Raw genomic sequence first — 72,089 nt, 5'->3', positions numbered from 1 at the left:
CTTCAAACTCATCATTTCAATTTGTGAAATACAACCAGCTAAAATATGTCAAATACCTGAAAACCTCATGAAATCCTTACTTTCATCTGTACAGTTTGGGCTTACTTCGTATCCTTTTGTCTTATCAATGAGACGAATTTCAATTGATATTATTAAAAGAAATTTCCTACTTTTTTGTTTCATTTTTCCTTAAATAAATAACTGTTAAAAAACTTTCTAGAACATTAACAATTATATAATTAAATTATTGTCCCAGTTTTCAATGAATTGGATTTTTCCCTTTTTATTGTATTTAATATTTAATTCAAAACATACTTGACCCTAGTTTCTCAGAATATATTTTAGCAAAATTAAATGTAACTAAAGAAATATTTATTATTTTTGCTTAAAATTCTTGTTTAATTATCAAGAAATTTATTTTCAGGGTATTATTCGCCTAGTTTAAGAATTTTTTACACCATCAAAACCTCCGTATCAGATTATTAACTATTTTTATTTGAATGCTTTTCTTCGAAAGAATGTATATATATATATGGATGGTTGGCCACAATATTTTATAAGTACAGTACAGAACCCGTTATCCGGAAATCAGAAAACCGGAACGAAATTCGATAAATTTTCCCGCCATTTTTTAAACAAAATTTTTTTTTCCTTATAAGATTTTAGGATTTTTCTTTCTTTTTTGAAAGATGTTCACCTTACCATCATTTTGGAAATAATCATTAGTGTATTACTTCATCGTTTTTTCTTCTTTTCAAGATTATTTCCTAAAAAAAAATTTTTTTTAGTTGGGTTTAACAATAAAAAAACGGCTTTTTGTAGCGATTCAGAAAACTGGAAAAATCAGTTATCCGGAATAGTGATGGTCCCGATCGTTCCGGATAATCGGTTCCCTACTGTATATCTATTAATATGATATGAAAATAGGTATGATATTAAAAAAAAATATATGAATTACTTAATAATTTTTTATATGTTCAAGTTGTTATTAACATATAAAATATTGGTATTTTTGATTATAAAGTGTAAGTTTATGTTTAGGTGAAATTTTTGATGAAGTTATTTTGTAACTGATATTATGTGTATAATAACATTAGGTATATTTGGTATCAATTTAAACTGTGCCATTACTATGCAGTTTTGGGTATAGATACTTTAGAAATAGGTTTTTTGCAGCCCCTCTAAAGTCATATATTCCAGAGAGAATTGTTTGACTATAGAAAATTTTCCTGCCTTAAATTGACCAAGAACAATAGCATTATACAAAATGATACTAAACTCATTTAATCTTTATTATGACGAATGGATTACTAAAAACGTATTTCCTTTAATCTAATAATGTAAAGCCGCTGAGGAGGGGGAAAAATAGTAGTTAAAAAAAAAAATTAATCAATTTTTTGATATTTATCTTTCAGTTTTTGAATTATTTTGCTGTATTGTTCAGTCCTGATTTATTGGTTGTTTACTTTTTTTGCACTGTATGAAGAACATGTATTCAGCTACAATTTCAATAATTTTAAATTAAGTTTTGTAATTTTACTATATGATTGTTTTTATTTAACCACATTTAAGCTATACCACCGAAATTTCACTTTTGTGTTTGGATTTTTTGTCTGTCCTTGGAAGGCATGTTTATCAAAATCCAAATCCAAGAACACCTATGCATGAGGCTTTGGAACCATTTTTGAAAGTAAGTTGGTCAATATAAATGCTTGAAAACACTTACTTTTATTATATAAGGGTTGCCCTAATAGAAAATGAATGCATGTGATTGTGTAATACAGTAGTACTAGCTGCATACCTTTTCAGGTTAACAACCCAATGTTGTACTGTTTTCATTGACTTATGACTTAAGTAATTTAGACATTTATTGTCGAAGGATACTATTTATAATGAATACTATCTTGAACAAATGATTTGAAAGTTTTCAGTAATAATGTTCATAAATATGAAATTGCCAATACCCAGGATAAACAAATGTTTTAAACTCAAATCAACCCATGCTGCTATTCAAATGATTAAAAGCAATTGAAAATTTATGACCTGTGTGCATCTTTACGGTTCTTTAAGTAAAAGAAATTGTGCAATTGCCTTCCATGGACTATTTAGCTTCAGTTTATTTTGGATTTGGATTGGTAAAAAGATTTTTTTTTTATTATTTCTATAATAAATAAAAATACAGCCAATAGGCTTCAAAAAATGTCTCTCTGAAGTTTTAACCATCAAAATGTTAAACCCCTGAGCAAAATTGGACAAAAATTTCCTTTCAAAACATTATTTTTCCGTTGAATAATGTGGGAAAAATTGGACATGTAGTAAAATTGTAGTTAATTAAAAATAGTAGTTTTTTACTTCTGAACTTTAGTTTAGAAAAATAGGAATAATGATCACTGAGCTTACAGATATTTAGACATATATTCCAAAAATCAAATTCTAAGGAAGGGAACCATAAATTTCGTAACAATATTTTATTTCACTAAACGGTTAAAAAAAATTATTTGCCTACTATTCTTCTAGTTTTAAAAACTTATGCTGTTCTAGGAAGAGAGGATAAAGTATTGTTTACTGTTTTCCAGCAATGAATTGTGTCATCACTATGGCAAACCCCTGATTGTGGCAATCTTTTTTGTTTATACTTAACCATTTACTTATAGTGTTTCATACATTTCAAGTAATTTAAGAAGAAAAAAACACGAGAGAAACGAATTGGAGAAATAGTTTTAAACTCTAAATAATTAGGCATAAGTTTTTATAATTATATGAAAGCATGTAAGTTTTTAATTCAAATTTCGGTATAACAGGTTAAGACTATATTTTATTATGTTTAATTCAATTTCTTTTACCAACTTTGTGTTATCTATTGTGAATTCTAATACCTTGTAATTTCTTTCTTTTGCTCATCAGGTTGTCTTCGATATGTTATTCTTGCAGCCCTTAGATGCGGATCTCACTCAATCTGCAAGTGTAACATTATACACTCTCATCTGCTGTTTTCAAGTTCGTATTAATCATATAATTTTTAAAAAAAACTTTGTAATTATACATAGTTGCTAACTTATACAATCATTGAAAATGATTTTACTAAATAGTAGTAAAATAATAAATAAAGTAAGAAGAAATTTCTAAGAATTAAGCTACTTTTACACTTTTAAAAGCTAATTAATAGATCTGATGTACCTAAGCTTGAATTCATCATAGCAGGTTTTTTTTAAAAAAAAAATTGAATTTATTTAAGGTTTAAAAATCAAGAATAAATTAAAATGCAAGTTACTTTTTACTACTAAGAAAAAATTTCTTCAACAGCTGTTCAAGTTGGCAGCTATCCTTGTAACAATTTTTTTTTTTTTTTTGCTGGAATTATATGTTATAAAATAATTTATGTAATATTTGTTATTAGTTATATTTCTAACTAAATTAAGAAAAGAAGAAAAAAAACATGTTCAGACATTTTTAATTGCATATAATAAAAATTTAATGACAATATTATATTTGACGAAATATTAAAATATAATATTGTTAATTTTAATTAATAGAACTAAGTTTTTTTATTTTAAAAATTAGTACTGAAAGTGTTTTGTGTTTGTATTGCTGATATACGATATTTAAATATTGTTTCATATTTTTTAAAGAATTTTCTACTTATGGTTTGCCAAAACCTATATTCGTGCAATAATAATCTCTTTACTTGTAGGTATTTTTCTTTTTCCAATGCATTGTAATTAATTTTTTGGATTTTCACTAACATGCTATGCTTTTATAACACATGATTAACAAATGCGTTTCTTACTAGGAAAAGTACAAACAGTTAGTACAAGAGCTTATCAACAGTCAGTCAGATGCTAGTACTGTGCAAAGACTACTCACATCATTTAACGATTTATCAACCAACATGACATTGAACTTGGATCGCCACAGCCGAATAAAATTTAAGGATGACTTTGAAAAGTTCATTACCGAAGTTAGGGGTTACCTCTGTGTAAAATAATATACCTGTTGTGCCATTGTTCATTACCGTTGTCTGTTGGCTATAAGTTACCTGGCTGGAACTATCGCATTTCCTACTTCATTGTTTCATTTTTCTAAATGTGTGATAAATGCTCACTATCGCTTGTTTGAAATCTCCTGTTCAACTGTGTTGAGTTGCAGATTCCAGTGTTGTAATAAATATTATTTTTAGTTCATAAATGTTTTGATTTTCTTATTGGTTCATGAATTTTTTTTTTTTATACTTAATTGTTCAATTCTTTTATGAATGCCACTTTTCATTTCAATATATTTGTACAATTTTTCAAAATGTATTATTTCCTGATGCTTAAAACTTAATTGATAAATAGCTATACGGTGGAATAACTTAACAGATTTTTGTTATGTATAGTCCTTATGGCTAATAAAAGTTCATATATTTATGTATTTGAAATTTGTTATTACTAGTTTGTTTTCCACTTGTGTATATTTCAATTTAATTTAATAGATTTGTTGAAGTTAAGATATGATACATTTATTTATTAAAATATTCAAATTATACTTAGCCTCTTTTCAAAACACTTTATTCATTTTGAATACCATTCACAGTTACAGTCTGATTAATAAAGAACCTAATTTTTGGCCAATAATATGTTAAGAGAAAATAGTCTTTCGTGGTGTTCATTAATTTTATTAAATTTAAGTGTTGATCTTTGAAAGTTTTTTAAATTTGATTGTAGCTTATTCTAATTATTTATGTATATGAAGGGAACATCTTACTTTTGGGTCAAGAGAAAAAGGTAGAGGGAATTTTTTTTTCATTATTTAAGCATTGAAAAGAAACAAAATGTGCAACCTTTCTGTCTACAATATGCCAAAATCCTAATAAATTCTATAGCTTTTTATTATTATTTTCAAATGAAAGCTTATACAATTTTTACAGTAAGTAATAAAAATAATAACACAAAAAAAATTAAAAATAAAGATAATTACAGGAATCTAATGTTATTTGTTAATTTTAAAGAAATTTTTCTTTTAAGCAACCTACTTCAAATATTATACATTAATAAATAAACATAATTATTTATCAGACTGTTACTTTTATTATAAACTATTTTCTTTGGGTATATTATTATTACAAATACAAATTTTGTATGTCTATAATTTATTGCATTTTTTCTTTCTTCTTAACTTCAAATTTGTGTTAAGTTCTTTTGTTAAACTTTATGAAATTGTTTTTTCTTTCCTCTTACTATTTGATTGTCAGGATGTGATATATTTGTATTATAACATTTTAAAATATTACATACTGATATAAAATACTATATTACTTTATTTGGAGTATATTAAACAATTTTTGTATAAATATTAAATACTTATTGAACAGTTATTAAACATCAAAAAATATCTTCCATGGTAAATTACAAGGTATGGTATTGTATAATAATTGTTAATTCGTTAAGCATGTTTTATTCTAAAGTGTAAATATTTTAGTTTCATGTTTAATTAAATAAATATGGCTGTGTCTCAGTTTTTCTTCAAAAAATAAATACTTCTATACAATCGAAAAACTTCTTACTCTAATTACATTTAAATTTCTAAACAGTAAAATATTTATTAATCTAGCAGTTATCTGCAAATATTAAGAAGAGAAATACAACTGATTCTACATTAAATTGCATATTTTTAGTGCTGTTGAAAGCAGTTTTAACTTATGCAATATTTTGTGCATAGCATATTTCATTGAGACTTTGTTTTATTTGTATGTTGAATTTTATGTTTGGCATTTTGTTAAAATACTTTTTTATTTTTACTAAATTGTTTAATTATCACAGGCCCTATATTATTTCACTTGCTGTTAATTATAGAGCTTGTGACCCAGTAAATTTTTAAAAAAAAATTTAGGTCAGCAACAATTTGGAAAACATAATTTATGTGAATGTGTTAGCATGCCTTTTAATTTGAATAAATGTGAAAAAATCAACACATATATTATTAGAACATTTATTTAATATAATAAATAAAATTTATTCATTTAATAGTCTAAAACTTTGATAAAATTATGTTAACATTCTTTTTCCAAAATTAGTAAATGTTCACTAACATTCATTTTGTAAATTTTTAGTTCATAGTTAAACATTAGGTTGATGTATTGGTATGAAGTGGATGCATGTTTAATGCAATTTAAAGTCTAACACAATTGTCAAAAATAAATTTGTGCTAATTATTGTGGATTAATGAAAGAAGGTGTTAATTATATTGAACTTTTTCACTTAATTATTTTTTATAGTATATTTTTTAATTATGATTTATTAAATGTCCATATTTATTAAAAAAAATTTATTGAACTATTCTTTTTTTTTTATGTAAAAAAAAAAAAAGGAATATGGCGATATATTTTTCTTATGTTTATATTTTCACCAGGTATTGATGTGTGAAACCAAGTAGTTTCTCTGTTTCTTTTTTCCTTATTTTTGAGGAAAGAATTATGTATTTGCTTAAAGTGATGTCTTTGGAATTTATGTATCATGTTTTGTACAGCATTTTATATGAGATTTTTAAACATTCTCCAAATATCACTGTATAATAAATCATCAGTTTATTAAAAATGGTTTATGTGTTTAAAAATTCAAGACCGAAAAAGTATTTTTTTATTTATTGAAAAAGAATTGTACAGTTTTTGAATATTTTTTCAAAGAGAAACAGTTCTATTTCTGCTAAATTTATAAGCGTCAAAAATATATTTCTTATAGAAATAAAAACGAACTATTTACAGAAATGAAAACAGAAGTCGATGAATAGCATATATGAACGATAAAAGCATTTCTTAATCTGTGCTATGTTTCTTGATTTATATTAGTTATTTGGAATTGGAGCTGGTTAGGTATAAAAAATTCTTTACGTTTATGTTTAATGCCTAGAAATTAAATGTACTTCTCTAAAAATATTAATCAATGTTTTTATAATCATGCATTTTGTTCATTTGATTAATTAACAATAATAAACTTGCGAGAATTTAGTAATTCGTCCGGCTGTCCATAAATTACACTTAAGTGATTACGATATCTTTTTTTATTCTACAGTGACGTTCCTTGAGACTAGTAAGCATTGACATTTGAACCGTAGAAAGGCGCCAAATGTGTGTTACATAATTAAAAAAGAAATTCAGAGTAAAATACTTCTCTTTTAAATAAACTTCTCATCTCATTCATTGCATTATTCCAGAACTCTCTAATGTTGATCAATTTATAGTCAGAGCCTGTTTCAGGAGGTCTAAGTAGATTTGATTTCATCGAGTAGATTGATTTCATGAGTAGATTTGATTTCATCGACCTAAAATATGCTAATTATTAAGTTACGAAATCGGACATAGAAACATTTTTGCTTTAAACATACGTCTATATACCATGCCTTTTTTTAAAAGCACTAGGAAGTTGCTCTTGCTTACCTCCTGTAATTGATTATCATTCATCATTGTTAATTTCTTCTTAAACGTCAATAGTTTAAACAAGCAAAAGCAGAACATTTTGATTTCCAAATATGCAATCATTAAGTAAGAACATTTTGTTAATCGTAAGAAAATAGAGGATTGCTTAGATTCAAAAGAGTATCATCTGTACTTTTTTTTAAAAAAAAAATTAATCTCAAAAGTACAGATTGTGAGATTCAATAAGAGAAGAAATTTCTCTTGTTGAGGAGACTTATATCAATTTAAATAAGCAATTTTTATCGCTATTTATTAATTTTTTTTAAAATTTACTTTGTATTTTATCTGGCAACATGTAATCTTTCATTTGATTAAATATTTCAGCACGAGCTTATAAAACAAAGATCTCATGAGAGATAAATTTTATGCAACAGCGGATAAATAGTCAATGTTTAAACAAATAAATTTGGAAGAAAGCAACAATATTTTTAATAACTGTTGAACTTTTAAGGAATTTGGAAAAAAACTCTGGTTTAAATTTTAATTCCAAATGTGTCTATCAACACAGTAGGTTAACCAATATCCCCCCTATAAGTTTAACAGTTAATAATTCTCGAACTAACAATTGAATCTTAATTTTTTTTTATTCCATCAAACTACCTGCACATTTTTCTATACACCTTTGCAATTTCAAGTTCCTAAGTCGTAGATTTTAAGCAACAAAGCAAAATGTAACGTTAAACAAAAAAAGAAAAGAGAGAGAAAACTGATTTTTTAAAAAAAGCATCTAAAATTGCAATAAATTTCGAGCGGATTTAATTTCGAAAGAAACTAAAGTTCATTTACAAATAGAGCCTGTTCAGAATACCAAATTTCGATTCTGTAGTTGCATTCATGCAGCGCGTATGGTATTTTTTTCCTACAAGGTGATTAGTTAATAATTCTCAAAACATATATCTAATGTTAAATTTTTTTTTATTCCATTCTACTCCCTATTCCTTTTCCTACATAATTACGAATTTCTAAGTTTTGCACAACCAAACAAAAAAAGGAAGAGAAAAAAGCGCTTAAAATTGCAATAACTTTAGGAACAAATTGAAATTTCGAAAAAAGAAAAACTTGCGTTAAGTTTATGAATAAATGTGACCCTCTCAGCATGCCTAATTTCTGTTGCATTCTTGCAGCCCGTATGGTATTTTTTCCCACCAATTATAACAGTTAATTCTTAAACAAATTATGAATTGTTAAATTTTTTTTTTATTCCATCGTAATTCTTGTACACTTTTGTAATTAAGTCTATTTTTTAGTATTTTATAGCAGCCAAACAAACAAAATGCAACGTTAAGATGAACAACCAAAACAAAGTCGGCGGATATCGTTCGGATTTTTTAAGATAGATGATACTAGGTCAAAGAAATAGAAGAAAAAAATTATTTTATAAATTTAAAAAAAAAATCTACATTTTTATAAAAAAAATGGATTTATTTTGATCATAAAATTTAAAATATTTACCAATATTCAAGTACTAATGTGAATTTAACGTGCTATATAGAAACCAAATGCTAAGTTATAATTTAATAGGTCTATTAGAAATGAAAAATCTTGTGCGTAAGATTAGAAAAATAGATAGATTTAGAGACCAAACTACGAATAAATAATTTAATACATACAATGTATTTCTAGTTGGCAAACGATTACAGTTTAGAAAATAGGTGTGTTTCCCTTTTTCAGTGAATGGGTTTCAATATTTTTGATATAACTTCGAGAGGTTTTTGAGTATTATCTTATACTTGGTGTCAAAATAAAATACGTCATAAAAGATTTTTTTTTTAAAACGAAAAATTTTTTCATTTAATGTTTTTCATAAATAAGAGAACCAAAAATAGCATTTTTTATTTTATTTAGAAAGAAGGTTCAAATTATTAATTGAGCTTTATGGATTCCTTCAAGCGTATTAATTTAAAAAATTTGTGAGAAAAAAAATATCAGACTTTAGTAACAATTACAGGAGAATAATATGTTTAGAAGTTGGCGCATAAAGAGATCCACTAGCTCGGTGTGTCAGTCAAATTTTTGTTTAAAATTCTAAATAAGGGTAATCTTACGCACAGACATTTGATGACCAATCAAGATTTTAAATTCGCAGAGAGTATTTTTTTTTCTTACTCGTCTGATGAAAATCAGATAAATGATCAAATCTCGGGGCCAACACCGGATGACTTATCACCAGAAACTCATTTAAGTTAGCAGATAACTTAATAAACAAAAAAAAATTTTTTTTTCAATATTCCATCCTAATTTTAAATCTGATTAAAAAATGAAACAATGTGATTAAAATTTTTATAAACTAAACTTCTTTCTACACGTTTATCAGAGATACTTCTTTCTAAAGAGATACGTTATTATACGTTCACCTAATGTGGACACCCAAAATCAAATTCTAATTCTGAACTAAACAACGCATTAATTAAATCTATAATTATTCAGAATATGAATGGTTGATGGTATGTTAACAATAACAAGCTTCATAAAACTGGAAGAAATTTAGAAAACTTCCGATGTATCCCTCTGAACAGGGTTAATATTCCAGAAAGTTTTATTATTGTGATTTGTGTGTGTTGTTTATTAATTGTGATTTGTGTAACTTTACGAGTAATTTTACTATTCATAAAAGCTTTTTGTATATAAATTCTTGAGCTTAAAAAAAATTAATATCACACCATAAAAAAAGTGTAAGTTTAGCTATGTTTTGAGTGTTATCCCTTATTTGTAAGTCCCGCAGTGGACTGATCGACACGGTTCCCAGCAGATCACCGAAGTCAAGCATCACTGGCTGTGGTCAGTGTGCGGGCGGGTGACTCAGTTGGATCAGTCTGCGTAGGGACCGAGGGTGTGCGGTATTGGTCCTCGTTAAACTGTGCTACCGTAAAGTGCTCGACTTCGCGTGCAGGTCGTTGGGCTACCGAAGCGGGGGTGCCATCCCTTCTGCAGAGGAATGAAATTGTGATATCATGTCTTCGGATCATCCTCNAAAAGAAAAATTGCCTTGTACAATGGGGGGTGTTTGAACACCCTGAACACCCCCCTTACCTACGTCCCTGGAAAGATGCAAAGTTATCATATCTTTGCTTGCGATCTCCGAGATCTGTGGACACAGTGACGTCATGAGGAGGGAAATCGTAGCTTCAGCTCTAAGAGCGGAGTGAACTAGCCCTTGTATTCTCTTTAGCCCTGCCTGGAACTAATATTTTTCTGTAAGATACTTTTAATTATAACAATTACTAATGTAAAGTAACAAAAACGTTGTGTTTACGGAAGAAAGTATAAATAAAAAAATTTAATAGTAAATGTAATAGCATATATATATATTTTAATTCTAATATTATTGGCGATACTTCCGCCTTATTTTGTAGGCGGAAAAATGCATTAATCATTTCCTCAAAGAAATTTTATAAATCATTGCATAAATTAAAATTCGTAAATAAATTATACGATAATAAATTTAAATTCGCACAGAAATTAAAAATCGTAAAATTCGTGACAGTAACTCCCGAAATAAAGATCGATGACGAAATCAGGCGAATAGGACTTTTTAAAAAAGAGATACTCACATAAGTGCTTCGTTTCGAGATTCGGTTGTTATAATAAATAATATCGTATAAAAAATATTGGATTTCAAAAACTATATGGAAATCAATAGCAATTACTGCCAAAAAATCGTTAGAAAAAAATTTGAATCATTGTGTCAAAATTAAATACTCAAATGCACGATTCAAATTTCCAATATTGTCTAAAATATATTTTTATTTTATATATATCAGTTGTTGAACAGCCGACCCAATTTTGGGTTCACGACAACTAATGTTCAACTCTGTATATAGCCTAATTTTAAACCAATCCAGAAGACAAGGAAATTCCTGGATCAGTACCCCCCCCCCCCAAGAGGTATGATTTGTTATGGGAACATGGATGGCTTTGTGACTCGACAGATTTAACGTGCATCAGTGACTACTACACGGGATCTAAAATACATTGGAATATTTAAAATCCGCGATAAAATCAATAACTACCGAAAATTCAATCGAAACTCACCAAAGATATTTATGATACTATCGACTTAAAATGAGCGCGTCAAAAAGTGAACCACTAAGAAATCAGAAGCACTAGCAAAAACTGCCGAAAAAAGCGTCACATTTAAAAAAAATAATTATCAAACTCGCGATTTAAATTTCCTGCATACTAAAATTGCATAAAAAATATCGGGATTTTTTTTAAAAAAAATGAAAATTTGTAGCAATTACTGTCGAACAAACGATTGAAACACAGCATGGATTAACGATGATATCTTTGCAAACCGAGTGTAACAAAGAGTAATTTCTTTAATGAACGATTTAAATTTCGAGTGTTGTAATATCGTTTTCTTTTTTTTTCTTCTTCTTAAATCATAAAAACATCAATAGTAATAACTGAGCAATGAAAGGAATTGGAATTTTAAGAAACCAAATGAAAATTCATAGAAATTATTGCCCCAAAAAAAGATTAAAACACTACATAAATTTGCGCTGAGTCGACGAGAGTCTGCTTTCTGTAACGTTCTGCCACAAGGCTCTGCATTTTCTTCCAAATTCATTTGTTGTTTATTTCGTTGAAAGTTAGACTGAAAAACGCGTTATATTGTAAGCACTACAAGTATAATTATATTGAAGGGCGAGTTTTTCCATACTTAGGATTAAAAATCAGTTGGAGGAAGTAACCCGGAATTCTTATGGCAAATTTTAACCCCTAGCGCTATCTGCGCTTAGCTCTACACAGTCAACCAGCCATACACACCATTTAAAAGTCTAAGAATTTAATTTGTAAACTGGTCAGAAAATGACTTTAAAACCAAAATAGGATAAGATATAGTTGCAATTTTATAGCAAAGAGGAGAAAGAGAACAGTATAGTTAACAAATTCTCTGCAAGCATTAGAAAAAGAGGGACATTTGGAATTATTAAGTTTAGCAAAAGCTGAATCAACTATAGAAAGGTTAAATCTAAATCCATGGTTAGCAGCAAGTGAGAAATATATAGTCAGAACAAATGTTAAGAGATCCGAAAATGAAAGAGTAATTGTAATGCAGAAATCGTCCGGCAATTAGAATTAACATGTATGTCTAGAGACAGCAAAACGTTTATGATTAACAAAGGTGAGAAAATGATTGGGGTGATGAGTAATAACAAAAAATTCTAAAAAATAGTAAAATTCAGTTTCGTGTTAAAATTATATTGAATATTGGGGTTAACCAAGTGACAACAGAAATTAACTCTTTTCAAATCATGCATCACTCTCTAGTAAGATTAACTTATAGTTAATATATCGAAAGGTTCCCATTCAATTTCAGAAAAAAAATTCCCTGACTTTCACAGGTATATTTATTTCAATGAAAATTCAGTCTATATTTTATTTATACCGTGCAATTTTTCATCAGAAAACTTTGATTTTTTTTATTTGTAATAATATATATCATTGAATAAAGATGGAAACATGTCATTTTGACTAAAATGTGAAATTATTACAAATAAATGCAATATGAGGGCACTGGAACCATGTAACAAAGGTCAGGGGTTTGAACCTTGCAGGCCGAAGACCCCGTGTAGTAAATGGTGACTGATGCAAGTTAAATCTGTCGAGTCACTCAAGTCCCCCATGTTCCCATAATAAATCATACTTCTGGGGGGTATTGAAAGACTTTCCTTGCCTTCTGGATTGGTTCAAAATTATGAGGTTACAAATTTGAACATTAGTAGGCATTGTTCCCTCCAAGTAACATTATTTCTCTTTCTAACTCTGGTTGCCAATAGTAACAACGGCATGCGCACTTCTCAAAACATTGAAGAACCGAATTTTAATTCTCAGTCGATTTGTTGAATTCATATAGATGTTGAGCTTTAACTTGAACATCTTGTAAACACTTTTCTTTTCCTTTATTAAATATACTTAGATTTGACTGTTGATTTAGAATTGCTTACATTATTTCTTAAAAGGATTTTTAGAATTAGATTTTTATAAATGAACCCCCATTTGCATGTAAACCCGAAATTCGGTTGGCTGTTCAACGATGGTTATAAAATAACTATAATAAACGTTAGAATTATTTAATTTCTATTTTAATAACTGATTACTGTTATTGATAACTGAAAAACTGATAGTAATTTTTCAGGTTTTTGTAAAAAATTGCATTTCCCCCCGATTTTTGGAATTAAAATAAAATTCTCTGACGATTGTAGATTTTTCCATGAATCCCAGGTTTGCACCTTGAAAATTTAAGCAATTTAAAGACCTCTTCTTCAAAATAATTTGTTGCAGGGAGCTTATGCATTTTTCTTTAAATAATAATAAAAATTAGGAGATTTTATTCAGTTTAAGAACATCAGTGGAGGAAAAAAAGCTTGATGATAAAATTGTCTTAAAAAAATTTCTTTGGGGGTAAAAAGGATCTTATTTAGGAACCTGCATTTCGCATATTTCACCCTATCTTGTGAGATTTTAAGTGCATTAACATTTTTTGCATACATTTACAAACTTCATTTATCTATATTTTACATCATTTCACACTATTGGATTTTAAGAGATAAAATAAAAATGGAAATTAGTCAATTAGTTTTTATAAAATGAAAACTTAAAAATGCTGCGTTTCAGAAATTTTATAACTTTATATATAGAAGCTCTCTTTGCAAACCTTACATAATTCTAAAATTAAATAAAATAATAACATAATTATTGAAAGTTATTTTTTAACTTAAATTATCTTTAAATGAAAGAAAATTATAATACTATGAATAATGTTTTGCTTTGTTTACAAATTTCAAGAGATATAGCGACATATTCATAAAAATATAATGACAATAAGGATTTCAAAGATTTAACCATTCGTTTGCCTCAACTATTGGGAACATATTTTTTTTTGGATTGCAGCTAATTTCCCAGCCTACATTTTAAGAGTCAAGAATAGAAATTCTCAAGAAAAAAAGTATTTTATTCAAATGCTCCACAATAGTTAGCCCTAATTAATTATTATATTTGATTTGGTATCAACCCTTTGAAACATTAAGATACTTTTAATTTGTGAGAAATGCACCATCACAATAAAAGCTATTCAAAGTGATATCTTTTTCTTTTTTCGGTACACTGTAAATTTAACAAACCAATGGCGAGTGCATTGAATCTTTCCGATTTATTTTTGTGAGAAACTTTGAATTTTCAAGATAATAAATACATACAAATAATTTTTTTTTAATGTCACAAAGCGTTTCCTTCCCTCTCAAATTATTTGGCTGAAGTGAAACTTATTTTTAAAAACAGAATTATAAAAATCTCTGTGCTAGTTTGCAATTCTAATATCATATTCTATTGATGCCTTGAATTTCTCTTAATTATATTTTAGAATACACTAACTATTTTTACGTCATAGGCAGGACTGATATCGATAAAGTAAAAAATTATAGGTAGTAATGAAGGTTTCACTTATATACGGTTAGAGATCACTTTCTTAATAATGGATCCTCGTTAGGCTTCCGCAACTAACAATAAAAAAAGATAGAAACAGAAATTTCTCTTCTGTGGGAAACTAATTTTATAAGTGAAGTTTAATATTCATAGTGCGATACTTAAATTTTATATTTAAATGTAAAATATATTTTTACAATACATTTTTAATATGTATTCTAATTCTATTGTATTTTTCTGTTTTCTGCTTACTTTCTAAGTATTGTTGTCTTAACTAATTTACTCTTTTTATTTTTATTAATCCAAAAAGCATACCAGGCAATTAAATTTTCACATAATCTATTATTTAAAAGATTCCAAAAAGATTATATTGATTGATATTAAATTAGGGGGAAACTAGATTTATTCTTGGGCATTGAATACTCTGCTATGCTTTTGCTACTCTACCTACATGTTATTTCAGAACTTTTAGGGCTTTTGTATAATTTTGTGAAGAGAAAAAATTGTGTTTTTCTTCCTGTTTGCCTTTAAAAACTTAATATTCAATGAATACTTTCTCTGAGCTGCATTTAAATTTTTCATAAAAAAAGCACCGTCTCGTGAATGTGATTTTAAGAGTGACAGTGAAAAAAAATTATATCAGCATTAAAAATTTTGTTGGTAATTAGCTTTCTTTAAAGGATTTATGAAACTCTAATGTATCTAAATATTTTCTATTTGAAAAGAAAATTTGGCAAATTTATTTACAATTAATAATTGAGAAGACACATTTTTATATACAAATAAATGCAATAGAGGTTACAACAATATAAACAAAATAAATAACATTGATAAGTCTGATTTTGAACAGGAAGCAATAGAGGTTATTTTCACACTTTTGCCTGAGAAAGAATTCCTAAATACTCTCCTAGTTTATCATCTGCAAAGGAATAAAAATTATACATACATTATTCCTAAATGTTACACAAAACATAACATATGTAAACATATAGTAATGAATACTTTTGTAGTTTTACATCTAAGTTAAACATTTGATGAGTACAAATAAAAATGAATGGTAATATATATTTAAATTTTCCATTTTGTTATATTCCTCCCTTTATTGGCTTATTTTTGACTATGGTACTTGTTCATGTAGGGTTAAAAAATTTTTTGGAAACACTTGTCTCTTTAATTATGCTCCTAATTTCTGCTTTTATTACATATATTAAAAAAAAACTACATTTAACACACAAATATTAGTTTTAGGAATGTAACAGGCTTTTACTTAAATTAGTAAAATAATATATTTATAGAATTTTATAGTCAAAGTGACAGGCATAAAAACATTGTAGATTGTTTAGATAACTTGCTTTGTTGACTGAAATTTTATGCCTGCAAGACAATTTAAACAGTAAAACACATAAAATACTTTTATTTAAAATTAGCATCAGTTACGTTTTCAGAAAATTACTCTTTGTAGTTTAGAAAACAATAACCAAAGGATAAGGTATACATGCATATTTTTATTTATTAGTAAATGAAAAAACACTCTACTATTTCCATAATAATAAAGTATTATCTCATTTAAAGGAAGCATTGTCATTAGAAGGGAGCATTGTCAAAATGAAGTTTTAAAAAAAATATGCACATCGGGGTTGCAAATTATTATTCCAGAGAGGAAAAAAATTATGATGCTACAAAAATGTGAAAAATTGAATGAATTTTTTTTTTTGTGTGCCTTTTACCCTAAGTCTCATGACTACAAAATTTAAAAAAATTGAGGTTATTTATTATGTTTTAAAAATGAAGCTGTAGCACCTACAGGAGGGTGCCTCTGGAAATGTGTATTTTATTAAAGCCTGTTGGCTTATAATTCAAAAATAAAAATTATTGGATTAAACCTATAACAGCAGTAGCTGATTGATACAAATTCTGCTCCCGGGTCATTAACTATTAGTGCTAAAGTAAAATATCCTTAGTGGTAGAAAAATCAATGGTTAGAACCCCCTTGCCGACAGGCTAACTGTGGAAGGTTGTTCTTTTCCTGCAATGCAAATTCAGGTTAGTTCCATCAAAAAAGTTCTCCACAAACGCTAATTTATTCTAATGTTTGAAGATAGAGTTTCTTTGCCTTCTGGGTCGGGTTCAAAATTACAAAGCTATGGAGCTGAACATTGATAGTTGTGAACTTAAAACCGTGTCAGCTGTTCAACCCTGGTTACAAAATAGAATGTTTGTTCATGTTCCAAAACCTGTTACCTGTAAACATTTCATGGAATACCATTGAACAATATTCAAAAATACAATACAAAGTATTGTTATTTTTTAACTTGTCTCTTCATTATTTCAAAATTAATGAAATTTGTAATAAAATAATATTTATTCTAACCTGATAAGTATTTTGAAGCAATCTGAAGACCAGAAATATCAGTTTTTAAAATTTCTAATTCTGAATCCAAAGATTTTAGGGAAGTAGCTGAATCTTTCACCTAAAAATGTAAGCAGAAATATGAATTAAAAAATTTCAAAAATTGAAACTTACAAAAGTCTTAGTTTTATATTTTAGTTGTTATAAGAATTTATTTAAGACAAAGTTTATTAAAACACTTCACTCACTTTTAAAAGAGAATTTAACTTTTCATCTGTAGCCTTAAATGCTGGTCCTATATCAATGAATTCTTCAGGTTTAACATTTGATAAGAATGGTTTTAAATTGTTATAAACACTGTCAAAGGTAGTTGCTAAATTTTCAAGATTCTTTAGAGACAATGCAATGTTATCTTCTGTTTTACTCAGAGCAACCTCTTCAGGAATTATTTCGTTCTGAAATTGAGACATTTTCTTATTCTCGTCATAATTTTAAAATTATAAGCAAATGTTAACATATATTCAAAACATAAAATTGTCGAATAATACGTTAGGAACGCTTATAAAAAATTATTGCACTAAAATTAGTAAGCATAGCATATTTAATCTAAATGAAATAGAAGAATGGGAAACTGGAATTAAACTGTCCAAGTACATTATAGAGTTGATGCAGTGAAAATCAAATAAGAAAATATCCAATATCATTAGTATAAATTTTTTTTATTAAAAAAAAAAAAAAATATTGGTTGATTACGTGTGGCAATGTAAGAGTTATTTAAAATAACCATGTTACATTGATGCAACATTAACTCGGAAATTTCTAAACATGTATGTAGCACATTCAAGTACATTAATAAAAAGATAATCATACTTCTTCTTAGTTTTATTCCATAACTTTTATTACAAGGACAAGCTATTCTTCAAATCAGAAAATCATTACCAGATAATATAGACACATTCACAGAAGTTCTTAATTCTTAAATTTTACACATACTTTTCAAAAATAATTTCACTTTTTAAATGATAGTTACTTTTCAACAAAAAATTTTGCATTTGTATTAGCACACATATCTAAAAGGGAAAGATACAGCTTAAGAAAAATGAATATTCTCTACACAGATTGTTTAATGGAAATAATAAGCATAATTAAAAATTTAAGCATGATGTTTTTGCCATTTAAAGCATAAAATCATTCTGTTATAAAAGAATAATATGAGTGAATATACTTTTGAATTGTGTGCCTGGATAACTTATTTGTTTATCTTTTTTTTTTATCCTACTCTGCCAATCATTATGATTTAAATCTTTGTTAATAAAAACATTTGTCAGACAGAACTTATAGATTTAATAATTAAATATAGAATACTTTTTTTTCTTCATAAATATAATTAAGGCTTACAAATCTCAGAATTGAAATTAATTATTTAAACTAAAATAACTAAAGAGAAACTAATTATTTAGCATATTAGTTTAAAACTTAATGTTTATAATAAAGAGGGCATTTGATTTTTCATATCACAAGAATGCAGTTAAAATGTATAATTATATAATTAATCATTAAAGTAAAACAGCTGATAAAAAAAAGTTCATTCTACATTTTTTAATAATTCATAAAATAATGTTCAAGTATAAAACTTTTAATTTGAGTATTAAAGCTCAATGATAAATTTTTTTAAATGTTAAAATAAAATCCAAGTAGTCAAAATAATTTTCTTTCAATTGGAACAGAATGATAAACGGTTTAAGTCTATAGTACATAAGGGAGAAAGAGAAAATTGCAATTTTTCCAAAATGTGATGTTCATACTATTAATGTTTTGAACACATTATAAATATAATCTTTTATAACACCAACTGATTGACAGTACTCACTAATATACTATACTTGTTAAGCTTTTACTGCATACAAAATTTATAAACAATAGTGAGGCATGAAAAATGAGACCAACCTACAAAATATCCCATTGTATAAGTCAACCTTTCAAATCCCAAAAATATTAGAAAAATCAGGGGGTAGACTTATACACTGATAATAATATCGGACATTCGTTGATCCTGAAATATTGATACATTGTACACAATGAGAAAGATATGAATAACTCTGTATAAATTTTCCCCTTTAAAAAATGATTTTTTAAACATGTAATAAATTTACATAACATTTATATAACATTACTATTATTTACATAACATTTATAAAACAATAAATTTTCCATGTTTTTTTAGATATTTTTTTCTCAACAAACAGAGATAAGAAATTAAAAAAACACTACTTTAAATTACGTTTAGGAAGAAAAAAAAATTAAGAACAAGAAAAGTTAATTCATTCAAGAGTATTTCAAAAAATATATCGCAATTGAAACTCTTAGAATATAATAAAGTTACAAATTAAAAGATTCCAGAACATCATCTGTGTCGGATTCAATTATGTTAGTACTGTCATCATACAGATCCCACTCTGCAATGGATTCTACTTCATTCTCATCTGCTGAATTCCACGAAAAATAGTCTTCACTCTCATCCAAAGAATTCGATATTCCATACTTTTGAAATGATTGCACAATAACATTTGAATCTACATTTTGCCATGCATTTAGTATAATTTATCATTTGACGTGCCAAGTATCATTATTTGAGGTGGTGCCTCAGAGCATCTTTATTAAAGGACAAATGTATCACACCTAGAGAGAACAATCTGTACAAAAATTTCTCCTAAAGAACATAAAATGTCTCCTTGTTAGTCAGTATCGAAAAGCATTTGATGGCCTAAGATCTAAACAAACAAGATTTAGTATTGATTTTGAAGGGATGTGCCAATGAGCATACTGTATATAGTCTGAAGTTTTGGTTAGCAACAGTGAGTCACAATACTACTACTACTGTTCATAATAATATTATGGTATCTTGCAAGAAATAGATATTTTAGTATCTTGGCAAAAATAAATATTTTAGTATCTTGATACTTTACTTCAAGCTTTAAGTCACTACAATTAATTGCAAATATAACTACACTGTGATATAATTTATTTCCTTTGTATTTTAAATTCTGATTTTTTAGAAAGGTTGGAACAGTATTTTTAAAATGTTGAAACTTAAAAAAAAAAAAAAAAAAAAAAAAAACTTTTATGTTATATGTATATAGAATATACAATAATTTCATAGCAATCTTCTGAAGAGCTATGCTTCTTCAATTTAGGTTATTTAAAAGAGCTAAAATAAATAAATATTAAAAATTACTTCAACTACATTGATAATTTATTTTATGAAACTAATGTTTCACCACACAATTGCGATCTAATATTTAATAAAGTAAAATTATATATTCTAATTTAAATTATTATACTCTAACTTATATCTTTAACCAAAATTCTGTGACTTAGATATTGTGTTAGATAAAAAAGTAACATAACTTCAAATGTAATACCTCTATCTCTTCGAATTCTATATTTTTTTGTTGAACAGTTGTATAATGGTTAATGTCTGTTTCCACTTTTGGTTCACCGTATCTTTTAAAATAAATTTCCTTAATTTCTTCTGCAGTAAGAGAACCACCACTAAAATAATAATATATAAATCATCAATAATGTTTGTAAATATTAAGTATAACGAATAACTTTTACTGCAATAATTTAAAAAAATTTTTTAGGGGTGAAAAATAATAAATGGTGAAAAAATTCACACTTATGATCAATACATTCCAATTTATCATAGGTAATATATTAATTATTTCAAAAGCAATAACTTAAAGGCAATCTTCAAATCAGTAGATAAAGATGAAACATTTCAGGAAAAAAACCCATAACAGCAACTCTGAGAGTGGGCTTTGTAACGAATCAAGCTATATTAAAGAAAAGGTTCTTTTTTATCAAAACATTTATTTTACTATTACACATATACTAAACAAATTTTAATTGAAATACCCGTAACAGGTTAGTTATAAATTTTCAAAATAGATGGGAATACGGGTTAGTATGAACCTTAAATTTAAAAACAAAAACTCTACTAAGAAAAAATCAACAAATCTCTGATATTTCATAAATTGTCTCCGTTTATTTCTAATTTATCTTGCTATTATGTATTTTTTTTTACTCGTGCTTTTGTCAGCCAGTTATTTTTAAGACTATAACTTGAATACTGCTGCAATGAGAAGCCCATATGGGAAATGGAAATAGAAACAAGTTCTGTATTGCATTTAAAAAAAAAACAAATACTGAAAATGTAAAACATTTCATGGTAACAATAATTAATTTTATAATAAAAATGAATAACTTAAAAAATACTGAATATTTAAAAACTGAGGAACATTGATTTTTGTCTTAAAAGTTAATCATACCAAGAAATGTTTTCACCCATATAAAATACACATTTGATAAGAAAACTGCAAAACAACCTTAAGGTATAACAACCTTATTCAAGTGAGAACTACAGAAAAAAAGTTTAACGGGCTGCAATGAAACCATTTTGTGTTATATGCAGTGAAACCTCCAGAAAAGATCAGCACTCGGTAGTGACCTACTCTATTTATGTCCACTTTTGAGAGGCATTGAATTTTTTCCATAGACTGAGTTGAAGAAAACCTTTAGGAGAGACCATCAAAACCTCCCCCAGGGACCGGGCAAACCTCGGCACCAGATAAGGGAAGGGTCAAATAAATAAACACAAAAAATATGAACAAAACAAATACGTAGATTTAAATGCATTCAAAATATTTGTGAATGGTTCTTATTTAGAGAGCTCTTTTTGATGAACCCTGAAAGAGATATCATCGATCTGGTTTTTAAGATGCCAGCATAAGCGTCATTTCTGCACCAAGAAAACGACACAAAATAAAATGGCTTGCGAAAAAACAAGAACCTTCGATAACATTTTTTAGTCACGAAAGCATCCCCTAAGAATAACCAACCTCCATTAACAACCATTTTACTGTGGAACAGATAGTGGTCGCTCCTGTGAGGTTTCACAGTATATCAATCGATAGCATTTTAATATCATTATTGAGATATAAAAAAAACATCAACTTATCTTACAAATTTACACACAGTATGTCTTATATAATAACCACAAAAAAATTTGCCAGAATAAAAAGTAATTTAATTAGAATAATTCGAACTTAGTTTTAAAATTTTATTGATTTACATATTTAATATGAGCATGAAAAAGCAAATAACACATAAATGTTAAAATAACTTTTTTGCAGAAATGCTAACTTTCCAAACTAGCTATCAGTAATCAGAAGTACATAGCTACCAACGCGGCCTAGCTTTCTAGAACATTTAAAGCGGGAGCCACTAACAATTTAAAGTAAATTTAATTTGGTTAACTTTTGCGTGCATTTAAAAAAAATTTCTACACAGCTAATAGATTTTATATATGTATTTAAGTTACCTGTTTGTAGAAGTGGACAAAATCATTCTAAATTAAATTTAAAAAAATCAATAAAACAAATTTTAAATCATAAAATTTAACACCACTTTAAATTTTCAATTAAAAATACTTGAATAAATCGGAGCAGGTATGGATGTAACAACAATACAGAAATACACAGCAAATGCTAACAAAAATTTGTGCAGTTTTAAGGTGTATATATGACTAATTCTATATATGTATAACTGCATGAATTTAGAAGAAAAAAAAAGTAATGCCCAGACAAAATCAATATTAGAATAATATTAAATATTGCCTTTTAAGCATCTTTTATTTGAACCACTAAAAAATTTTGTTGCTCACAGAGCATTTCAGATTTGAGATTATGTTCTTTTGACATTTTGTAAGAAGAGAAGATGAAAGTTTCAATTCTTAGAGTTGGAAAAATTTGTTAAATTTTTCTCCCCAAATTTAAAACCATTTTCAATGCTACATTGCTGTTTGAAACAAGAAGTAAAACAAGAGTTTAGTAGAATCATTAATCACAGGTTTAATGAAGCTTAATTACGCACCTGCCTCAATAAATTTTTGAATCTATTTCTTTTTCTAGATAAGAAAAAGGATTACAACTAAAAAGTCATAACAATTAAGGATAAATCATAAAAGTTGAAGCACCAGTTTAAAAATTTTGCTCAAACATTTAATAATATGTTTCTATCAAAAACTATGTATTGAAGTAAAATCATGTACAATAAATAATTTAAATCCTTTTTTGCTAGAAGTGGGTAAGTGTACAGACATTAGTCCCTATTCCCTTTATATGTTATATTTTCTGTTTTATCTTGTATATTTCTTAATTTTCTTTGTTTTCTATTTTTTGCTCAATATGTTTAATTTTGTATTCTTTGCTTTATTTTCGTTTCTATTTTTTCAGTGCTTTTCACTATTGAATTGATATACAGTGCACTCCCGATTATCCGGGTTAATCACCGGGACAGGTCACACGGATAAACAATCGAAAAACACGGATAATCCGAAAACTCCTTTTATTAAAGAAAAAATCAATATCAGTACAAAAAATATAAAAATTACTGACATTAGCATGCTGTATAACATCAAACTAGGAATTTTCCTTTTAAAAAAAATGTGTAATGCGTCTTCGCCATATATCGATACGCATATTTTACGAACCACAGTAATGTCACCGTAATCAAATCCTCCCATATACTCTAATAAAGTTTTTACAGAGCAGCAGAATGAGAAATTGTATTTCCCTCATTTACTATATCTTCTGCATCAGTTACTATCATCACTATTTGATTTAACAACATAACGATGTCTTCATTTGTCAAATGCTGGAAGTCAGGCTCACATGCATCACTTTGAAACCAATCTTCGAAATTTTCTTCATCAAGAATTTCGAAACCTTAGATTTTTTTGCTTGTTCGAGAATACTGTTATCATATTTTTCTTGAACATCTGAAGAAGATTGTTCATCAAGCGATATGATCTTTCTCCAAGATCGTGATAATGTAGACGATTTTACCTTTGACNTACATAAAAAAAAATTGTTCTTCTGGTGTTTTGTCGATTTTACGTGTCTGACTATATCAGTTTTACCACCATGCGCTATGCTAGTCATTTTTACATACATCATGTAGTCCGAGATTCGATCTAGAAAAAAATGGAAATTCAAGAGAATAAGATTCTTTAAAGGCTTGCTTATATTGTATTCGTTCAGCCACAATAAATTAACAAGATTAATCTAATGAGCAAATAAATATTGCCATAAACCAATTGCTGTTTTGCTTTTACACAAGCCATTTTCTTTTAACATTTGCTTTCGTGCTGGCAAATAGGAAGTCATGTGACAATGGGAAGCGCTCTCGCAACATAAGCTGAATTCTTTCTCTCATTGGCAGAAAAGAGGAGAAATTCATTATGTTACACTGAACGATGTGACATAAATGGAGGATCACCTCAAGCGGGCTTTCTAGGGCCATTACTAGAGGAGTATCGACGTCTGATTTAAAGAAGATACTAGCTATCGGGCGGACGGGTACAATTCGGAAGATCTTATCGTTTGTGCGTAAAAAATAGCTAAAATAAGTAAAAATGCAGAAAGCTTCTGCAAAATGTGGAAGGGTTGGCAGCTATGTATTAATATAATATTAGAAAGTACTTTTTTTTGCAGATATAATTGTGTGAGCTAACGATGAGATAATATCTTTTCAATAGTTTGTTTTCCAGTCTTTTAATTTTCTTTAAAAAGTTTTACTTAGTTGTAATATATACATATATATAAAACAAAGTAAATTGAACTTTTAAAGACATCATTTTAAATTAGAAAAGGTGTTAAAATCCATATTTTAAGTAATCTTATATTTTTTATGTCTACTAATCTCCATAATAACAGATTTTTTATCACAGCACATAAAAATGATGTTAGGGTGGAAGTTTTAATAAATTATGTCTAATTAATTAAACACACATACCAAACATTTTTTGACAATTATTAAAAATAACCAGTTAATGTGATTAGCTTGAATAAATTATCATTTTTACCAAAAAAATGTGGTTATTATTAACAATAGCCAGATTTAGTACTTTAACTGTAACATACATTCACATCTATAACAATTTTAAATAATTTTCTGGATATTTAATAAAAACTTTGCAAAGATACATACTACAAAAAATTATTTAAAAAAAATAATAAATAAATACCTTGTTTTACATAATTCTTTAATTTCTTTGCTTAGGTGGGGAGGAAAAAGCAGCAGTTTCCTCTCAAAACTATCAATAAGATTAACAAATTTGCAAACATTGTTAATATATTGAGTTGTATGTTCATACTGTTTTGATATATTTCTTTCAGAATCACTGAAATAAAAGATAACTATTACTGCTATTATAAACAATATTTTTAAAGTAGTAAATATTTTAAAAAAATAAAAATAATTGGAAAACTAAAGTTAGTATAACCAACCATTAAAATAAAATAAAAATAACCATAAAAAAGTTTTTTAAATGAAGAAACACATGATTTTATTTTATGAAGTTAAAAAATATGGAAGCAGTAAAAAAGGATATCATTTAGCCTTATATATATATATATTCATATATACCACTATACAATTTTCAACGAATTTTTTTTTTCTTTCTAAGGTGCAATTCTGTTTTATTTCCAACATATTATATGCTTCATGCTTTGATATATTATGTTAATTTACACTACCCTACAATAATGGAAGATATTTTAAGTCTTTGACATGATTTTAAATTTCTCAAGAAATACTTAAAGGATTATTTTATAACTTTAAGAGATGTTTAGTTCATGCTTGGAGGTTTAGGAAAACAACAACAAATTATGAAATAAAACAAGTATTTTTGAACATCCTATGTAAGAAAATTACGTAATAAGCTTGTAACTTCCATAGATTACTTTAGCTGTTATTTTCAATAACTGCATAAAATTTCGTAAACCTAGAGTAAATATCCATGGAGTTATGGACACTTTTATAAAAAACTATTTTTTCTGCCTTACGTTTTTTTGCTATAACTTTATAGATATTTAATGGAACCAAACAAAATTTTCTGAACAGTTAAAAATTAATTACAAAATTATTTAAAATTTTAAAACAATGTGTTAAAAACTGCACAACATACAAGCATTTATAGTGTTCTTTTATATTGTGCATGTGCAGAAGAAATTAAAATGTTTTTCTTAATTTTGTAATGAATCGTAACTGGCAACTAATGAAAAAAGTTTGATTTGAATATCTAAAAAATTAAGAAAGTTGCAAGCAATTTTTTAAGTAGTTTTTGTATTTTTTAAAAGAAAGATCAAAGCGATCAGGGGTTTTACAGAAATCTTATTTTGTATCATAAAAAACATTGTATGAACTAAACACCTCTAAAGTTATAAAATAATCCTTAAAGTATTTCTTGAGAAATTTTAAAAAATGTCAAAAATTCAAAATGTCTCCTCCATTATTGTAGGGTAGTGTATATTTTCAAATTTGAAGGATTTAAAAGCTTATTCTAATTTTACTTTTAATAAGCTTTATTGGTTTTTTTAAAAAAAAATTATGTAGAAGCAGGTAATACTGGTAGGAGGGAGAGAAAGGTTGCATCTTATTACAGTTATATTTAGATGAGTGACTAAATAAACCTGCAATGAATAGAAATAATTAAAGGCACTGAATTGAGAAAAGAGCTTGAAGGCAGTTGAGAGTAAATATCATTTAATATTCTAATTTCTTCCATTTCCTTTGCTACCTTTTATTTCAAAATTGACCAGAGAAGACTGTTCAAGGAAAGGTAGAAGAACACTAAATAAAATATTTTAGAAGTACTTATTATTTGGATTCACAGTTTAAATTTTAGAAATCATTTAATATTACAGTGCCCGCCGTTTATTAACCCACTGGCGCTTAAGGAAATGGGCAAAATTTGGAGAATGTTTCTCCCCTACACACAGTTTCCCTATCAGTTAACATGGGAAAACCGGTTTTGCTATGCAGAGAAGTCTGCAGGTTAAAATGCGACTTTTTACGTGCAGAACCGTCAGTGGGTTAAAATGACTTTCGTTTTATGCTCTTTTGATTTTATTAAGCGGCTGATTTTATTAAGAGGCGATTCAACATTTGGAAAAAAAATCAAATTTTTTGTATTCTAAATGCACACACTTTAAAAGCTGAAATAATGACAACATTAATGTTTTATTTTAACTAATTTAATTATTTTAATAACGTAAAACCCTACATAAGATTAAATTTACAAAATTTTTGCAAATAACCGATCAATGGTTACTTGAGTTTCAGTATTTAAAATTAACTTTTCAACATCATTTGAGAGTTTATAGAAATTTTTATAGTTTTCGATATTTCCTCCTCTTTGTTCCAAAGCTTGCCGCACTACATTGCTTTTCTGACTTCCATTGAAGATGGCACTGAAGAGTTCATTTCATCTTCTGAGTCTGATTCCTCCATTTCTTGATTGGAAATAACTTTGCAATTTTCGATGTTTGTAACAATTTCAGAATCCGATTTTTCTCCTGATGTTTGCAGCTTATCGTCAATAGCTACGGAACATGCGCACAGTTTTTGGAAATCCATTCATGTTCTCTGTTAAGATAGATAAGAAAAGAAACTTCTCTCCCTTCTATGGTTCATTCAATAAAAAGTAAGATAAGAATTCGACCCCCTGTTGAATGAGATAGGTTTCTCCAAACTTCATTCAAGTCAAGGAATTGACATTGATTTCTATGAACTCGCCGCTTACCACCCACATTTTCCCTTTATTCTTGCACTATGAATATCGCAGGAAAATGCTAGTCACGCCAGCTTCACAGGCTTGTGAGTAACTGTTGCTTCTTCTAAAAAAATCTTTAAACTTCGAAAAATAAAATTTTATTAATAAGAACAAAAGAAGCTGAAATATTGCACTTTTGATTTATTACGCAGTCAAAATTTTGATTTTAAAAAGCGGCGGCATTGATTTTATTAAAGGATNGGAAGGTAGAAGAACACTAAATAAAATATTTTAGAAGTACTTATTATTTGGATTCACAGTTTAAATTTTAGAAATAATTTAATATTATTATTTATTTAACCAAATTTACTAATTGAGACAAACATACAAAAGTTTAAAAAAAAAAAATTCTCAAAAATTGAAATTTTTTTTTCTTTCTTGACATTAACAAACTTCTAGAGTTTAATTCTTTTGGTAGTTTCTAATACAGATAGTTGAATTCAAATCAATATACAGGGTTAGAGGCAAAATTCTTTTGCTATTTTTTTTAATTATTTGGCCAGTTTTTAATTACAGATAGCCAAATTGTTAAGGTTTGTCACAATCCAATGATGACACTGAATCCTACCACATATAGAAAAGGTTATTTGATGCTTTTAACACAAAGAAACAAATATAAACTTTTTATACAAACTCATGCTAAAAATTCTGACAACTTATAAATTATACATTAATAATAAAAGAATTATTAGTTAAACATACCTATCATTGGAATTTGTGCTATCACATCCTAAATTACCAAGCTCATTTCTTTTTGATAGCATGCAGCAGAGAAAATTCCAAAAAGTCAGCTGTTTCCTTTTTGATGCAGTTCCCTATATTAAAAAAATAAATCTCAGTAGTAGTATCAACAAATAATCAAAGACAGTTCCAGAATAAAGAGGCTGAGGTGGCTCCGGGTATAGAGCACTCGCCTTCCGACAATGTGACGCAGGTTGGAATCTCAGTGAAGGCTCGTTGATTCGAATTCGTTTTCAACTCACACCTACCACAGTGCTCACATAAAATTATCCTTATTTGTAATCGGATCATGGGGTAAAATCCTCTTACGTGGGAGGTTTCATCTCCATGCAACACAAATTAGTTCTAATGTTATAGCTGTATTTCTATTATATTATAGTTTAATCAAATATTGTATATTTTCATACATTCTTGATAGAGCTAAATTACAGGGAGCACATTTTCAGTCAAATGATAAATTTTTCTATGCTACTGATGAAAGTAAGCGTCAATGGAAAATAAGTTACAAAATTATGTAAGAATATATATGAATATGAATGTAATATGAATTTCTCTCACAAATAAATCTTAAAAAGTCTTATACAGTTTTTTTCGTGAGTTTATTTTATTTAATTAATCAAAATCTTAAAACATGTAATATGATAACTTAATTTACATTATTTATTTTATACTACACCATATAATTATGTTTTTCAGTAACGTAATTTAGAAAAATAACAATCTTTTAATAAAGACATAAAGCAAATATTGAAATATTTTAAGTCAAATCAAATAAAAAGAAGAAAAAAAAAGAACAGGTTTCTAACATATGTGTGCATGAAATTTTTATTTTTCTAATATATTTCATAATAGCAAAGAAAAAGAAGGTCGATGATATGAATAACTTAAGTTAGATATCAGCATATATTATTTGAAATTGGAAAACAAATTATAATTGATTTAGATAACTATTTAAATTTATACTAATGCAAAAAAAAGTAATAATAATAATTTCTATTGTGTAACAAACAATATCTGTATTAATTTATTTCTAGAGACAATAGTTTAAAAAAATTTTGTACTAAAAACAGAAGTTGCTATTTTATATAAAATGTCTTTTTTTTTAATCTTTATTAGTTTGATGAAATTATTACCATGAAAATTTAAGTTGTCCTTTCTTGGATTTGTTATTTTTGTTTTTCTTTTTTAAATACGTAAAATCATATTCAAATGGATGGGTGGAACAAGCAAGACAGTATCTCCAAGGAGTGGGAGGTAAATACCAATCAATGTGAGGAATATAATTATATGCGTATGAAAATTTTTACTTTCAAATTAACCTTATGTTTAAACAGAAATGAAAGCAGCATAAGAACTGGAATATGTTTCACTTAGTTAAAACACTATTAACTGAAATTTTTAAAAAAAATCTAACTATATATAAAAATCCAATGATGGTGTCGCACCAGCCAATGAAATCTAAGGTATCACGTGACAGTATGAAAGAAGTAGCCAATCCAAGCGAGGATGCAGTTTTCAGCCAATCAGAAAAGAGAACGCATTCGCGTCAAAGCTTTTTGTTGATTTACTTTGAGAGGGTTTTTGCTGATTACATCTCATCTTATCTTATCATTCTTATGCCTATCCAGTGATTGATATCTTTTAATGTTTACATTTTTGTTGTTTGCTATTATAAAGCTTACTGAGGCTTGCTTACCTTAAAATGGTTAAATTTTAAATCACATTTATTTATTCAACTCATTTCAATCATTTGGAATTTCAGTATAATGTCTGACAGGACAGATCGCCATCGAGAATATCGCAGACAGCGGAGATTGGATCCCACGTTTCGTCAAAATGAACAAGAGCGTCGAAGAATAAATCGACAAAATAATCGAGAGCTTACTAATGCCCGCCAAAGAGAAAATCGAAGTAGGGCAGCTAATCGTCTTCGAGAAATAGATGAAAATCAGTATTCGGGAGAATCGTACGGTCGTACTTATGCTCTGCCGCGCATTTATATCCTTATATAAATGTATTAAAATTTTTTTGCGAAGCAAACAAAAAAGAATTGCGCAGCAATTCTCGGGGGTTGGCGAGCGGTAGCGAGCAGGGGGCGGAGCCCCCTAGTATATGTATAAAAGATTAAAAAGAAAATGCTTTTATTTCATCATTTATGCACCAACAGGACTTTTAAAGTCTCACTAATATTTCCATATAACACTAAAACAGAACAAAATAATCTTATCAGGCCTTGTCTTACTCTATAACATGACTTCCCATTTATAATTACTAGTTGGCAGTACAGGTTAATATCAAGTTTATCATTGCTTATGGTAGGGGTGCACAACCTGCGGCCCGGGGGGCCAAATGCGGCCCTTCGACTACTGAAGTGCGGCCCGCGAGAGCTTCTGAACACAATAAAAAAAATTTAAAAAATGGCAATTTTTTATCGCTCTTTTAAATCATCACGTTTTGACACAATCAATTCTAACAGATTCTTTAGTAAATGTAAGTTTAACGCGCTTTCTTTCTTTAAGCCGATTTTATCGTAAATATAAATGATTTTTTTTAAACAGTTATTTCCGCTTTTCTACGTGATTTCAAAAATCCCGAATTTTAATCACGATGCGAGTTTCAGATCGCCCATTTAAATAATCACTTTTTGGTGCANAATTTCTCTCACAAATAAATCTTAAAAAGTCTTATACAGTTTTTTTCGTGAGTTTATTTTATTTAATTAATCAAAATCTTAAAACATGTAATATGATAACTTAATTTACATTATTTATTTTATACTACACCATATAATTATGTTTTTCAGTAACGTAATTTAGAAAAATAACAATCTTTTAATAAAGACATAAAGCAAATATTGAAATATTTTAAGTCAAATCAAATAAAAAGAAGAAAAAAAAAGAACAGGTTTCTAACATATGTGTGCATGAAATTTTTATTTTTCTAATATATTTCATAATAGCAAAGAAAAAGAAGGTCGATGATATGAATAACTTAAGTTAGATATCAGCATATATTATTTGAAATTGGAAAACAAATTATAATTGATTTAGATAACTATTTAAATTTATACTAATGCAAAAAAAAGTAATAATAATAATTTCTATTGTGTAACAAACAATATCTGTATTAATTTATTTCTAGAGACAATAGTTTAAAAAAATTTTGTATTAAAAACAGAAGTTGCTATTTTATATAAAATGTCTTTTTTTTTTAATTTTTTTTTTTATCTTTATTAGTTTGATGAAATTATTACCATGAAAATTTAAGTTGTCCTTTCTTGGATCTGTTATTTTTGTTATTCTTTTTTAAATATGTAAAATCATCTTCAAATTCAAATGGATAGGTGGAATAAGCAAAACAGCCACTCCAAGTTGTGAGAGGTAAATACCAATCAATGTGAGGAATACAATTATATGCATATGAAAATTTTTACTTTAAAACTAACCTTATGTTTAAACTGAAATGAAAGCAGCATAAGAACTGAAATATGCTTCACTTAGTTAAAACACTATTAACTGAAATTTAAAAAAAAAAAAATACATGTATAAAAGATTAAAAAGAAAATGCTTTAAAAAAAAATACAGAACAAAGAAAGACACGGGAATAGCTCAGAGCCATAAAAGCAGCAGTTATCTAAGGATTGTAATAATACATATAACACTAAAACAGAACAAAATAATCCTATCAGGCCTTGTCTTACTGTATAACATGACTTCCCATTTATAATTACTAGTTGGCAGTACAGATTAATATCAAGTTTGTCATTGCTTATGGAACTATTTAGTTATTGATATTTTGTTCAAGAATGTCATCTTACGATGGATCCTTGTTCCTCAATTTTAAGCTTTCTATCTTGGTAAATTTCGAATGTAAGTCTTTCATATTTCTTTTATTGATATATCAACGATACAAAACTTAGAATTAAATGTTTAACTTTAATTAAATTTTTAAACTTTAATACAATTTTATATGCTATTATCACATAAAATTTTAAATTGATTGTTTTTTGATTAGCTTTATATTTATACAATCAATATTTTAAAAATTGTATTGCGGTGACAATTTAAGCAGTTTTGCTACAGTTATTAGGAATTTTATAAAAATATTGCATGTCTCTACTAAGTTATAATATAATTTTAGTAAGTTCATTGATTTAAATTTTTTAAAGATGTATACAGGAGAAGATGCTGAATATGACAAAAAATGAAATAAAAATTGTGTGGGTTGAAATTCCATCAGAGCTTGACACACCTGAATAAAAAAATATTTAATTGCAAATATAAAAATATTGCAATCATGAAAAAAAAAAACTTTTAATAATTGTATTATAAATGCGGTTTACATTTTAATATTTCTAATTTATATTTAGGATTAAAAAATATAAGCACAAGTATTTTATAGCTCTTAATATTTTTATAGCGCAATTTCTGCTTTCGAAGTATCTAAAGCAGTTAGGTATGGTACCAAATGATTTTTATAGTGCAGATGGGCATTTAAAATCGCAAAATAAAATTTTTTATGAATAAATTAGAAAATATTGATTATTAAAAAAAAATATTTAGATAAGTGTAAAATAGCCATTATTTAATGGGGCAAAAACTACAAATTTTTGATATTTTTTAATAACTTGGTAAAAGAAAAGGTTAAACAAATAGGAATACTTACACATTTTAAAATAAAACATAATGAAATCAATAACACTAAAATTAAGATAAATTAATAAATTTTTATAAAATAGTCCTAAATTATTTTTATTGTACAATTTTTTGTCAACTATAAAAAGTTAATTTTATAAGAAAAATTAAAATTTTCATTTTAATTTCTCTCTCTTTCTTTGAAAAAGAATAATTAATGAAAATAAAGAAAAATTTACTTCAATAATTTCAGAATCCTCAGCACTGCAAACACCAATAGCAGAAAAAATACGAGTTAAACCTAAAAAAGGCAATTAAAAAAATTTGTCAAATTTGAATTGACAAACTCAACTAGACGAAACTAAAACATAATAGGCTTAAATATATTGGTTATCATTGCGTAATTTGGTTAGCTGGAGCTTACTAAAAGATCCTAAATAATTTTGTTTACATCGTTTTGATACTGTAAATAGTATTGTCATCAGCTTTGAGGTACGATATATGTTATAGTCCTAAGAAAAAGAACAGGATATACTTTGTGCTATGTTGACTAAAGCAAGGACAAACGCAAACAAAACACAAATAAAAGCACAGAAATAGACATATTATAGTTTGAGTTCCATAAACAAGAACCTTCCTCCATACTTAAACACCTAAAAAAACTTTCAAAACCTCAACCTTTCCCAGTGTTAGCAAAAGTTAAAGATTTCGTGGTGTTTACAGTATTGAAGGTTTTTTAGGTGTTTAAGTATGAAGGAAGGTTCTTGTTTATAGAACTGAAACTGTTTAACATCCACTTCTGTGTTTTTTTCATATTGGTGTTTTGCTTTAGACATGTCATACCTCTCACGACTGGTTTGCTCACTTAATTAATTATCAAACTAGGTTTGCTAGCACAAAAAAAGAAGACCTTTAATACTTAAAGACTTTTTTTCTCTCCATTTATCGGTAACATATAGATCTTACGCTTACACAAATGTTAGATTAAAAAAGCAAAAGAAATTACAGTACAGAACCCGTTATCCGGAAATCAGAAAACCGGAAAACCAAAAAACCGGAACGAAATTCAATAAATTTTCCCGCAATTTTTAAAAACATTTTTTTTTTCCTCATAAGATTTTAGGATTTTTCTTTCTTTTTTGAAAGATGTTTACCTTACCATCATTTCAGAAATAGTCATTAGTGTATTACTTCATCGTTTTTTAAGATTATTTCCAAATATATATTTTTTTAGTTGGGTTTAACACTAAAAAAACGGCTTTTTGTAGCGATTCAGAAAAACGGAAAAATCAGTTATCCGGAATAGCGATAGTCCCAATCGTTCCGGATAATCGGTTCTCTACTGTATTAAAAAAAAAAAAGAAATTTATATAAAATAATTTTTTACAAAGAAATAGATATAAATAATTAAAAATCACTAAAATGAATTTAAGATAGAGTTTAGAAAATTATACTTAGTTTACTGGATTTCGTGTTAGAAAAAGCTAAGTGTTAACGAATAATAACACACCTTTTTAGTAGACCCCTTTAAAAAACGAAAAAAGTATTCTCAAGTAGAAAAAAAAGGAGGAAAAATAATATAACTAAAAATTAGTCTTTCAACAAATAAATAAAACTTGATAGATAGCATGTTATTAAATTTCTTCAGTCATAAAGATACAAATGTTGAATACAAAAACATAAAAGTTGTATTGAGTTGTAAAAAGAAAGTGTTATTTGCAAAAAGGATATGCATCCTTAATTAGAATTATTACCTTATTGCGTACTTATAGACTAAAATTCATATTAACCGATAAAGCAGAAAAATATTTAGGAAGATATTAAAAAACAAATCACTAAAAGATACCAAAAAATTTAATAATATCTGTAGAGTAATAATTTATGTTCATTTTAAGTAAATCAGTATTTCTAGGCAAAAACGTACATTTCTAATATCACCTTTTAAAAACACAAGCCCATAGTTATATAGATAACTATATACACGATGATCATTTATTGATTGCAATATTTTTTTGTTCAAAACACAGTTGGTGCTTTCTAGCTGAAATAGAAACCACTTAACAGTTCTTAAAAACTGTTGATACAGCTACAGTTGATTTAAAAAGTTTCCACAGTTCAAAACTTGTCCTCATGAAGAAATTTTAAAACTTGTTGTAACAAGAAAAGTTGCCGCGAAAGTTTGGATTAATAATTTGTTTTTATGAGGGGCAATATTTCCTTTGTTTTAAACAAGAACAGTTTGTTTTTATATGGACGTTAAATAATACAATTATTGTTTTTCAAAATAAACTGTTTCCCTATCTTAAGCAAAAATTCACGTTAAGCATTTCATTGTAACTAGGTTGACCTGTATTTATAAATATAATGATCTTTTTTAATCTATGGCAAGCATTATTCTGATATAAATAATAATTATATGAGCAATAAATTATTCCGAAGAAATGTTACAACTTATATTACTTACTTTGAATTTTACTTTCTAATGATTTTTCATTTTGGGATAATTCTAAATCATTTATTCCTAATCTATAAAATAGAAAAAGANTTCAATTGGTCCTCTCATTCAATAGTACATAACTGAAGTTTGGCCTTGCCATACAGGTTAAAATATTAGGGACTAAGTGCTTGGTTCGTCATAAACAGGTTTATTTATCTATAGTACTATTCAAGAATACTTTTATTTCATTCATGTTCAATTCTTTTAGCATAGTGGTGATACATCACCAGTTTCAGTAACTGAAACTGATGTTACGCCCTTCAAAACTGTTAATACATTTTTCAGTTATTTTATGTTTTCAATTTAAACTAATATATTTATATCTTAAAACACTTTATTTTAAAAATAGATGTCTTTTTTATCATCCTGTGATGCAGAAATTATAACATTTTTTTAAAAAAAAATATTGTTAAAAATAAAAGGTTAATTTTTGAACAAATTTAGTATTTTTTTTTAAGAAAAATTATTATTTTTTAATATTGCCATATTTATCTTTATGCAAAAATATTATTTATCAGTATTAAAAGCATATTAAAAGGATTCCCTTTTGTTGTTTAATGAATTGTGGAGCTTCAAAATTATAAACCTTTTCCTATTATATTATATTATTTTCTTTTAATAAGTTGTAGTAAATTGTATAAAAAATATCAAATATTTATTGATACATGTAATTATGTGTACAATCGTTACACCTATAGAATTTTTACCTTTTACCAAAGTTCAAAGTTTTGGATACTTTAAGACAGTTTTACCCAGTTTAGGACAGTTTTACCCAGTTTAAGACAGTAAAACCCACGTGTCCTGTCCAAAACCAGTTTAGGACGCCCAAAACCCCAACCCTGATTTAAATAATACTGAACATAACAATATTCAGAAAAGGATATAAATAAAAAAAGTAAAGTACATACAGTGAAAAGTCCCATGTTCGGAATCATCGAGACTTTGGAAAGTCTGGAAAATAGTTTTTTGGATAATAGGTCTTTAAACAAAGATCAAAGCATCCTTATTCAATAGAAAATAACAAATAAACAATAGTTGACGTCAATTCCATATATGAATAAATCCATGTGGTTTGTATGACTCTGCTATTTTTGCAGCTTTTATTTTGTCGGAAGAATACATTTTAGTTAATATTTCTTGATCCGCTCGTATAGCGACACAGTCAATCCACGCAGTTTTGTCCATAATTTTTTAGGTAGCTATTAAAAGGAATTTCACTTGATTTTTAAAATTTCAATGTTTTAATATATTATTTTGTTCGACAAACTGAAATCGAGCATTTCACACACAATTACAGACGATTCACTCTCAATTCGTGGATTTACTAATGTATTTTTGTCAGTTATTGCAATGGATTTTAATGGTTTTTTATTGCTTTATTATCATACACAGGATATTTTGAATCATGATGATTTTTAATGAATAATGATTTTTTGATGCACTCGATTTATGAAAATTTTATTGTCCACGTGTTTTAGTCTATTGCATTTTAAGTTTGGGTTTTAACATAGGATTTTCTCGATTTCATTTTTAATAAGTTAGTATTTACAGCTTTAGTCGTGATGATTTAATCTCAAATCCCTAATTTTTTCAAAATTTGAAATTTTTGCACACTCTAAAATTGAGCGTGTGATTCCTGGCTGTGATAATAATTTTGAGAAAGATGTGAGAAAAAATATGGGATTTTTTTCACGCTGCAATGTTGGATTTCACGTTTACGCAATATCCATTTTTTAAAAAATATTATAGTGGAAATCGGATAAAAGTCGAACAACTGGCTTAAAATCATAAGGAAGCAGATATCAGAGGAGGATTCTCATCCCCGCATACTTTTTTTTAACAGATGTAAATATATAAAAAAAAAAATTAATAAGGGAAAACAGTTTTGCTTATTTCGATTGATAAAAAGTGTCTGGAAAAGAGACCCTTCCGGTAAATGGACATCAAGATAAGGGACTTTGTACTGTATTTTGTTAAAATGCATTAGGTTTGAACCAGTGGTCCAACTTTTTTTTATTAGACCAGGAGTTAGGCCTAATTTTAAATGGAACACAATATCGTTCTGGAGCAAAGTTTATTTAAACAAAAAACATGAAAAACTAATATTTAAATGGAACCAAAACCTAACAATATTTCGTAAAAGAATATAAAAAAGATAAAGTTCGTATATGCAATCACTTTTAGTACTAAGAATTTTTTCAGCTTCTGAAGTTAAAACTTTTTTTAAAATTTTTGAAGTGAACTCTAAATTGGATTATACAATGGTTTCCAAACATGAATTATAGAGTATTGGTGAGGTAACTGGCTTACACTGGGAAATTGAATTTATTTATTTATGCCTCCTAGGCCAACACAATGTTATTTTACAAGGAATAAAATCAAATAATGAATCGGCAAAAGACGATGAGGGTGCTTGACTCCAGATAGGGGTGCATGAAGGAGCAAGCACTGACCAGAAAGATTGTCTAAGTTTGTTTGGCACAAGAAATGAGTTTGGGCTAACTTTTAAAGAACTGAGCCTTATGTGGAAAAAATAGCAAATTTTGTAGACTAGTCACTACACAGCATTTCACGTCTAAACAAAATTAGTTACTAAAACCTATTTTTATGACTAACCCAAACTTTGAAACAGAAATGTTGAAAAGGAATTGTCAACAACAGAAAACATTCTCTTTTATCTTCTGAAAGATTCCCATCCCCTTTGTAAACCATTAAGTTTAAGAACTCATTTTTATTTCGCTTTGCATTATGTAAGAATGCCACAGAACGTCAGCAGTAAAAAAGTTTATGTAAATTAATTCATGAACCAGAGCCCGAAACCCTTTTTTCCCCGTAAATGAGCTTGTCTCACCTCTAGGAAGTTACCACTTAAGCAAAGCATCAATATAAAAAATATAAAAAAATTAACAACTAGGCATTTGGAAAAAAAAATCATGAATAAGAGAAAGCAAGAGATTTATTTTATTGTATATATACAAATAAAACCATATGGTTAATTTTTAGCGAGATAAAAAAATAAAACTGAAAAGTGGATCAAGTAACCCAAGTTTCCCCTTTACTAAAAATTCAGGGATTCGATTTCAAAAAAAAATTAGAGCAATATAAAAAATACCAACTGTTCAAGAATCCATTGCATTAAGTTATATCTTTCAAAACTTGATTTAAATAAAATGTCAGTAAGCCATTGATCTTTTCCATTGCCAGCAAAAGGACACTGTAATTCCTGTGAATTGAATAGAGAAAAAAGCACCAGTTAAAAAAAATTACACATATACCGTTTTGCAGAAGTTTTTCGGGCTTCCAGTGCCATACCTCTCTAATACTAATATCTTTCTACAAAATATTTAATATAATAACATTTTTTTAAAAAAAGTATTACTAGTTCTTTGACCCCTGACAACTTTCATATGAAGTGAAGCAGTTTCAATATTTATATATAGTGAGTTACTAGAAGGAAAATGCATTTTAATGAAAGAAAAAAAAAACTTAAGTTTGAACAACCTTTTTTGCAAAAAGGTCCTCAGGTTAAAAACAATTTTGTAGTCGACTAAAAGCCACCATAAATTTAATTTTAAGGAATTTGGATAAAAAAAAATTTAAAAAAAACTTAGTTATTCTGTAACTTAAAAAGAACAATTTTAAAAATATCCAGAAAAAATTACAGAAACTGACATACTTTTGTAAAATACTTTTAAAGGAAACAAAATGTAGTTAGCATATATTGTCTTTTTTTAATAATAAAGTTAAACACAATAAATTATTAAATGATATTTTTTTTACTGTATGCAACAACTTAAATCTTTAATATGAAATAAATATCCTTAAACTAAATATGTTTTAGGTTCTTGGGTTAAAAAAAATTATTATAAAGAAATAGTAAAAGCAAATGATTTTAGCTTTTCAGACACTTAAATAGGTACCTACCAGGGCATACTTTAAAATTTTTATAATTCGTACTCATTAATTATGAGTAGAACATAACAGTAGGTATATAACAATACTAGTTACTTAACAATAATGCAGAAAATCATGAATTTAAATATTTGATGAATAACTTTCTTTCACTAATATTCACAAGCAAAATATTATAAATAGACACACATTTTTTTGCATTATTTAATACATATCTGCTTCAACAATAAAATGAAATTTTAAATTCTATTTTAATGGCTATTTAAAAGAATATACTAAGATTCATATTTTGTTTTCATAATAGAATTTTATGGGAATATTTTTGAATATTCTTCAATTCTTTTAAATATTAATGTGAATTTAGACGTATTTAACTTGTCTAACAATTTGTAATTATCTTGGCAGTCTTACATTGTGGTCCTTTTGTATTATAAAGCAAAGTACTGATGTTTCCACTCTGTTTTTTCTCAGTTGAGTCCTATTTTATTTTGTGTTTATACAGGAATATTAACTTTTCTATCTATTAGATTTACTTCAACATTGATCAGATTTAAAACAAAAATTTCCTGTCCATTCGTCTTAAAATGTTTTTCAAAACTTATGCCAATAAAGTTTAGCTGAGAAAAAATTTGAAGCAAAACCAATTCAGATAGCTCCTATAAATGATGTTTATAACTAAAAAAATTTAACTTAATTTGCTTATAAGTTACCTTTAATGTCTCCAAAATATTATTCACTTCTTTCTCCATCACTAATACTTATAATGAGATAAATGATTACAAGAAATTATAATTTGAATAGTTGAATTTTCTGTTTTTAAATTTAAGAGGCAAGTGAAAGTTAAAGTACTTTTTTTAATATTAATATAATAACTTATTGCCAGATACAAAATTTTTGAGTAAGATTTTAATTAAGGACCTAAGTAGCCGGTCTAAAGTTACGTCATCCTTTTGAATGTTTAAAAAAAAATTAAAAAATACGGATTGGCTAAAAATTGCTCACAGCTGACTCCAGACTTGGCACTTAAGCATACATTCAGGCAAAAGAAAATGTTAATTCTTCCTCTTGCGAGTTGATTTAGTTATCTTGAATTTATTCAGCTGATTAAAATTTGTGTAGGGTTATTATAAACATGTTGGGTAACTGATGCATTCAACTTTCTAATTGGCTTGTCTTTTTATTACGTAATATTTATTTTTGTTTTCAATTGTGTAGAGAAATTAAGCTTATCTGTCAAAAGAACTGGCAGATAAAATATAGTTATCAGTTTACAATGTCTAATTATATCTGAAAAGTTTGCTATGGTATTTGTTAAGTTTATTTATTTTCTTTCATAAGAAATCGGAACTTCTTCTTCGGATATGATCGTGTTTGATCTAATCAAGTTAATTGTTTCTGTTTTCAAAATTTCGAGTACAATGCAAGCCCTTTAAATATAAATTTTAAAATCTTAGTTAAATATATTTAATATTTGAGTAATGGAATCATTTTGTTATGATAAGCCCCACAAGTACCTAAGGGTAAATAAAAAGATTTTATTGATGTTGTTAAATAGACAAAGGTTTTGGTGCATCATATCACGCTGGAAAAAACTTTTTTTATTCCTAATAGTAAAATTTTTATTTTCAAATGTATTTCTTTGTTCTGTATTAATGTCTGTTCTTTTTCTCTTTCTGAACTGTAGGCAAGTACAATTTTTGATGATGAATCAGTTGAATCTCATCCTATAGAAATGGCTCAAAGAGCTCCGTAAGTTTTCTTCTAAATAAATTATTTGGGTACTCAGTTATCCTGGAACTAGTGTATAAAATAAAGACTTCTGCCAACTTTTTAGATATGTCTTTTACTATTTTATTTTATTTATTTTTTTAACATTGAACAAAGTATGCATTTACAAAAAATTGAATTAAAAGAGAAAGAAAGGAATTTTAAAAAAATAGTTGAATTTTCTTTATGCCTTACAGGGGCCTGTCCAGGCCGAATTTACTACCGTTTAGCGGTACCTTCACAAATTTAACTTTAGGAAAAACGGTAGTTTCACAAAATCAACTTTAGGAAAAACTGTAGTTTCACAAAATTAACTTTAGGAAAAACGGTAGTTTCACAAAATTCTTTTTCCTGAAATTTTATTTTTGTATTTCTTAAGAAACAATAAATCCAAATTTTTGTGTTGATTTTTTAATAAAATATTTAATTTTTCACAAATTATATCTAAATTTTCACAAAATAGGTACCTATCAGAAAAACCATTCTTTTATGTGCCATTTCAATTATGTACCTTTATTAATATTAAGAAATGTCTTAATATTAATAATGGTATATAATTTAATATCCTGCCAACCAGTACTGTCTCTCCTTACGCCTGCAAAAGAGAAATAAAGCATTTCACATCTTAAAATCAGTTTTTTTAAATGGATGTTTATAGATTCTCAAGTATAATTTAAATACTTAATATCATACTATAATAAAAAAATTCCATCTTTAATTTGAATATTTTATTTTAATATTAAAATGTGCATTAGTTATTTCATATTAAGAAATAATTCTTTATATATATTAATACATGCACATTAGTTTAACTGTGCATGAAATTTTTTTACTTTTCATTCGCTTTTAGAGGTATTGGATAATTATTTACATAATATTAACTTTTATTTCTCTAATTACTTTCACTTCTATATTAAATAAATATCTACAATATTTACAGTGTCGCATTTTTCTTCTACTCTTAAATTATATAAATTTACATTTGGCTATACATGATAAACTCTTTTAATATATAGTTAGCATGAATTAGAGTGTCTTTAAAAATGGACTATAAATTGCTAAATTTTACGAAAAGTATTATTATTATTTTTGTACACACCTGTAATGAAATTATATAATTATTTCCATAATTGGTATCTTGATTTCAAATTATTCGAACATGCAAAAGTGCAGCAAGAAGGTATCTGTAAATTTCATAGTATTTGTTACTCGATTTAAATATTAAATCAAAAGTACATACATAAATAAACTGGATAACGTTAGTAGCGTGCTAGACGTATTCAAGCAAATCTGTAAAATATAGCCGTCTTATCCATATTACTGGCATCATCCAATCAAAGGTGACAGGGAGAAGAGTTTCGCTACTACAGCTAGTTATTTATGGCTTTAGTTTTAGCATGCATCAACTGTAGTATAACGTAGGACTCTAGTTTTGTTGGTATGGTTAGGTGTATAAAATATTATTTCCTCTCTAAAATAAGTCTTGTTATATTCCTTTCTCTTTTTCTTTGATTATACAAAAAAAAAGAAACATGAATTTTGTAATGCTGTTTAAATGTTTAGGTTTATGCATTAGTTATTTTTTATTTTTTTTTAAGTGGTATTCCTTATTTTACAAAGGATCATAAATGTTTGGTACACATAAAAGATGTTAAAACTAATTTTTAGAAAAACAATTACATTTAAAGAAATAAACTATGTATTGTAACAAGCAAANACCGTTCCTTTTTGAGTTATGTTTTTTTTTTTTTTTTTTTAAGTTGTATTCCTTATTGTACAAAGGACCATAAATGTTAGGTACACATAAAAGATGTTAAAACTAATTTTAAGAAAAACAATTACATTTAAAGAAATAAACTATGTATTGTAACAAGCAAATTTCTATTTGCCTTTTTTATCTAATAAAAATCAGATGTAGCATGTAATTTTTAAATCTCCTTCCCATGGAAATAGCAAAATTGAGTAATATATATATTTTTTACCTATTAAATCATGTCAAAACATCCGTTTGAAATATTCAGGGATGAGATTTTTCCGCTTTTTAGCGGATCTCTGCTTTTTTCACTTTTATCTCTTGAATTTCAGCTTTTTTATCAAAAATTCAGATTTTCTAAAAATTTCACTTTTTTTTATAAGTATTCCTCTTTTTCAGAAAATTCACAGATTTTCAAAGGGAAGCAGAAAATTCAAACTACATAGCTACCAATCCTTTCTCATTTTTATTTTAGCTATTTTCTCCCCTTTTACACGCAGCAGATAAGATTTTCCGAATTTTTTACCCGCCCTCCAGATAGATCCGATTTTCGTAGTTCAAACGACGCTGCTTCTGACAAGCCTTTTAGAGGTCCCAAGCCTGAAATCTGCTAATATCTGGATTCTTATTCACACGATTTTAATATCAAACATAGCTTTTCGTATTTGCATGTTGCGATTCTTATTCACGCGATTTGAATATTGTACGTTGTGATTCTTATTTACGAGATTTAAAAATCCTATATTGTGATTCGTATTTACTCCTTTTTAAAAACCAATGTAGCGATTCGTATTCACGCAAGTTTGAAATTCAATGTCTTGATTTGTTCATGCGGTTTATAATATCAAACGCTGATTTTTGTATTTATACATGATTTTAAAATAAGGCATAGGGATTCGCATTCAGGCATTCTAAAAATTATGCATCATAATTCTTATTAATGCAATCTAAAAATTACGCATCATGATTCGTATTTACGTGATCTGAAAATTGTGAATCGTGATTTGTATTTGCGCGTTTTAAAAATTCTATATCCCAGTTTGTATTTTCTCATTTTCAAAATCGTATATCTAGTTTCATATTCATGTGATTTCAAAATCCATAATTGTTATTCATATTCACGCAATTTTAAGATCAACTATCGCGATTCTTGTAAGAAGTAAATTTTTTTTAAAATTAGTTACTATAAAGGTGACTGTTTTTCTAACGACGATTATTAGTATATGTAAGTGTTACAACATCAGAGAAACTGGAAGGGAATATATTCAAAACTTACATTCTGTGCTTGCAAAGAAGAAAAAATAGGATTTGTCACAAGATGTTTGAAGATGGACTAACGACTAAATATAGCAAACATAAAAGATATAGCAAACAAAAGCAATCACTTAAAAAGGGATTTAATTTAATTTTTTTTTTTTTGGAAAAAGAGTTAATTAACTCATCATCAAAATTTTATTTATAATTGCTGTTATTTATGCTATAAAATGCAAAATTCTTATCAAATAAAAAACAATTATCTAAACAGTTGCTGATTGTCATGTAATTTTTCAAACTAAAATAGCAATTTTTGTATGTTAAGGAGTTACTATATATTTCTACTTCACTGTTATTGATATGTTTCAGAGGGCTCTAGTTAGATTAGACTATAATATGAACATAATGATTCGGTCCATTGTTAAAGTTTTTTTTCCCAATATAATTTAAAAAGTAATATTACTGATATATTTGCTATAAATCACATAACAGTATTTATTAAAAGAAATGAAATATTAATGTATATTCTCAGTAGTTTTAATTTGCTAAACCAGGTAGTTTTTCAAGTAATAATTGTCTCTTATGTGAACTGAGGAAAAATATAATTTCCAGCTTTATTTTTTCAATTGGTAATTTTTTTTTCACTAAATGTTAAGTATCAATGCAATCATTTATATAATAATAGATAAGTACACAATTGTATATCAACTCATTATTTATTACCTTAAACTGTCTGGAATTTATTATTAAAGGGTTGCGCTTGCGTAAAATTTACTATCATGGAAATTCAGCTTTTTTGCCTTTTTTTTGGCTAATCTCATCCCTGAATATTGTAATTTCCTTTGGTACCACACTTAATTAGCTTCTTAAAAATGTAATTCATATTAAAAATACCATACAAAATTTTAAATTTATTTAAAATTCATTAAAATAAGTAATTTAAAGATAGTTTTTTCTTTTCTGTGTAATTTTGAAGAAATGAACCTGAAAGGATTCTTGTAAAGTTTGTCTCAAATGAAATACACTTAGGCTTTCAAATTAGGATGCAAACTCATATTCACAACGTCTGAGGCATTTTAGCATTTTGTTAAAGCTTCATTTGCAATTTTAGTTTCTTGATATAAAAATTTTAAAATCAGGATACATTTTGACATAACAGTACAGTCATGCTTTTACTTCAAATCCACGAGTTTATGCTTCTTTCATCATTTTCTATAATCTGACATACTGTTAATGATTTATTTAATGCATAAGTTAAACTTCAAATTTTTAATAGAATCTAATAATCTTAAATGTAATCTCAACATTATTACAAAATATTACTATTGCAACTTATAAATATGAGTTCCTTCATAAAATATATTTAATTTTTAGGAGAGTTAGATCGACCTCTGTGACTTCCCGTTTCTATGATACAGAAATATTAGATCAAAATGTGCAAACCTTCATTGATACAGCTTCTAGTATGGAGCAAAAAAATATCATTACAAGCATCAAGCAGTCAAGGCATCTACCACTTTGGGCATGGCATGTCATTGCTAAGTGTCATGGTATCCCCCTGGAAAGAAAATCTAAGCCTATCTTAGGGACAATTTTACATGGTTTGACATTTGCTGGAGCTCTCACTTTCGCCATTTCATATACTTGGTATGTGGCTTATGACATAATTTCACCAAATACTCCACGAGACATACCTGGTGGATCAGTGAGTGTTCTGCTGGTTTACTTTTGGTGCGGATTTGGGTTTTATTGCAAGGATTTAAGCAGTCGCCTTTTTCTGCATTCAAGATTTATCAAAGATGTACGCCTGCATTCTCGAACTGTATTTAAAATGAATGGTGCTTTTGTGATTTTTATTATAGGCATATTTTTTACTGCTGCCAACATTGTTGAATGTTTAGGTTGGTTTGCCGGTGAAGACTGTCAAAAAATTTCTCTCGAACCTTTAGTGTGCCATATCATGAGTGCCTCCAGCATTGTGTTTTCAGTGTTTACATTAGTGTGGCATTGCTTAGTGTCCTTTATATTCATGTCCGTGTGCCGTACTCATACCATTGGTAAGTTTTTGTTTTTAATGTGATACATTTCTTTTATTTTGTGTTTTTTATGTATTTTAAATCTATTTTTTGAAGTTAAAATCATACTAAAATTAAGCTTGAAAAGACTCCTGCGCATTTCATATGGGTATTGAGATCCAATCAATCTGGTTGAAATTTTGACTTGTTCTAATTTTATTTTATATCCATCACTGAACAGTCGGCCCATTTTTTTGGGTTTACGGCTACTAAAGTTCAACTCTGTAATTTTGAACCCATCCAGAAGACAAGGGAACTCCTGGATCAAGTATAGGGAGAAAATTAGAAGACTTTTTGTTAGAACTAATCTACACTTGCATTACACAAAGAGGAAAACCACGTAAACCTCCCAATGTTAACTGGACAGCTAGGGACTCTATCCCATGATTCATCTACCACTGAGGATATTTTACGTCAGCACTGTGCAAACCGGATGCAGAATTCGTATCGACCAGCGAATGATGAGATTCGAATCCGATTCACTTTATTGGAAGGCAAACTCACTATTCTCTGAGCCATCAAATGTCTCCTGTTCAAATTGAATTGTGAAAAATGTGTGAATCTTTTACCAGTTTGCTACTAAAAATAAATTTGAAATTTTATTTCTTTGTTGCAGAATTGGTTCCTTTTTGCTTTCTCCATTATCTATATTTATGTACATGTGCTTAAGTTTTTTTTTCACTCCATTTGACCAATGCAATTTAAATGGTTCATGCCGCTAAAGTGAACTATTTCCCTGAACTATTGCTGGATAGAACAATCTTGGAAACTTGTTGAAATTTGTGTTTTACCGTTGTATATTGTTGTTGGCATTGGCATATTAATATGAAATGTATAGAATTTAATTTAACCTCACAATAACAGTAATGAAAATTTTATATTAAACAAAGTATTTATTATGATCGTTACATGGTTGTGAAATATTAAAAAAAAATTTCCGCAACTTGCAAAGATGAAAATTTTTTATGCATTCATTTTTTTTTATTTATTAATTTTTTACTTTATAGTCAAATGATTTAATTTTTCAATTCTAATAATTTTTAACTCCTCATTTGTAAAACAATAAAATTATAAATAATGAGTTTTCTAAATCATTTCAGAATTATCTAAATTTTTTTAAACTTGCTATTACTTTATGAAGTACACTTTTTATGCATCAAAATCTCTAANTTTTTTTTTTTTTTTTTTTTTTTTTTTTTTTTTTTTTTTTTTTTTTTTAAGCATTGCTTTAAAATAGGTTTATTACATGATAGGTAGAAATAAATAAGATTTTTGATTGGGTTAAAATTTATAGCTAAACATAAAGATTATTGTCATTGTTCTAAGATTCATATATTAACTAATAGCTTGATTATAACTATCAATTAATATTATGGTGTGAATATTATTATGTAAGAACAAATTATATATATTTATCATGAAAACAATTTGTATGATTTACATAAGATGGTCTTTTTAGATTGACTTGCAATTATTCTGCAGGATTTATTTTGCACTCTTCATTTTGCAGGATTAAGAAGGTTTATTAAAGAAATTGAATATGATGCTTCAGTAATTGAACACCATTTGTCGTTTTCTCACAGATTCCCGTCAATGAATCAAGAAGATATTTGGCAAGGTAAAAACAATATGTGTTTTTTAAACAAAGCATAACTCTTGCCAATATTTATTATTTACTCTAGCCATTCAGAAAAGTTTTGAAGCATGAAGCTTATAAATTTAAAATGCAGAGAAAATGAAATATTTATTTATTTATTATTTTCTGCATTTTTGAACCAAAAAAACTTGAACATTTTCTTCTAGCTAAGGATTATTTAATGTTTAATGAGAAGTAATTTTTAATAAATTAAATAAGTATAGTTTTTATATGTATAATAACAGAAACAAAAAGGTTAAAAGAAAAGAGAGATTAACGAGGAAAATTATGAAAAATAATAGGTTTTATTTACTGTGTAGGAAGCAGCAAGTACATAAAACTTATAAAATAAGCTAAAAATATGGGAAATACAGTGAAAAATATGTAAAAAATTTTTAAACGAGAAAATTTTTTTTATTAAAAGTTAAAAATATTAAACTTTTAAAAATTTTAACAAATTTAAAATTTCAGAAAATTTTAAAATTAAAAAAATAATACTCAGGAAAAAATATATGATCTTGTCTTCAGCTCGCACGATTATATCCGAAAATATAGTGCTTTCTAATATTGTATTAATACAACCGAAACAAAATATAACAATACAATAGTGTGAGGAGTGCCAACAAATTGTGACAAAAATGGAACTTATTAGGCAAAAAATGTAAATAAAACAATGTAAAATGGAACAATGAAGCAAAATAATATAAAACAAAGAAATACAGAATAAAATTCATTTTATAATATATAAAGCGAGTAGTGAATTCAAATGTACTTGCGCTTAAGGCATTTTTCAAAAATGATTTAAAATATTTTCATGACAAGTTTTCTCTATATTTTTAATTTGTGTATATATATGTGTGTGTGTACATATATTAGTATAAAATGTAAGGAAAAGAAAAATGTGCTGTGTGTTTGATCTTTGCACTTTAACTAGGAATTATTTATTTTTATTTTTTTGTGTCGTAGAATCATTATGGATTGCAGAGGATGAGAACGATGAAGAATATGTAGCTTATATACCCACGTCAAAAAGAACAGCAGGTCTTACAGCAGACCAAAACTTAGTACCTAGAACAGCCACTTCAAATAATCAACATCTAAATCAGTCTGAAGAAATTAATGTGATATTCTCTCCAATAACTCAGGGAATTCAAAATGAAGTTTACTTAAATGCTCAGCATAATGATATTAATTTACAAGAAGTATGTATAGTTTAAAGTGTTTTTATGTCTAATTTTTTCTCTTTTTGTCATAACCATACATAGTTTCAAATGGCAAATATTGTTTTTCTGTTTTATATATGTATGTGAGCAGTCGGGAAGCTTGATGCAATAACATAGTAAAAGCAGGTTCTCAAATTATTCGAGAGTGAAAACTTAAAATCTATATAAATTTGCATCGATTTTCTCCATCACTATTTAGAAAAGAACTGACTTATATTCATTCCCAGATTTTGTATTAATCAATGCAGCTATATTGCAACAGTCGGAAATGCAATATAATTTGAAGAAAAAAAAGTTGCCTTGTTACTGCATTTGTTACTAGTTTTTTAATACCACCATTTGTCCTAAATTTTAATACCTCCATTTGTCCAATGTGCAAATTAATTATTAAAAGAAAAGCATTTTAAGTGTGTATTTATGCCCTAAATTTCACAATACTAATTGTGAACCCATACAAATTGGTTTTATTCACATTTATAAAAGCCTTAAGCTGTCTAACAAATAATAATTTTTAGTGGGCTCTGCCCACTGTTCGTTGATGCTTCACAATGAAAGTGATGCAAGATAGTGATGCAATCTTTCATGGTTTGCTTTGCATTCTTGTAGTTACTAAACACCAATAAAAAACCCTATTTAAGTTAAGGTTTTTGTACAAATCATTATTTAAGATTTTTGTACTTTAAAAGGGTATATTCAAGATTTTAACAAATCTAATAATAGTGACCAAATATCAGGTAAATTATCAATCTTATTTTAGCTTTAATTTGTATGCATGTTTTTTAAAATCTCAACTAAAACATTAATTCATATCTAAATATTCCTGATATACGATTAAATGATTAACTAGACTAATGACGATAATGATGTGTAAGAAAGTAACATAATTATAAATATTTTTTAGACCGTGAAATACTGTAATCAACCAACTAGGCATTATTAATCTATTTCCTATGAGTTTTTTTTAAATTTTTTTATCTTTTATATTAATATCTTACTAAGAAAGTATATATTTTGTTTTTTAATGCACATTTTTTGTATACGAAAAAAAGATAACATTGTCATTTTAATTTTAGGATCAGGATTATGCTTCTAATTCTAAAAGAGTGGATAAGAGAAGTGATTCATCAATGCAAGTTGCAGCTGTTCCACATGCCATGACAAGTGATTTACTTATGCATCATTTTTGGAAATTAAATGTAATTTTTCATTTAGATTATTAATTAGTCTTGTCACTTGGTGCCTCTGTTTCTATTTATTATTACTCATGTGCTCTCAAAATTGCTTTCTTGTTCAATTTATTTCAAATCGCTTCATAGTCTGAGCTTGCGATTTTGGCCTTGGTTTTGTTTAATGCCTCAGCTTTTATGCTTTATACGGTTGAACTCTGATTTAACATTACCCGTGAAAAATAATTTCTCGTTTTACTGTCTTTTCAACTTGTCCCTCTTTCATTTTCTATATCATTAATGTACAGAAATACCCCAGTATTTGTAACATCTTCTAATACTATTTCCCTGAAATACCGATGTTCCGAATCTGCCCAGGAAAAAGTTTTTGAAGACAGTATTGGTAATGTCTTTAGGAAAGATAATTTTATATCAGTACTGACACGGGAGAATACTGACAGCATTTCAGAGCTATGCCTGATACCAACTATATGAAATATTCATAATCTAATAAATATCTGTTGACTTGTGAATCAGACCCAGCTTTAATAGTTGAAATCATCAAATATAGTAGTGAGGAAGATGACTGTAAATCATCAGATCCATCTTCATTTAATGAATGCCTTGAAATTCTTGGAAAGTACTTTATGTACTTTTAAGATAAAAAAAAAAAGGTTAACAGGATTTCTTTCATTAAAATAATGTGCGTTTTTCTACGTAACTAAATAAATTACATTCAAGTTTTAGATTGTGTTTAGCTTTTTCACAAAATATAATTACGTTTGCACGAATTTAGATCTGAGTTTTCATGGGAATTTTCTTGTCCTCGATATAGTGACATCCTGTAATTTACGTAGGTTTTGCCCAGTTAGTCAAGTATCTCTAAATCAACGTTCTACTGTCGCAGTATTATTATTTGATTTCTATTAGAGGCTGTGTTCCTTTGCTTACTAACCCTCCCTAATTTATAAAGAAAAACATGTTTTTTACTTAAGGACAATGAACATTTCATTACGCTTCAAAAGAAATTTATAAGAAGGAAAAAAGTATGAAAAATATGTTTAATCCTCTTTTTGCTTACTGTTTTGTAAATGTGTTGTTTTATAAATAATTATTTTTTTTACTGATATGTGATTTTTTTTCTAACCTGCTATTTATTTAAGTACAGCTAAGGTTTAAAGTGAAATGAGAAATTAAAAATGTTTTGAATATGTATGATTGTATCTAATTTTTAAGTTAACTTATCATTTTGTAAAGTCAATCAAAAATTACTTTAAAACTAAATAAGATACGAGACATCAAAATAAAGAAAATGTAGTATGTTCTGCATGTTTCAAAATTAATGGCAATTTTTTATGTGTTTGATAGATTTATAGAATGTGATTACAATAGTTAATCATTTGTATGAAGTGTTAGAACATTTTTAACAATCAAAATTAAAATTGGTTCTAATCGTGTAGATATTTAGTTTTGTAAAATAAATTTTGTAAATATAAGCATAAGTTTTGTCACAGCATACACTTTTTCTTTTAAAATTTCATAACTAAATAGCTGTTTCTGGAATAAAAGGAATAGTTTTAGTATTGCTGTAATTCAGAAATGTGCTAAATTTTTTATCTTCTTTATGTTATGACTTTTGATTTTGAAAATATATCACCATTTCTGAAGGCTTTGGTAATGCTCATTTGAAAAATGTTGATAGTATTAGCATTTAAAAAAAAAATAATTTAAATTTGAGTTTATTGGAAAAAAATTTCGAGTATTCTGTCAATGAATTTCAATATAAGAGCTTTAAAAAATAATAAAATAAAATAAAATTTTAAAAAGTGCATTTTTTATATATACTAAAAAATAAAATAATTTTATTAACAAATATATTAGATTTAAAATGGGAAATGTAGGATGACTTACTTTTAAAAGTGAGGTAGTTTGTGAAACAAAAAGATTTTATTGCAAAACTGATGTAACCTACATTTTTTATCTAAAGTTTGAAAATAATATTCTTCCCTTCTTGAAAAATGTATAGTTTTGAATATCTTTACTTAATTTTGTTTTTCTTCTTGTTTAATTTTTATCTGTAAATTTCTATTAAGTTGGTAAGTGGTTGATAATTCTATTGGCAATCAATTACTTTGTACTTTTTAGGAAATGATTGCAACTTGTATAGTCATCATACATACAGCTCCAGCTAAAATTTAAGCATTCTAGTTACTCAGGAATTGGTCAAAATTTTTATTGGTCATAAATATCTTTTGTTAAAAGTAATAATAAATGTTGCTTGTACCAATGGGGAAATATTTTAAACGTGCATTGTCATCAAATCCAGAACTTCAGTAAATATTTTAGTTGAAAAGTTATCTAAATTTGAATTCCATCCTAACAGACTCAAACCTTGGTTAATAATAATCTAATAAGATGTGCAAGAAGCTTCAAAGTCTTGAAAAAAATCTGTCCTTTGCTTGAGAGATTCATAATATGTTTCTAATTTTAATTTCTTTGTATTTTCAAAATATCACTTAACATGTTTTTACTATGTGTTCTGTACATTACATATTTTTATATTATCCTAACTCAAAAATTCAACATATTTTCTTCTATTTACTGATGCAGATGGACATTTTGTTTCAAGATTAGATATGTTAACATTTTGAATGGTAGTGTCTGTTTTTTGATCTATACATTATATCTTTAGTTACTTAATAATTAAATATCATAAAAATCTTGAATTTTTTTCTTCTTTTTAGTGTAGATTGAGGTTTTCATCATATGCCCTTCAACGTTGGTATGCTAGTTTTGGTGCTCTTGTTCTCTTACGGTGTTCCACGTATCTTGTACATTGGCTAAGACATGCAGCTACAATATTTGATATGCTTCAGTTTATCCTTCCTCTTATTATATTAGTCGTATTATCGACTGCTATAGCAGAAGTTAATTTTGAAGGACAAAGAGTTTTGAGGGTTTGTAAAACTTTCTTCATTTTTTACTTTCCATAATTATGTTTAGTTCTAGTAAAAGAACCATTGTAAATGTGATAACTGTGGTTTCGTTTCTGTAGATTTGTTTAAAAAAAAACTAAAATAAACTTAACCCTATATTTAAAAATCGAAAATCATTACATGTATAATGAATCTTAGGTCTGGTTACTCACTCATTACTGGTTTGAATAATACTGACTCCATTTAAGAGGGAGGTTATCCCCCAAAAGAAACAAGGTTTTAGCATGCTCTCTTATTTGAAATAAATTGTAAATTCTGATATTACAGCGCTTATTTGAGTCTCATTTTTTTTACCAGTTATTAAAATGTTAGAAATAGCTGGCTAACTATTTATTCATGGTAAATTATTGTGCTAATTTTTTGAAAATTTCCTGAACATCTGAAAAATGTATTTATTTCTTTATTTTTATTAAAAAAGCATAATTATTCCATAAAAAAGGGACATTTTTATATAATTTTTGGACAATGAAAATATTATTGTAAGAAAAACAATTTACAAAACAAAATTTCATCATTAGTAATTTATTTATGTGATACGTTATTAATTTTAAGCTTAAAATATTCAATGAAAATATTTGAAAAATTAAATTTTTAAACTTTAAATAATATGCATTTAAAATGTGGAGTAGTTATGACTCTAAAAGCGGAATTATATTCAATATTCTGTAGCAAAACTTTTGATGATTAATAACATTCTGCAGATAACATCATTAATTATCTACTCTCACTTAGGAAAACTATCTTATTTTTTTAAAACTGCAAATAATTTTATTTTGCAAACTGAAATTTCAAGAAAGTAATCTTAATTAATTAAATAATATACTTTACTTTAAAATATACTTTATATACTTTAAATATACTAATTTAATTTACTTACAAATATACTTTATATGTTGAAACTTAAATAAAAATTACAAACAACATATAAACTTTTCGTCGTAATTCAGGCTTAAGTTGTTCTGTTAGAACGTTGAAGTAAATAATTATGCTCCTAACATGAAATTCTTCTGCAGGGATCTCAATTCTGTGATGCATGCAGTTTTGAGCACTTACTGCTTTAGTGATTATAATTAGCTGATGTTTAGCAGAGACACCATGCTAGATGTGTTGAGTTTTGTCAATTGTTTTATGTCAGTTATTATTGATAGTGTTTTTCATAAATTCTAGGAAAAATAATTTATGGAAAACTTTAAAAGAAGCAGCTTTGCTTCAGGTTAAAAACATTTTAGTATCATCAGGCATGAGATTTTACCTCAGATTGCAAATTTTCCTCTTTTTTAACTTTTTTTTTTTAAATATTTGCCTGTTTTTTGTTATGTTTCCAATGATTCTAATGAAACCCAATCAATTTGCATTTTCTTTATATTTAGAGTGTGTATCCAAAAGAAGAAAGAATCAGGCTTTTACAATACATGGCTTTAAATCCTCTTCAAATGTCTGTAAGTTTTTTCATTTTGTGTTTTTCATTTCCCTTCTCCTTATGTTAGGATTTAATTATAATATCACTATCAGAATCATATGATACATAGCTATATAATGTACATGATGATTTGAATACTTTGCAGCTATATTTTTTGTTGTTGCTAGAGTGCCTAGTTCGGAGAATTTTTGGGTGCTGAATTGTTACTAAGTTCCAGGATTCACTGAAGTAACAGGTTTTCTTGACAAATTTTTTGAATAATTAATTGGAAATTCTGCAATGATATGGTCTCGATTTTTTTCTTACAAAGAACATATCTGAAGTGTGATTGTTTTAGTATAATTTTAAGGCCATCGTATGAAAAATTTGAATTTTCCGAACTGAAACTCATATTATTTCGAATTTTCAGCGTTACCTTATATATTGGTATATAAGTTGATTTTTCATGCCCCCAAAATTGAATGAAAACAGGGGTCGACTTATACACCGGTCATAAATCTGGACTTTCATTGATTGTGAAATATTGATGTATTATAAGCAATGAGATAGATAACTCTGTATCAATTTACCCCTTTCAAAAATCAATTTTAATATATTATTTGCAATTAATTTTGCATTTTTTCTCATTGTATTTTCTTTTCATATTAAGTTTTTTTTATATACAATACTTAAAATTACATTCAGGAAAAAATTAAGAATAAAGAAAGTTAATATAATTTATTCATGAGCATTTCAAAAATATAACACAATGAAAACTTTTAAAACATACCATAAAGCTACAAATTTAAAGATCATCTGTATCGAATTTATTAACGGATATGGATTTATCATTCAGATTTCACCCTATAATGGATTATACAGTAGGGAACCGATTATCCGGAACGATTGGGACCATCGCTATTCCGGATAACTGATTTTTTTGGTTTTCTGAATCGCTACAAAAAGTCGTTTTTTTATTGTCAAACTCAAATATAAAAAAAATATTTGGAAATAATCTTAAAAAGAAGAAAAAACGATGAAGTAATACACTAATGATTATTTCCAAAATGATGGTAAGGTAAACATCTTTCAAAAAAGAAAGAAAAATCCTGAAATCTTATGAGGAAAAAAACATTTTTTTTAAAAAAATGGCGGAAAATTGATCGAATTTCGTTCCGGTTTTTTGGTTTTCTGATTTCCGGAGAACGGGCTCTGTACTGTACTACATCCTCATCTGTTGTACCCACTCAAAATATCATTTTTGCTTCATCCAAAGAATTTGAAATTCCACACTTAAAAAAAATATTTTATGTAGACACTTGAATCCACATTTTGCCATGCTTCTAGTGTCATTTGTCACATGCTGTCCGTAGGAATAATAATCTATATTTTCTTCTAGTTTAATTTTATATATAGATTTATACCAGTTAGTAAATTACAGTTTTCATAATAGAATTTTTTAAAATATTTCATACATTTTTTTTATAATACAAGAGTATTAAAATTAAACTATAGCTTTAATTAAAGTGTTTTGAAGTATAGATGATCAATTTGTGACTAAATTTATAAAAGAATGCATAAATTTTGCATTCCAAATCTACTGATGTTAAATTAATTATTTTTTCTTTCAGATTTACGGATTTGGGATGACTCACGGGACTATCGTCACTGTTGTATTTGCCATGCTAGTGGGTTTTGTTACAAAAATTATCATTACAGAAATGACTAAGTGATGCTCGTTTTGTATACAAATGGATGACTGCATTTTAAATGTTTGTAATTTGTCATTCCATGGCTATGTGATAAAAACATTTCTTGCAATTAATAATTTTGTTGAGCACCAAGGAATAATAGATTGAACTAGAAAATGTATTTATTTAATTTTATCTCTTTATTTAAGTGTTGTTTATTATTCATATGTTTTTTCTATCAAAGATTTGATAAGTGAGTGAAAACTGTATGCTTTTGTTTGTTGTTGTAATGCATACACAAAAAGTGACAGAAATAATAAGTTGTAATGCTGTGAATGGAATATCATTATAAGAGCTCAATATAATTGAATCTCAATTTCAAAACTTTATGGAACCATTTTAAACTAATGATAGTTTTAAATAGTTTAAAATAATGTTAGTTTTAAACTAATGATACTTTTTACCATTTATTTTTGTCATGATAACTGAATTTTAGAAATTAAAATTCTTTTTAACACCAACGAAACATATATATTATGTATCTATATGTATATAATCAGTGTAAAGTATTCATTTAACTTCCATTGTGCAAAGTTTTACTGTATTTAGAAGCTCAAAGATAAGATTATGTCAAAAAAATGCTTTACTTAACTACTACTATTTTTTATTATTATTATTCTGAATAATTATGAAAATGAGAACTTAGACGCGTAGAACATCAATGCAAATTGCATTTATTGAGCATTAGATTTAGAAGTTCATGTGAATGCCAGGGTTGCAAAAAAGCTGGCTTATTTTTATTAAAAAGTCATACTTTTATTTAAAATAGCTCACCTTTATTGGCTTTTTAATATTTTATTTTTCAAAATTAACGTATATGTATTTAAATTTAAATACAAACAGCATACATGTATTAACAAAATTAGCATATGTGTATTAATATTTCACACTATTACAGTTAAAAGTCCCTTATCCGGACTTCTGTTTACCAGAAACAACTATTTTCTGGGCAATTTTTAACAATTAAAGTAAACAAATATATTTTCTTTTAAAGGAAAATCTTTTTTACTCTTGTTTAAAAAAAGTGCTAGTAAAAAATATTTTTTCTTATTTCTTGCTGCTTTATCGACAGCTAAACATTTATTCTACTTCAATAAGCACACTAAAAGAGTTGTTAAAAGGATACTGAACAGTATTAACATAAAACATCAATTCTCTTTCTTGTTTTGTATTATTTTTTTGTTAAATCAGAATAATTAACTTTTGGAATTTGAGGTTCCTTTTATAATGTTATTCTTATCTGATTATCTATGCTAAAAATTCTTGTCATTAAATGGAGGGAGGGAATCTGTGTTTATTTATGAAAGAGAAAGTTTAAATCATCGTTTACTCACTTTAATTTATTTATTCCTTTTTGTTTATGCATATTTTATTGCACTTAACAATCTTTATTTATTTGACATTTGTCCTATAATAAAATGTTTTATGAAATTGACATTAATTATCGTCTATTTGCTATTTTTATTGAATAACGCTTGTGTTGATATTTGTTTACCTTTAAGATCTAATGTCTGAGTCGCATCGATTTCGAATATGGGATTTTCCACTGTATTAATAATAGTTTTCTTTTTTAAGGTTGGGCAATTTAAGGTTAGCACTACACTTATTGAATCTGTTAAAGCATAGAAATATTAATTATATACATTATATTTTTGTTAATAAATTTTTAAACTTTCTGGTAGTTGTACAACTTTATGCATTAAATGGATTGTGCACTAAATCTTTTTTTAAAATTGTTGCCCAGTTTTTATCTCTTTTTATAATATTTCAAAGACATAATCAGATTTTATTTTTGAGAAGCTAAGAATTCTAAACTATATTATAGCTGGAACACATTTAAAGTTAATTTTATTAATGTTTTTAACAAACCTTCACCTTGAAATATTTCCTCATAAAAGCTTGAACATTAACAGATCAGAAATTTGAACAGATTGAAAAGCATAAGCAGAGCGAAATATCTTAGCATGTTTCTATTATGTTCATTTATTTGCATTTTAAAAATAGGGGCAGTCCTTTTTTTAAACTATGTACTGTATGCCATTTCACTGCAGTTTACAAGTTGCAGAGCCATCAACTACTTCTTCCATACTTGTTATGCTATTGTAGCATTACAACATTGACATTTTTTATTCTTTATAAAAAAAAATTTAAACAAAATTTTGTCTGTGATATTTGTCTAAACATGTTTGTTGAGATCTAATCATTTTCTAAAATAAATAAATTCTGTGTTCATTTGTTATATGTTTTTAGAGCTGGTCCTCTGAGTGCAAGTCCTGGCTATTTCCAAACTTTTAACTGCAAGATTTCTTGCATCGAAAGCCGGTTACCCCTGTTATTCAATGGGAGAGAAGAAAAAAATCTCAAAACTTTAAAAAATTTAATGCAGTCTGAAATATTTGTATATTTTTCCTTTTAAAAAAATATTTTAGAATTTCATAGAATCTACAAAATTAGTGATATTTTCATGTTGCAATAAAATTTTAGATGATTTTTTTAGGCCATGGAAATTAAAGCACCTCAATTTTGCGACCATGATTAGGGTAATGTGGTCAGCATTTTGAACAGCATTTTATTCCTAGACAAGTTTGTATACATTGAAGCTGGGTGAGCTTCAAACTGTCCTGAAGATTAAACCCTAGTCTTTTGCAAAGCTTAGTCAGCTATGGTGATCCTTAGAAATCTTCTTTCTTACATAGCAAAAAACCAGTTTGCTATGTTGTGATCTGTTTAACATTTTTATAAAAGAAAAAGCCATGGATCTTACTACTTTTTTTTTCCATTTGTTATTTAAAAAAGGTTTTTATTGTTTAACAAAATCTACCCAGGCAGCATTAATTAATTTTATAAACTGTTAATTATTTTTTAAAAAAAATGTGTAAAGATGGTTAGATTGATGTACATATAAACAAAGTATTATTTAATAATTAGTTTGTGAAGTTTTAAGATGTTTACTAAGCATATATTGGCTGTTAAAATGCAATAAACAAATTTATGAAAAAAATGATCGAAATAAATTTTAAAATGAATAAAATATTTTTTTAAAAATATACTATGAATTCCATTTTTTACTTAATACATTTACAGTATTTCTGAGTAACTCTTTGCGCGTTTTTACCAAAGTGTACATTCTGTTACAATATTTTACAATTTTGACTGTAAAAAAATTGTTATGAATTTTAATAAATATTTTTAGCTACATGTTTGCTAATATTTTTTTTTTTTGTTTAAATTTCTTTTAATGTTGTCATGCTTTGTTCAAGGTGTACTGTTATTGCTGCACTTAATGCATATTTTCAGAAACCTTCTCAAAAATGAAGTAGAATAAACTAGAGGTGGCAAATTAATAATTGACCAAGGAAAAAAGTAGTTTATGAAACTTGGAGAAATGTTGAAGATGAAAGCAAGATTTAACACACATCAAAATCTGTTTTACTGCCAGAAGAAATTGATGATACTGTATAGCCATTTTAAAAGAAAGCCATCAAAATTCGATCTGCAATCAAGTAGGTTTTGATGCTTTTAACTACACTTATTAACATTGGATCAACATTATTTTCTCTCTTAAATTCTCTCCTTAACCTGTATTATTTTTCCAATTGTATTTTTACAAGGATTCTATTAAATCTACATTAAAAGCGGTAATTATGGAACATCTTGTACTTATTAGAAACTGAATTATAAACACTTTTATATTAGGGATTACGTGATAATGTTTAAAACTTTCGCATCTCCACTAATTTTAAAATTCCCCCCATTAAGACCTTTTTCTTTTCGAAAAAAGAATTTTGTTTTGGTTGGGCAAAACGTTAACATATTTCTTAACCGAATTGCCTGTAACCGAAATCGACAATAGTATTGGCGATCTAATTGGGCTACAGGTGGATTAGAGCAGAACTCTCTATCTGTGGCAAAACTTCACATGCTTTCTTCATTAGCACGTGGAGAGTCATAGGTAAAGGAAGTACGTGAATTTCTCTCTTGATTTTTAAATCGATTGAAAAATCTTAAATTGGGAAACTATTTGGAACTGAAACCCAAACCAAAGATAGTTCTAAAGAAAACGTCGTGAAAATTTAAAAAAATATTTTTGACAATTAGATACGAAAAATATTAAGAAAGAGAAAAATAGTGTAGTACACAACTGAGAAGAGGAGGAGAAGGAAAGGGGAAGGGTCAAGAGTTGCAATCGCGAATACGCTAAATGTACAGAGAATTTTTTCGCCTTATATCATATTTGCAACATCATCGATTTCTGCTACATCTGTGCTAACTACATAGAGTGACAAGGACAAAATAGAAAATTTAAAAACTTTTTATTAATATTTTTTAAGAAATATATATGTTTTTAGAAATTTGGGCACCTCTCCTTTGACTTGATATTAATATCAAAGTTCTATATTCAACTAAAGGATCATAAAAAAGTCTTCACAGTATCCGCCAAATGACCTATTAATAATAATTAGAAAACAAAAATCAGCAATGCCTAAAACAAAAATGGAAAATAGGATACATTAAATGTAGAATATACAGAATTTTATTACCCGCCTAATATCATATTTGCATCATCATCGATTTTAGCAATTCCTGTGTTAACTACATAGAGTGAAAGGGACAAAATAAAAATTTATAAGTATTTTTTAGGCTGCGTATATATTTTGAAAAATTTTGACATCCATCAATTGAATTCATATTGACATCAAAGTTTTCTTTTGATCCAAAAAAATATGAAAAAAATCATTAAAGTGTCCGCAAAAGGACTCCGACCTAATTTCAATTTACGACTAGCAATGTTCAACTTCGTAGCCTTGTAGTTTTGAACCCAATCCAGAAGACAAGGGAACTTCTGGATCGAGTATTAGGAGAAATTTGCCTCCGTGGAGAACTTATTGATGAAACTGACCAACATTTACATTGCATTGACAGGTAAATCATGAAAATCTCCCACGGTTAGTCTTACGGTAAGTATTAATAGTTCACCTTTATGAAATCTATTTCCGTAACAGCAGACAGTCCTAAATTCTGCAGCGACTGGAGTTATTTGGTTAGGCAGACAGCAATTTATTTTTATGTTTCTTTTTTTCTGTCCCCAAGATTTTGTTATACCCATTTTTAAACCAATGTATGTATGTACCTCAATGAAACTAAAACAAAAAATTGTATTTTGTAATAATTTTGCTTAATAAATTATTACATTTAAAAAAAAATCGTCTTTTATGAAGCACGTACTTTTTGTTGAGAGTCTTCCTTCATAATATGATTATTTTTTTAAATTTAGAAATCGTTTAAAACGTTTTCAAACTTAATTTTTTTAGCTGATTTATTTAAATCGTGGTCTATTAAGATTCTTTCTTTAGATTTTGCATTACCAATTATGATTAGTTGCTTCATATTCTAGTTGCAGTATCATGGTGAAGACTCTAGCGGCACGGAATTTTGGGAAACATAGAAAAATAATTCAAAAAAATTTCGTCATTTAGAAATTAGAGCTCGAAGACGCAAATAACTCTTTTTTTGTGTACTATCATTGTCATGTTATGTGTATTTTCCCCGCCCTCCGTGCACATAAATATTTTTACTTAATAAATGAAAATTTATTATTTGAAACTATCCCGCATCTGGTACTGATTATTTTTATTATTACCCGGAAAATTTTTTCGAATTTCGTTATTTTTCTCGATTAGAATAGATTTCATTAAAATTTTTCCTCAGCTTAAATATGAACAAATAATGCTCAGAATTCAACTAATATTATTTCCCTTATTTATAACATGTTGAAATTTTCTCATTTTAAGCTTAATTTATGAACAATCTTTTAATAGACTACTTTCAAGCATTTGTAGTGTTCACAAGTAGAAGTAATAATAGTTCTCAAATCATATTTAATTTATTAACGATTAACCTGTCGGTCTCGTAAAATTTCTATAATCAAATGTCTAGACATTATCTAGCAGACATTGGCCACGCCTGTTCACTGAATTATTTCCCCGCATTTATTAATCGTTTTAAGAAAATAGATAACAAAACAAGGAATCATTATAATTTGAGAAAATAGCAAACTATATAAAATGATTTATGTAGCCATTAATAATTAAATCCACCAACAGTCAGTGACATTCAGAGGGCGGAGGGGTGGGAAAAGGCCCGGGCCCAAGCATCCAGTTCACTATTAAGTACACTAAAACTTATATCTGTTATTAGATTACAAGTATTATTTTATTGGGATATTAAATTTTTTATTGGGTAGATACTTGGCCTAATCGAAACATTTTATGAAGATTATGAAATATTTTATGTTAGTATTAATAATAGATTTTTTAAATATTTTTTATCCTTTCAGGCACTAAAATATTAATATTTGAAACCTTTGTTATAGGAGGGTTAATTCATTGAAGATGAATAAAATAGATCGCAAATATCACGATATTTTTTGTCCTCATAGTAAAACCACGTAATTGTAGAAGATAAGCGGGAAAGAGTATTTTCGACTTTCCATTTCTCCTTGTTATTTCAATGGAAGAAAATTGATGCCATAATTTCAAAGCCAAAAACCTCAAGAAATGGTGGTTTGTTACTTTTGTAATCATTCAAGAATTTTTGGGACTATTTGACTGAGCCGTATGTCATTACGCTAATTATAAGCAGTCATTTTAGCTGAATGACATACATCTATAAAACTACCAAATCTAAGCAAAAATAAAATCAAAAAGTACACCGTATTTTAACTCCAAAATAAACCACCTGTTACGACCCCTCACAAAAAAAAACAATACAATTTTAAGACAAGAAAAATATGATTGATGAATTTATAGAGTCATCTGGAAAGAAATACACTAAGGTTATAAGTTCATGCAGAAAACTCTTATTTTGAACACGAGGTTACAAACGTACACATCTAATTCTCGATAAGGAAAAGAAATCGATATTTCACCTTCTTTTAAACCATGGATTAAGTTAAGGATAATCCAGATTAAAAATAATTGGTTCTGTTACTTTTTTTACAGTCATTAAGAATACAATTTGTTTCATATTTATTTAGCTGTAACATGGTAATTTGATTAATATACTTGAGACTTTAGCTATAGGGTGATTCATTGTTAAAGGAAAAATGCTTGTTTTAAAAGGGCAAAATCGTTCAAGTCCTGTTCTTGGAGTAATTTTTTTGGAATTATCTATTTGACGCAGAGTTTTAATTAAACATATTTTTCATACTTTTTTTTCTTTATTTTGTATTAGTTTTGGTAATAATAAGTGTATAATATTATATTGATAGTTTATGGTTACGAAATATAGCATGAAACACCAGTGTCTGTTTTTGCTTTAACGGTAAAATCTTCCATTCGCGGTACAATGATTTTTAAAATTGGCACTCATCTCATTTGCAATTATTTAGATGTAAGGAGACAGTTATTCATCATTGAAATTTCTTTAATTTACTAAATCAATTATTGATACATTTTTGAATGTGAATGCAAAGAAATCGCATTGCTTTTTTTGGATAGTATATTTTAATAAAAATATAATTTTGATAATTTAAAAGACTTTTTTTTAGTAACTATTAGATTGTTTTTAATAATTAAGAAAATACTAAAATATATTTTTAGTTGTAATTAGAGCGTCAAAAAAATATAAAAGGGACACTGTTGTTCCATCTGCGTCAAAGGGATTAAAAAAAAGCCTAGTTTCTGTCGCCATATGCACTGTTCAGTTCAGATGTTCTAAGCAGGGATAAAATAACATTGCGTAGATTGGAAAAAAATAAGCGACTAATAAAATAAGTAATAAATGGTTGATAGAAAATAAATAACATGGAAAAAATAAATACAAAAAAATATATACGAAAAAAACATATACGAAAAAAATATATTGTAACAGATAAAAATATATTGTTAAAGTAACACAAGTGTTCCATCTGTGTTAAAAAGGGTTTAAAAAAGAAAAAGAAAAAAAAAAACCTAATTTCCGTTGCTATATTGGAAAGTACAAATGTATTAAATAACAATGTTCCCATGTTCTAATGAGGGATAAAATAACATTGTTTATGGAACAACAAACGATATTTCATATATCAGTCATTATAATAGAATGATCGGATTATTGGGGGGACGTATTAAAGAGCGTAGACCTTTATAGATTTATTTAGTACTTTTTGTCATTTTTTAGACACCATAATATTATAATTTACGTACAATTACGCACAATACGTTCAAATATGTAAGTCAATAACGTACAATTTTAATTAAAATTTAAAATTATACGTTGGCGGGTTTGAAAATGTACGATTACTATTATTGGAAACGAAAATATATTCATTAATAAATAGTTCAACAGATTTACAGTATGCTCCGATTATTTTTAGAATTATTTTAATATTTATAGTTTACAGTTGTTACAAAAACAAAAGATTATGGCTGATTAATTTCCCTAGAGGATAAATAAGCCTCGATTGAGTGGGACGTGATGAACGAAAAATAAACTATTCCCGAATTCAATGAATCGTTCCTTGCTCCTACATTCACGTTTTTCCTTCCCTGCAGCAGAAAAGCTTTGAATGAAATTCAGCTACATTCAAACTTTAACCCACCCACGCATTAGTGAAAAAACTGCTATAATAAGAAAAAGGGGGGGTGAGAGAGAATGAAGCTATCGCGTACGATGCAAGTCCAGACAAAACAGCAACTGGGGATTAGAGTGCTTTTGAAAATAATGGATAATAGAGGACGGCTCGATAGCTATGTAAAAAATGTGGGAGCTGCTGTGAGAAAAATCCCTACGCTTAGGGAAAAATGCGCAATGTCCCTTTTGTTGAATGAGAGAGGAAATGGCGATGTTTGATGTTGCGAATTCAAACTTGGCGGATGAATGGTTCAGTTAGTTGGCATATTTCCAGGAGATTAAATTTTTGTATTTTTTTTTAAAAAAATACTTAAATTTTGAATGGATTATTTTAGATGAGTAGAAGTTATTAAAAAAATAATTCTTTATAGAATTAATTAGATATAATAATGGAAGATATAATAAAGAATTATTTGGGCTTCAGATAGTGCTCTCAACTGGGCGCCAGAAGAAAAAGGTCGGAGAGGACACCCAAAACATTACGTGTATTTAAATCTAATAGAATAAATTATATTTTTTGTAAGATGTGATACATTGATTTTTATTGCTTTTGAGTTGAGTTTTTCCCAAGAAGAAAAAATTAGGTTTTTATGTATTACGTTATATGAAGTTATGATACCTGAAGAATCTATTTCCGAGTTTTCAGATGAAAGTGGGTCAGTCATATTAGCTTTTAATGCAGCTGACCCAAGTTCGAACCCTGGATGTGACTGATTAATCCATGTTCTTATCGACAATACAACAGAAATAAAATATTTCCAATAAGAGAAATTGGAAATATTTTATCCTATCGGTAGTTATAATTGGAATGGGAGAAATTCCAATGGGAGAATCGGGAGCTTGAGTCTCATTGAGGTCAGGCTAACTGTGAGTGGTTTTATAGTTTTCTTTAAAGCAACCATAGGCGCGTTTATTTGCGCATTTATTCTGAAACTGAATTGCATTCTCCAAAGCTTTTTCTCGGAAGAAAAGAAAAAAATCCACTGTTTAAGTACCTTACTCATAAAGCAAAAGCTATAATTTCAAACTTTGTATACCATCTTGCAATTAGGAATTATCTCTGTCTTAGAACGAATAAATTACCTTAATATCGGTCTTAGAACGAATTATTTACCTTAATATCGGTCTTAGAACGAATTATTTACCTGAAATATTCTAAAGGTTTACTTCCTTAAAAATCGCCGTTTTTTAGCAGAGATTTTTTCGCTTAGATAAAAATTAAATGAATAATTCTCAATTTTTGCAAATTTTTATGAACCTTAGATCATATAGCGTTAAAGTGACTGTTAAAATATTAAAAAATTAAATTAAGAACACGAACGCTTTTCACTTTAACAAAACCTGGTGTTCTTCTTCATATTGACTCGTTGCGCCATTTTTTTTTAATTGGACGACGCAGGCTAAAGATGTACTAAGCTTAGCCTAACAGTCATGAATAACTGTTTCCAGCTCACAATAATTATGATAAAAAAGCATATTATTCGCGTATAATATCCGATGATAAAACCTTCGAAAAAACAGCCTTAATACCAAAAGGTTAAAATAATTTCTAGACCATCGTTTAATAGTCGATCCATGTAGAATTTGTGGCTATCAATGTTCAACTTTGCATCTATCAACAATGATGTAATTTTGAACCTACCCAGACGACAATAAAATCTTTGGATTAAGCATAGGATTAAATAATCTTCGAAGAATTTTTGATTGAAACTAACTGGCATTTGCACTGCATATGAAGTAAATCACAAAAAGGCTTCACTGTCAGCCCGACAACAAGTGGATTCTTATGCATGATCTGTCTACCTACCGCTGGAGATATTTTATATCGTTACTGAGTCAAGAGCAGAGTTGCCCCAACCATTGCTGGAGCTCGGATAAAAAGTGCTTCATTAGGAACCGATGGCTGGATTCCTGGAGCCAACCCGGGTAAAATAACTGTTATTGTAGTAATTAATTAATAATCATCAATTATTATTAACATAAAATTCATAAAAGTTATTTTTAGTCTGGTATGTTTCGGTACATTACCATTAAAATAAGTATCGCCATGTTCAACAAGATGCTACAATAAAACCACGCTTTCGGCTTATTGATCCTCTGCGGCCATTATCAAAACCTTACCGGTTTTGATAATGGTTAGGTTTCACGAGATTTAATTAAAATACCTTGAAAGGATACCCATTCGATAATTTTACGATATTGTAAAGTACTACTTGCTAAATAGCTTATTTATTATCGTTAAATTGGTTATGCAAAACGAGTGATAATAAATATTGAAAATTTTTAAAACTATTTCTTAAAACAGATAACATCGTAAATAAACACTGTTAAGCAAATCAAATTGCAAGCAAAAAAATTATTTTTTTTTATGTGAAAGTCTTAAGTTATTTTACTTCAGCTTTTGCCAATAAATTGCACTAATAAAAGCACACATAATCAGAGTTTGAAACCTTTCTGGAAGAGTTTAAAGATCAATTGCAATTCATCTTTCTGAATTGAGAGATCAATTGCGAAATCAATTGAAATTGATTTTCCCCAATTGAATTTGATCGATCAATTGAATTGATCAATTGAAATTGATTTTTGATTACTTTTAAGTTCAATTAGTACCATTATTATTAGATTTTCAGAATAATTTTATGCAGTTTATCAGCAACTTTACACACTTAAAAAAATGTAAGTTGAGTTTCAAAATGCCATTTTCTTGGCATAGCAATATTTTCAATAATTACTTCCTTTAAAGCTGCATATACATTTTTCTCTATCTAATTTTTTACATCTTAACTCTTAAAGACATTTTTGGAATATGTTTACAAGGATGATTTCAATAGTATTTTGCATAAATAAATTTCTCAATCAATAATTTGCATGCCCTACGAATATATGTAATTTTTCTGGAAATTTATTTTCATTTCTCTATAGTCTACATAAACGACACTTAGGTTAATTATTTTTGTCTAAATATATGATTAGTAGGTCATTTCGTTAAAATAAATTTTCCAGTAGGAGAAAAAAATCCATTTAAGGAGATTTTGAAAAGCAAGTAGGTTTTTATTTCGTCCTTTTCCTGCCTTCTCTAAATCATTAACAACATGAACTTTGCCATTGAATTTAAACTATTTAATAAAAAAAGCCCTGTTTTTAGTAACACAACGCAAAAGTACCAGGTCAAAAATTAAAAGAACAAGAAAGTAAAAAGCTATAATATCCTAAAATGTCATTATCCTGAATCCTTTTCCTGACTCTTGAATGCTGGAGAATAATCGTAAACTGCGTAATGTATGGAAAGGAAACTACACGGCTCTGTATGCGTTATTAATTAGGGTTACTAAATGAATATTTTTTAAAAAATAAACCATTCTGAAGATTTTAAATTTAAATTTGCTTCCCCAAAGTGTCGTATTTTCTGAAAATTACCCAAATATCTTTCATAGTTGAGTTACATATTTTCAATTTATAACCACTTCATAAAGCCGATTAATTCCGATTTATTACCAATCAATAAACCAATGAATAATTTATTTCCAATTCATACAATATCTTCATCCAGGTTGTCAGACATTTAAATGACAGTGAATAATTGTGAACTGCATAATGTCTGTAAACTACACTGATCTCTATAGATTATTAATTAGGGTTACTAAATTAATTTACAATTACAATTTATTACAATAAGAGCGGCTATTGTAATAAATTTTTTTTTTAATTGTAATCAAATTTTTTACTATAAATTTTCTTCTCCAAAGTTTCGTATTTTCAGAGAATTACCGAAATATCTTTTAAAGTTGAGTTACATATTTTCAATTTATTACAATAAGCTCAGCTATTGCAATAAAAAATTTTACTATAAATTTTTTTTTCTACAAAGTTTCGTATTTTCAGGGAATTAGTCAAATATCTTTTAAAGTTGAGTAACATATTTCCAATTTATAACAATAAGCGTGGCTCTTTTCTTTTAATAATTCATCGTTTTGTTACTATAAGTCTTTTTGTTACCATTTCCTTGTCCCAGGAAAAAGAAGAATTTGCCCTTCCTCCTATTCAGGATCAAGTCTAATGAATCGAAAATCCGAGAGAAGTACTCAGTAGAAATCCCTATCAAGAGGGGAAATTCATTGGAACGGCTAGCGCGATTCCGAAGCTTCAAAAATCCCGGATGAAGGAATAGAAAGAATCGGGAAAAGGGGGATAGGCGATTTCTGACTGACTGGGGGGAAACCACCCCGCCACCGCTTCTGCTATTTATTATTGCAGGAGGTAGTGTTACTATATTTAGCTCGGAGAAGACAGATCGATACTAACAGTGGAGCCACAGGTGGAGGACTCCTAGGATTCTATACCGCCCGGCCACCCCCTCCAAAAAGCGGGATAAAGAGAAGGTTCACCTGTTGCTCTCCCGAATGCAACATCGTATAATCTGTTTTCTGCAGCAGATGATACGGGATGGTAAAGATGCAACCAAGATTGTGATACAAAACCCACTTTTCCAAAACGACATTCTGGTGAGTCAATTCCTTCTTTCTAGAACTAGACTTTCAACAGCCCTTTTTCCTTGTTGCATATGTCTCATGTTTCTGAAAAATATGATATGTGCAGGCATTGCATGTTCTGGGAAACAAGAATGAGGCATTCTAATATATGCAATATGATCTGTAAATTTGGAACAAATGGGAAATGCAAACTTAATTTAAGAGTGGTCTTTTCTTCAGGAGGAAATAAGGCTCTTGAATGACCTTCCGTCTGGTGAATGTCTGGTACCTTATTTTTATGGCTATCTCAGATTTTTTTCTTTTTTTAAAAAAAATTGGTTAAGTAATAAAAGTTTATTGCAAAAGCAATAAAAAAGAAAGATGTGTAAAATCCTTTAGCAACTAATCTTACTGTATATAATTCCATAAACTTACAAAAATATCAGTTCAACGTTGTACCATTATATCAGTACTTCAAACCATAACAGGGTGCAAATTTGTTGCATCTTTTATGAGGTGTTAATTCGAACCATGTTATCATTCAAGGTGAACCATATTATCATGTAAACAAGTTAAATAAAATGATGTGGTTTAATTTATGAGCCATATTCCGGTTGGAGCAAATATAAACGGTATCATATCACTCTAGAATATCCAACAATTATATTTATTGTAACACCGTATCATATTGTGCGATGTCATATTCGCCTGCGGTGACATAACAGGCGTTAGGGTGCAAGCCCATGCGGAAACCGTGCAGCACGGAGTAGTAATGTATATGAAAAGTTCACCATAATGACTAGGGTTCACGACAGCAAATGCAAAATTAGTGGTCCAATAGGACTAGCTTGGTATTCATTTAGTGGACGAAAAACTTAATATGGTAGATACTAGGGGGCAAAGCCCCCTGTTCGCTACTGCTCACCAACCCCGATGATTGCTTCGCAATAATTGTTTTTTCTTGCCAGAAAACAGTTTTTCAACTAAAATTAAAAATATTCACTTAACATGTATGTACTAAAAGGATTTTTGTTTACTTACGCTCTTGCGTCTCTACTTCCCACCTCCAAATATTACTATATATTAGTATTATAAACATTTAGATATCTTGGTGAACAGAAGTGATTTTTTAATTATCATTTTTTTAAAATAACATTTATATTCTTAATACATTATATTGTTCAAACAAATTTGATGAGTTCACATCCATAATTTAAAATTTTCACTAATAATAACAGTACTGAAAAATAACTTTAAATTAGGGATACAAAAATATTTAAAAGAAAACAATACCTTTACGACTTTTGTTAATTTTATGCTGATGACAACCTAAACAATATGGAAATGAATGGGGGAAAACTGGATCCTACCACGTGATTTTCCAGCCAATAAAAAGGCCCCGACAACAATGGAAAACGAGGTCAGACTTCTATGATTTTATGTTATATAGAGAAATTTGAGAAAAAACTAAACTTCCAAATTACATAATTTATGTTAAAGTACACATCACAAATTATTGCCATTTGTAACATCCTGAAATTAATTACCCCACAATGATTAAAGATTAGTATTTATTAAAATTAAATGAAAAAAAAAAGGTAAAATAATATTAATACATAGATTCGACATAGAGATTAAAATGCTGAGACCAGATAAATAAATAAATGAGGAAAACAGAGAAAGTAAGAACTAACAAATTATTATATTAAAAATTAATTATCAAAACATTTTAGAACTTTAAATGAAGTCAATTGGGTATACTATAGGCTACGTCACAGGTTGTGTTATTCCTACTAAATTTAAGCCATGAACGGCATTTTCTGCGAGCCTAACTTCAAGCCACAAATAAACAAACGAAGTGTTTGATTGTTTAAATAGCTGCTCGCCAGATTTTATTGCATTATAAAGAAAAGTAATTGATATTCGATTTTTGATTAATAATTGATTTATGTGGATAGTGGCATAGAATTTAGCATTGCGTCATGGTAAATGTTATTCCTACTAAGTGGAAGTAGTTGTGTTTTTTTTATATTATACCCAATTCTAAAAGAGCAAACATGATGAACAATTATACCGGCATTACATAAATGCAAGTCACAGCACATGTAAATTCGAAATTTAAACCTTTATTTCAAAATTTTTTGTTTTAGTTCTTTCTGCTATTCCATTTGATTACCACACATCTGAATTCCATACCACGTGTTGAATAATAAAATTAATACAATCATTTTTCTTTTAAATGCATGGCTATTTTTCTTTATTACATTTTGTAAATTCCAGGCATATTTCAAGGGGAC

General features: G+C 27.5%; 4 protein-coding genes across 8 annotated transcripts in view; 3 read left to right on the top strand and 1 right to left on the bottom strand.

Annotated features, from left to right (window-relative positions):
• LOC107436149 (exportin-4) overlaps positions 1-6,572 on the top strand; it is a 44,076-nt gene extending 37,504 nt beyond the window's left edge. Inside the window, exons 21-24 of the mRNA XM_043040328.2 lie at positions 1-108; positions 1,573-1,690; positions 2,905-2,997; positions 3,791-6,572. The exon at positions 1-108 is cut by the window's left edge and continues 23 nt beyond it. Of these exons, the coding sequence (XP_042896262.1) occupies positions 1-108; positions 1,573-1,690; positions 2,905-2,997; positions 3,791-3,985 (514 nt within the window). The 3' untranslated portion in view covers positions 3,986-6,572. The remainder of the gene's footprint in view (positions 109-1,572; positions 1,691-2,904; positions 2,998-3,790) is intronic.
• A 9,015-nt stretch (positions 6,573-15,587) lies between these two features.
• Positions 15,588-40,641, bottom strand: LOC107436163 (uncharacterized). Its single transcript, XM_043040326.2, has 10 exons — positions 40,401-40,641; positions 38,895-39,001; positions 35,746-35,807; positions 33,521-33,582; positions 28,609-28,721; positions 25,318-25,473; positions 20,651-20,780; positions 17,477-17,683; positions 17,250-17,349; positions 15,588-15,797 (listed from the first exon to the last, which is right to left on the bottom strand). The coding sequence occupies exons 1-10, from the start codon at positions 40,437-40,439 to the stop codon at positions 15,748-15,750; spliced, it is 1,026 nt and encodes a 341-aa protein (XP_042896260.1). The 5' UTR covers positions 40,440-40,641; the 3' UTR covers positions 15,588-15,747.
• A 14-nt stretch (positions 40,642-40,655) lies between these two features.
• Positions 40,656-59,908, top strand: LOC107436150 (uncharacterized). 5 transcript variants are annotated; one of them, XM_043040325.2, is made up of 9 exons: positions 40,656-40,741; positions 41,375-41,439; positions 45,839-46,521; positions 48,050-48,157; positions 49,142-49,377; positions 50,472-50,594; positions 53,309-53,521; positions 54,931-54,999; positions 56,591-59,908. In XM_043040325.2, the coding sequence occupies exons 2-9, from the start codon at positions 41,423-41,425 to the stop codon at positions 56,690-56,692; spliced, it is 1,551 nt and encodes a 516-aa protein (XP_042896259.1). In that variant the 5' UTR covers positions 40,656-40,741; positions 41,375-41,422; the 3' UTR covers positions 56,693-59,908. The 5 variants fall into 5 exon arrangements, with proteins under 5 accessions (XP_042896259.1, XP_042896257.1, XP_042896258.1 ...); XM_043040323.2 differs by having other exon boundaries at positions 40,697-40,829; XM_043040324.2 differs by lacking the exon at positions 40,656-40,741 and adding an exon at positions 40,790-40,874.
• Positions 59,909-69,631: 9,723 nt separating this feature from the next.
• Positions 69,632-72,089, top strand: part of LOC107436151 (speckle type BTB/POZ protein) — a 48,261-nt gene continuing 45,803 nt past the window's right edge. The window contains exon 1 of the mRNA XM_016047741.3: positions 69,632-69,825. The gene's annotated coding sequence lies outside the window, so the exon portion shown is untranslated. The remainder of the gene's footprint in view (positions 69,826-72,089) is intronic.

Source organism: Parasteatoda tepidariorum, chromosome 5, assembly GCF_043381705.1.
Source record: "Parasteatoda tepidariorum isolate YZ-2023 chromosome 5, CAS_Ptep_4.0, whole genome shotgun sequence".
Classification (NCBI taxonomy): domain Eukaryota; kingdom Metazoa; phylum Arthropoda; class Arachnida; order Araneae; family Theridiidae; genus Parasteatoda; species Parasteatoda tepidariorum.
This window is presented reverse-complemented; position numbering and strand designations above follow the sequence as displayed.

Excerpts from the sequence above, each read along its gene's own strand:
- LOC107436163 (XM_043040326.2), bottom strand. The coding sequence starts at position 40,439 with ATGGAGAAAGAAGTGAATAATATTTTGGAGACATTAAAG. Across the intron at positions 35,808-38,894 it reads ATGCAATGGATTCTTGAACA|ATTAGGAATAAATGATTTAG; the intron begins GTTGGTATTTTT and ends TCTATTTTATAG. Across the intron at positions 15,798-17,249 it reads TGCTTCAAAATACTTATCAG|ATGATAAACTAGGAGAGTAT; the intron begins GTTAGAATAAAT and ends ATTCCTTTGCAG.
- LOC107436150 (XM_043040321.2), top strand. The coding sequence starts at position 41,169 with ATGGAATCATTTTGTTATGATAAGCCCCACAAGTACCTAAGG. Across the intron at positions 46,522-48,049 it reads GTGCCGTACTCATACCATTG|GATTAAGAAGGTTTATTAAA; the intron begins GTAAGTTTTTGT and ends TTCATTTTGCAG. Across the intron at positions 50,595-53,308 it reads ATCATTTTTGGAAATTAAAT|TGTAGATTGAGGTTTTCATC; the intron begins GTAATTTTTCAT and ends TCTTCTTTTTAG.